We start from the raw sequence: 72,089 nt of genomic DNA on the forward strand, positions 1-72,089 counted from the left end.
TTGGTCAGTAATGATCTCATCTGGAATGCTAACCCTGGAAAAGAACTGAACAAGTTCAGTGATTATTTTGGCAGTGGTGAAGGCTTCAGGATACCGGGTCACTTAGTCACAGATAATTAGAATGTATTGGTTGCCTGTACTGCTTATTTCCATTATACCCATGTCAATCCTCTTGAACGGAGTGGAGATCACTGGTAATGGATACAGTGGAGCTCGGGCCGACCTGCAAACAGCACTTGTTTTCTGACAGACAGGGCATGTGGAACAGTATGTACGTACATCTGTGTACATGGATGGCTATGGGGCGATGCCTAGGGTTGAACAGACGCTTGCGAGCTAGTGGGTAAAGTGTATACAGCTGCAACCCCCTCGCTACCATCCAGGTCCCTCAGCAGATCAGTCTGGTATGCCTGCAGTATAGACACAGTGTGCAGACATGTGCCAGCCTGACCTGCTACTGTATACGCTTCCACTAGTGTAGAAGATGTCTTTAAAAGCTTAGTGGGCAGTTTCAGGGCCTTCAAGGACGATGCTGAACTAGGGGACAGATAGCTCGCAAGCATCTGTTAAACCCTAGGCATCGCCCCATAGCCATATTCTTTCAACCCCCTAATATCTGAATACACATGCATTTGGGGGCTGAAAAGACGGGATGAATACGGCTTATTCCAAAATCTTGATAACTCATTGGGAAGATTGGGAAAGAATGGAAGGCCCCGTGGTGGAGGTGTAGTGCTTGATGACAAAAAGCCCTCGTCCAGTCTGCTTTTCGGACGAGCGCTCCCCGGCAAGTCAATGGTCAACTTTGAGTTATCACCTCCACCAATTCATAGGCAGGAGGGAGAGGTGGTGAATCCTCTTCCCCACTTCGATGCTCAGCACATCCACCTCCTCTCAGCTAGACAGCTGAAACACCTGACTACCTTCTCGGGTGGAAGAAGCCACATCGAGGGCTTCCGGTCCCTGAGAGAGAGCACTGGATCCCCTGGGTAAAGGCAGGGGCAGCGCCTGTCTCTAATCCCTCCGACAGATCCATCGACAAAACCCATGATTGCAGCTTCCATGCTGCCTCGGCAGCAGTGGGATCAGAACCGTGAGGAATGCTAACCTGAACACTTTCCTCAAAAAGTGACAGGCGAGAGCGGAGCATGCGAAGTGACAGCCTCTCACAATGCCCACAGTCAGCTGACAGAGCATGATCCGCACCCAAACACTTCCCCACCCGTAATGAAAGGAGGGCAGGAAGAAGCACACGATATTGCCATTGGATTAGTTGGATTAGGTGCGTGCTTCAGAGGCAATCATGTAGGGGCGTTCACAAAGCATCATTGACGCAGTGCAAGTTCCCTCAAAAGGGAACTTGAGGGCCACACAAACCAAATAAATAAAGTTTTGGAGATGCACAATCCCACAGCCGAGGAGGACTTGTCAGATGTGTGGGCTGTTATAAAGGGCAACAAAGTACTGACTGGATGTGGAAACAAAACCACAGAAATGGATTCTGTTGATGGGGTTGATTAATGCCTCCATCTGGATTACCCCAAAAGCCTTCAAATACACTTTTGATGCATTCCAGAAACTTGTTTGGGAACTTGACACAGCAAAACCACTCAAAAAGGTTTAAAGCCTCAAGTCCAAATTAATGGAATGAGCTGTTGTACTGCCACAGACTGTTTCATCTCATTTATTTTTCAATTAAAAGTTTTGAAGAAGTTGTTAGTGATTTAGACATGATTCCTATTTTCGGGGCAAATTCTATTTTTCCCTAATTTTCGGTTTCACTTTCAAGGTGTGGACTTGCACAGTTTACAGACTCAAGGATGCAGTCCATGCCTGCTGTGAAACTGGGCGAGTGCATAATGTGGATGTGTGAACACAGAGAGATTTTTTATGTCCGCTCTGATTTTCGCACCAAATTAATCACCAGCTTTGAGTTCCCGCAGTGGGTTATTACATCAAAGATCATGATTAATAATAGTCTGAGACCATAATCAGAATGACCGCATAAATGCAACTTGGTCAACACAGTGGTCTTTGTCTGTTTTAGAAGTTTTAAGAATTTGTTAGTGATTTGTTGTGCCACTTGAAATTAATGGAATGAGCTGTTGTACTGTTTCATCTAACGAAGACCTGTTTATTTTTTAATTAGACATTTTTTAGAAGTTGTTAGTGATTTGTGACACTTGAAATTAAATGTACAAGGGTTCTTTTGTACCTTTATGCATTTTGGGGATATCTTACCCAAAAATGTAAATTATGTAATAATTTATTCACCCCTTATGTTGTTCAAACCATGTATGGTTTCTTTAACCTGTTTCTTTGTACTGTCGATATTTTAAAGAATGTTGGTAACCAAACAGTTGATGGGAGCCATTGAATACTAAAGTATTTTACGCCTATACTATGGAAGTCCATGGCTATACCGTCAGCTGTTTGATTGCCAATGTTCTTCTCAATATCTTATTTTGTGTTCAACCGTACAAAGACACTCATGCAGGTTTGGAACAACTTAAGGGTGAGTGATGACAAAATGTATTTTCCTTTCGATCTTTCCCTTTAATTAGTGTTTAAAAAAAAGGAACTGTTTTTATCCACAGTATTTGGTCAATAAAGAGTAATAGATGAAATATCCTGTTTCTGGCCTTTTTTAGGTAAATTTAACCATCTCTGAATAAGTAATGTTGAATTATTTCTATTGGCTTATTATTATTAATAATGATAATAAATACTATTATTATTAATTATAGTAGATGAACTGTTTTCTGCTAATAATAGAGTTATTATTACTATTATCAAAGTAATTAGCTGTGTAATGTATTGAGAAATATTTGGTAGATTTGACCTAATTTCGTTTAGTATATAATAGCTGTTAAATTCAGGTACTCTTTATTAAAAAATATAGGATGAAATCTACCCAAACAAATTGAGTGCAAATTGTTACCTCAGTTGAATCGAATAGATTCTGTAGGTTTATTTTTACAGTGTGGCAAGATATTGTCAAGGCTTTAATCAGCAGAGGAATTAATAAAAAATACCCAGACATGATTTAAGCAGTGCTAAATAATCTTCACAGAGAAAAAAGGGGAGATGTGTCTGCTTTCTGAGGCCCCGTCCACACGAAGCCAGAGCTTTCCCTATCCAATCTTTTTTCCCCCCTCGTTTTAAGAAATATCTGCGTACACACGAGAGCTATAAAAACGACTCAAAACGATGTAGTATACATACCAGGCCAGTATGTGGCGCTGTAATTCTGCCTTAGAAATACACTAAAAACAGAGAAGAAGAGTTATGGCTAGAAGGGGTACAGCAATGGTAGGCGGTGAGGCAAAATCTCACAATAAAATAACAGTAAATACATGTGCTACTTACCAGATGTGTTTTATTAACGCCAACACCCTAAACCTACCCTTACAATAATGCAAATACAGTCATTAAATGACACAATATTGATGTGTGCATGCCCAGTGCCCATAGTTGTATCCCTTTCTATCCTTTCCTGCGCGGGACGTGGTGTGATGACATCACCATTTCACAAAATATACGGATTGGCTGCACACGCAAGGGTGTCGTTTCCAGATTTATCCACTCTGGGACCCGGTTTAAAAAAAGATCAGATTCATGCTCCCAAAACGCCGGATCCGTGTAGCAGATTTAAGCAGATTTAACACTGCATGTGCCTTTGATCTCTGAAACATGCATTGATTAAACCATTGTAAGCATCTTTTAACTAAAACTTAAGCTAAAGAGGCAACTTTAGAAAGTACTTTCTTTGGCACAATCAACAAAACTATTTGGATAATTAACTAAAAAAAACAGTAGGCCTACATATAATAGTATACGTCAAAGTTAGTTTAAAATAACAAGTGACAATTTCAAGCTTGTTCCATGACTCTATTGAATGATTACCTCATGTTCTATACAACGTAAACATTTTATTCTTGGTATACAACAAACTTTACAAGCATTAACACAAAAAAAAATACTTACTTTGAATGTAAGTTTGCAGACTTGTTAGCAGTTAAGGAATAATTTCGAGCTGCAATATTGCATAAAAAACAAACAACACTTTGATTTCATGGTGACTTTAACTTGTCATAAAAAGTGAGACTATGTGTATATGTGAACATAATATGTTAAGTATCTGTTCTTGGAAGAAGTAGCAATTACACTGATGCTAAATACCGCCACCTGCTGTCAGTCGCTCGCCACTGAAAATCACATCAAGGGAAATTCACATTCACTGTTCATGTTCATATTCTCTGTCTAACAGATGTATTTCGTGAATGATCTATGTAATGACCTCTGTATTAAATTTTATGTTTTTGCCCATTCTGGATGAAGAATGTATTATTGTATTTAGTATTAAAAGCTGCTTTAATCAGATTTGATATCAAGCTTACCTGTACAAAGGCAGAGAATGAAAACTGTCAGACAATAATACACTTCTACATACTGACAGACAACAAAAACTACATCATCTGCCTGCACACACACACACACACACACACACACACACACACACACGTATGTGCGTTTAAATGTCAATGTGCCGATAGCGGTGAATGTCTCCTGCTCAGAGGTGTCAAAAGTATTCGCATTCATTACTCAGGTAGAAGTATAGATACTGGGGTTTAAAAAGACTTCTGTAGAAGTTGAAGTATCAACTCAAGCTTTTTACTCAAGTAAAAGTGTAAAAGTAACTGGTTTCAAAACTACTTAAAGTATAAAAGTAAAAGTAATGTAAGGGGAAAAAATGCCATTAAAGGGGTAGTTCACCCAAAAATTAAAATTCTGTCATAATTTACTCAAATTGTTCCAAACCTGTATGAGTTTCTTTGTTCTGAAGATTGAAGAATTTTTGTAACAAGCAGATTATATGCAACCATTGACTGCCATAGCATTTTCCCCCTACTATGGCAGTCAATGGTTGCTCTATCTGCTTGGTTACAAACATTCTTTAAAATATCTTCAGAACAAAAACTCATACAGGTTTGGAACAACTTGAGGGTGAGTAAATGATGACAGAATTTTCGTTTTTGGGTGAAGTATCCCTTTAAGGACAAAAGATTAGGCCGCGCCACAGTGCATACCCCACCTCCTCAAAAAAACATTTTTCTGAAGGCCATAATGACTATAATGTTATATTAAAAAGTTAATGTTGAACATTTTTAGATGCACTTGGCAACGCGTTTCAGCCGCATATATTCCCATTGAAAATGAACGCATTTTAGGACAATGCAAATACATTAAAGAACCATATTGTGTACTACTGAGCATTAACGTGTTTCATGGAGTGGAAGATTTGATGACTAGTTGCCTATAAATATTGTAAAGGTGCAAAAAGTCAAAATTCAGAGGCATGTTATCAATAACCATTTTTTGAATGTGTGATCAGTGTGGCCAGATTGGGTCAACAATTTCCAGCCCAAAAACCTCACCAAATGTACATTTATATTTTTTTTTTAAAAATGGTTATTGATAACATGCCTGGTTATTGATAACAAGTTTGCACCTCTTACAATACTTATAGGCAACTAGTCACTCCAAGAAAAAAACCCCCAAAACTTTAACTGCCAAAATAATGTGATATTATTTGATTGCCATACCAATCAATGTTGATAAGTAAGTTACCATTTTATCTCCTTAAAGCATAACATTGATGATTAAAAAAAAAAAAAAATTCCCAGTAAAACGGTTCAAAATGACTATATGTCCAGGTAGAAACTGTCAAAACCGCAATCCCTTAGAAAAACACAAGATTTTCAATGTCAACAGTAAGAAGCGCAAAAAGTGCCCAATATAGAGATTGGAAAAAGCAATGTAATTAACAGGCATTTCACACGTTAATGCACACACCAATGTCAAAATGCGTAATTAATTTATACTGTACAATAATCCGTCAACAAATACATAACAACAATGCGCATACCCTTGTGTTGCACTTTGCTTTGACAAAACTACAGTATGTCTTTCGTGAAGTACATGGCACATGCACATTTAGCACAGTCAAAACGGATTAGTCGTTGATTTTAACATCTTTCAGCATCTGTCGGGGTTGCTAGTTGCAGATGTCCTAAGTGTGTGTATGATGATGGACAGGAGTCACGGTTATATTTATAAAGAGTCTTCGAGTCACAGGTGTAATTCACGTTTGAGAGTTGAGTCACTCTCCCACTCTTTACTGTAGATACAACTTACTGTGTATTTATGCCACTGGCATAGCGATCACTGATTCACTGGAATGTACAGCTACGACGAGTCATCGCGCTAAAAACCCGGCTAAAGTCATGAATGAGGCTGAGCACGTCTGCCTGCTGATCGCTGATTGGCTGAAAGTACGTGCTCGTCGGCGAGAACCCGCCCTATCTGGTAACATGGTGTGTGATTTGTGCAGGTGCAGGCGTGATTGATAGCCTACAACCCAATAGGGTGTCGGAATGGTTTGTGTTTATCCTTCTCATCCAACCACAATCAAATTCACTCTGTCCGGATGGCGCGATTTATCTGGATAGTTTTTTTTATTTTATGACAAGCCGGAATGAAAACATGCCGAGATAGGAGTAACGAGGCTATTTTTAAAATGTAAGGAGTAGAAAGTACAGATAATTGCTTGAAAATGTAAGGAGTAGAAGTAAAAAGTAGGCTGAAAAATAATTACTCCAGTAAAGTATAGATACTCAAAATTTCTACTTAAGTAAGGTAACGAAGTATTTGTACTTCGTTACTTGACACCTCTGCTCCTGCTCAGGACTATAGTTTGCAGTGAACCCTGCATACATTAACAGCCCCTGAGGTCATACACACACTTAAAATACTAGCTTTGCCCTTTATGCGCGCACACATAAATACACACACATATATTCATACATTCACATACAGTGAAGGGGGTCAAGTAATGGTCAAGTACAGTCTAAGACAAGACTGACCTGTAATTCTATAATGAGTGTCTCACTCACAAACTTATTAATATAGAAAACAAGCTGCTACATCATACGCTTTGTTATATAATTCAGATTGAATATTGTAGTGTACTTCAAATCTTAAAAGTATATTTGGTTACACTTTATTTTAATGTGTCCTTACATTGTAATTATACATTTAAGTACTGAGTAATATTAATTAACTACATGTACTTACTATAGGGTTAGAGCTTAGGTTATTTGCATGTACTTATACATAATTTACTACAAAGTACATGTAACATGTGTAACGGACACTGTAAAATTAATACTTTATCATTGACCAATGTTTTAGAGGGCTCTTAAAAGTGTGCAAAGAAACTTAAGCAAAATCCCTGAGTGCCACTCTTCATCAAGATATAGTTGAGTAGTACGATATCCAAATTCAAGAGTCTTTTGAACTTTGGGAAGCTGGAAATTCCTACATTAGGTGTCCAGTTATCAGCCAGTTGTCTTATATCCTGTGTGCATTCGTCCATTACTGCAAACGTATGGAGCTTCTTTCTCATATTTTTATTTTGCCATTGTCATTTTTATGTGAAAGTCTGCAGTGGTTGAATGTGCAGTTGGTGTGAAGCGCTACCAGGGGTCATATAGGCCATGTTAAAGTGGAGCTGGGGGGAGGAACTGCTCCCAAACTGTCGAACTGACCCAAACTCCCAGCAGCATCTCTACTTTGTGCGTGTTGAAGGGGGATGCTGGACTGGAGGCAGGCATCACCCCTGGCAAGAGTCTTTCCTAAAACACACACACACACGCACAGTCAAGTAAACTGTACTGAGCTGATAACCAAGAAATTTACACATTGCTTGACAGTTTACGGAGCCCCTTGAGGGATGTGGTGGTGGAAAAAATATGAGATGGGGAGGAAAAATATATATTTCAAAACTTTCGCGATTGCTGGCAAAACTTTTGCTCTTCCTCAAGAAACATTCCGTTTGTGAGGTTTGCGAGCCAACACAAAGTTTCTGGAGAGCGCAAACATTTGTGAGAGCATACATTTTCCTCCCATCTCACATTTTTTTCCTTCACCATGTCCCTTTAGGACCTCATAACATGGTTTATTAGAGAGCACACATATATTTGTTGATCAGTACTTATTAGGAGCCAAGCACCAAAGGTTTGTGATCGTTGCCGTTCGACTTCGTCTTCTTTGGAAGTCTATGGCAGCCCATAGAACCATATGAAATTTGGCACACTAATAGAAGACAGTCCCAACATTAACTACAGCAAATTTGGTGTCTCTATAGCAAACTCTCTAGCGCCACCACTTGTCCAAAGTTTCACTCATTTTTACGCTAATTTGAACTCCTGCTAGATGGTTGCTCCAATTTTCATGAAAATCAAATCAGATCATCTTCAGACTATGCTGGCAAAAATATATCAAAAGCTTTTTGATAAACCCAACCATTCTCGAATAATGCACAAACAAATTCGAAGAAGAGCATGCCAAATTGGACGTGAGGCGTCCCCTCATGTGAACATGTCATGTTGAACGCATCTGACCAAACTTACATGTCATCACAAACATGACCTGAGGCTGCATTTCGGCACAACACCTCCTACTGGTCTGGATATTGCAAAAATGGCTATTTTTTCTTATGACTTCTGAACCGTTTGCCCAACAGTAGTTGTTAGATTTGGGGAGGCATGCAGTGTTGAACGATATCCAATTTTGATACCCATATCTGCTATTTTTGAATTTGAGTAAAATGCTGTTTTTTATAAATGCGTTAGCGCATCATTACGAAACTCGGTATGGGTCATCAGCACAATGCCCTGAAGGAGCCTGAGAAGGTTCGAGCCAGCGTCACCTAGTGGTATAATCAAATATTCACATGCCTATAACTTTTTTTGGTTGACTTATTTCATGGGAAAAAAGTCGGGAATCGTCTCCTTAGGTTCCTGAATTCTTGCCGAGTCCAACAATACTAAACATGCTAGGTTTCACCTTGCGATTTGTGCAATATCTGCAATAAACCGTTGGTCCGATCGAGAAGAAACCCACTGTAGGAAAATCGAAATCCTTGCAGGTTGACTAAAAACATATGGCAAAATGTCAAAATTTTGATAGTTAGTGGCCAATTTATTTTTATTTTTATATGCTCATACATACAAATGTCTGTAACTCCTAAACTAAATGAGATATTTTCACCAAATTTGACAAGCTTATGTATGGGGGCACTCTGATGACAAAAAGTGGTGGGACTACGCCACTTGGTGGCTCTATAATTAAACTTAACATAAAAATGTGCTCTATACAACTCAACGTATGTATGGGTTTTAAACCTTTTTACTTACAGTTGTCTCCAAATGTCCAAATAGTAATTTTTGCTGTTGGTCTGCTGCTGGCTTCCTTATTTGTGTCTGTTGCAGCAATATTTCAGTATTGTTATTTCAAAAGCATAAAATCTTGCATTGAAGGATCTGGCATTGAATAATCCTGGACATATACGGGTTAGCAGGTTTCACCCTTGTCAGATGTTTCATACTCTTGTTTGTTGAGTGCCTGAGTCACGTCTCATGTGCGCTGTCTGCTGTTGATCTATGGCCACAGTAATGATGCGTGAAGGACACATGTCCATGCTAGTTATGTCATCATACTGTAAACATACTCATAGTTAATGTTTTGTTTGACGTTTTGGCTCTTCATCATTGTAAATAAACTGCACTTGGGTTCTCTTCACCATTGTATTCATCTTCTCCGTTACAAAGTACCTCATACATAATTCATTTTTTTTATGTAAGTACATAGTAGTTAAAGGCACCTAATGTAAAGCAGGACCAAATGTTAAAATTACAGTACATTAATTTGCTCCCATTTTCAATTGGTGGCTTTGGTCATACTGAAAATGTCCCCAAGGCCTACACTGACATGTTCTGCTGGGTTTTCTTTTGCTCGTTCTTTTTATTTATTTATTTTATTTCTGTCTGTCTGAACTACAGCTGTCCCGAGGCAAGGTGGAGCGTGTCTCCGCACCAAAACACATGAGCTGACTTTGCCTTACAGGAGAGAGAGAGAGAGAGAGAGAGAGAGAGATAGAGAGAGAGAGAGAGAGAGAGAGAGAGAGAGAGAGAGAGAGAGCTAGAAAGAGAGAGATCAAAGGAAGGTCAGCTGTGGGGATGTAAATAATGCTTGTCTAAATTTGCCTTTCAAACACAGTATTTGTGTGTGACACACAGAGAGTGTGCAATGCGTGAATTCACTCAAATGAATCTGAAGGCTGACAAGAATATAGTAAAGCAATAATTCATCTAAAATGAGAATTACGTCATCATTTACTCACCGTCACGACGTTCCAAACCTTTCTTCAGTGGATGATAAAAGGAAATATCCTGGCTAGCTGTGTTTTCCACAGAATGAATATGAATGGACACGGATGTAGATGAGCTTCAAAAACTTAGCCCATATGACTCATGCTCTGTATTCAAGTCTCCTGAAGCCATAGAATAGATTTGTGTGAAGTAGACTAAAACTTGAGTCTAGTATTTTGCACTACAAATCTGCTGTAGCTCTCAAAACAACCAGGTCATTCGCCAGATCTAAATGAACTTGGTTATACTGGTGACTTTCAGGAACAATATACGGTTTTGAAATTTTCATTTTGGGGTGAACAATTGCTTTAATAGACAGATACATTGGGAGATAAAGAGGGAATTATGTCATTGCAGTTGTGCTATTGTACAGTTAGTTCAGTTCATTATGGAGACTTTAATGTGGTAATGTGTAGTTCAAAAATCGGCATATGTTGGCTGTGCTGTATATGTAATGCATATGTCATCTCATATTGAATATTGCTGCAGCCAGAAGTTTATTTCCTGGTCTCCGATTTTACATTATCTAACTTATTATAAACAGTTGCTTATGTGGAAAGGAAATATTGACTTAAATCCAAATGTACAAATTGACAATTTAAATTTAAATGTACAGATCTCAGCCAGACCACAAGCACAGTTATGTAGGAAACAACTCCCGTATGAGCAGTCATATTTGAAATGTTTTTGTAAATGTAGGCTCCATGAACAATATTTTCCCATTGTCTGAATATTTGAGAGCTCAATTCAAATTCTCTCTTGGTGCAGTTCTGCCATGTGCCGGATAAAATAAGTTACCAGTCCAGAGAGACCAGAGATCAGCTGCGTGTTCATAACATTTTATCATTTTGCCCCATATCTTGAATTTTATGGGTATTTTTTGTAATTTTTGCTCCAAGCCCCTGGTGTGTCTGCCCCTGATGTAGGCCATGTATGTAGGTTATGTGTGGTAACCCTACATAGTAACTGTTATATAAAATGACTTAAACCGTGATACAAGATTTTGGATATATTGCCCATCTCTAGGCATTCATTTCCTGTGTGACTTCTTGCAAAGGCACGTCCCTACACCTCTTGCTCTCACTGTGGCCTCAAACCTTCTGCATTGCCACTCTGAGCTCGATTGCTACTGTATGTCTGAGGTAAAACACGGCCCCTTCTTAGCATACAGGCAAAGAAATAAATAAATGTATAAATAAATAAATGTATAAATTAGGGCTGTCAATAGATTACATTTTTTAATCGCGATTAATCGCACACTTATCATGAAATTAATCATACGCCACTTATCTCATTAAACACATTCATTTTATTATAATTTGCTATATCTAAAGTAAACAATCAGATTGAAGGCTGATTCTCCCAAAACTGTATTTTCTACAAGCTTTAAGGATCATTGGAGACCATTGGTGACACCAAATAACCAAATATAAGGAGTCCATATAATTCTATTATATAATACATTTATACACACCAAAGCACCAATGAAAAAAACATTACAGAAAAAAGTGTTACAGAATTCACAGTTTAGTATGTGTACAGAGCAACAACAATGAGATTGCTTTCATTTTAGACGTCAAGCTGCAATTAGTGCAATACCGAACAGGACCACTCGGAGACACCAAAAAAACCCCGAAATCACTAAATCAACCACTTTGACTGCATAAATCTACGATTACTAATCACAACAACGTAAATGACAAATCAAACATTATTCTCCCTGAGTGTGTGTGGAAATGACGCAAATGTACTGTGTGTCTGTACATGAATGCAGCGTGCGATCAGTGATCGAGAGAGCGCACACACACACAGTCTGTTGTTTGTGCATCAGACACTCACGCGCTTACTGTACGACTCCGGTATGTCACCAAAATTGCGCTCTTCAGAAACAAATCGCAGAATACGACAGAACTTGTGTTTTAGAGCAAAGCACACTGGAACAAAAAATTCACTAAAAACGCAATGTGAGTCTCTATTCTCTCTGATATGTGTGATGTAATCAGCCTGGCCTTCTTTACATTAGCGCTGTGTTGGACCGTTTGAATAATTTTGTTTACTGGATCACTGAACACTTTCCCAGAGTTCAACGGCTTAAAATGGCCTGATCACAAACAGAGAAGCAGAATCGAGTTAAAGAGTTAGAATGGAAATGTCCTCCTCCCAGGGTCACAGGTGCTGTAGATGCTCAGTGTGATTGTGATAAATTCACAACTCGATCTAACTGCGTGACGAACATTACGTTAATGATACAGCTTCACGTACTTCTGTAATTTATTTGCGTTAAATTATTTTAACGTGTTATGGACTTTAAATGAATCGCATGCGTTAACGTTAACAGCACTAGTATAAATTAAAAATACAACTGTACATAAATCTTTTTAAATTTCTTTGTATATTTATTTATGTATTTGTTACATTTCTTTGTATACTTATTTATGTATGTATTTATTTATTTATAATTTAGTCAGCTTTGGAATTCCATAATAAGTCAAGTCAAGTCACCTTTATTTATATAGCGCTTTTTACAATGCAGATTGTTTCAAAGCAGCTTCACAGTGATAACAGGAAAATAATGCAACAGAATTTGATTCGGCTGTACAGCCGCTCTGGAGAAAACAGTAATCTCATCAGCTCAGTTCAGTTCTCATATAGTGACAATGCGGACAGATCAGTAATATAGTTGAATATTTAGTGTTCCCAACTAAGCAAGCCAGAAGCCAAAGGCAACAGAGGCGACGGTGGTAAGGAACCCAAACTCCATAAGATGACTAATGGAGAAATTAACATTGGGAGAAACCAGACTCAGTCACTCAGTTCTCCTCTGGCCAACGAACAAACAGTGTATGATTATGATTCAGGCACCATTACAAGTCAGAAGTCATATTAGATTGGAATAATATAGTTCTGTAAATACATTATAATATAAGTTACCATATTTTATTTGAATATATGTGTATTTATATAAACATTAAGTAATTCATTTAATTAATATAAATGCTCATATTTAAAAAAAGAATACATATCGGTTGGGTTGTTTAATATTTTAAATGCTTACTTTTTCTTTTATTTAACCATAATCAAGAGTTGCACTGTAACACACTGTCAGTTCCAACATGAAATTGCTTTTTTAAATTAAGATAAAAGATATTAAGCAGAATTTTAATTTTACAAAAAAAAAATATCTAATATATGAACTCATGAATTTATGTTTGAAAATAAAATGAAGATAAAGAAACTGAAAGGGATAGTTTGCTCAAAACTGACAATTCTGTCATCATTTACTCACCCTCAAGTTGTTCCAAACCTGTATGGATTTCTTTGATCTGCTAAACACAAAATAAGATATTTTTAAAGAATGTCTGTAACCAAAAAGTTGATGGAACCTACTGACTTCTGACAAGTTTCAATGTCAGAAGAAAGATATACAGTGTCTAGGAAAAAAATTGAAATTTCAATAATAAACCCGACATCAGCTAGGTTTCAGTTGTCTCCTGGCTTGCAGGCTGAGTTGGGCTTGCAGGCTAAACTGTTTTCGCAGGCTTTGCTGGGTTTTCAGGCTGAGCTTGCAGACTGAATTGAAGGATGAGCTGGGTTTGTTAACTGAGCTTGTTCTGTAGGCTGAGCTGGTTCTGTAGGCTAAGTTGGTTCTGTAGGCTTCTGTAGGCTGAGTTGGTTATGTAGGCTGAGTTGGTTATGTATGCTGAGCTGGTTATGTAGGCTGAGTTGGTTGTGTATGCTGAGCTGGTTCTGTAGGCTGAGTTGGTTCTGTAGGCTCAGTTGGTTCTGTAGGCTAGATGAGCTGGTTCTGCTGGTGGAGTTGGTTCTGTAGGATGAGCTGTTTCTGTAGGCTGAGCTGGTTCTGTAGGATGAGCTGTTTCTGTAGGCTGAGCTGGTTCTGTAGGATGAGCTGTTTCTGTAGGCTGAGCTGGTTCTGTAGGATGAGCTGTTTCTGTAGGCTGAGCTGGTTCTGTAGGATGAGCTGTTTCTGTAGGCTGAGCTGGTTCTGTAGGATGAGCTGTTTCTGTAGGCTGAGCTGGTTCTGTAGGATGAGCTGTTTCTGTAGGCTGAGCTGGTTCTGTAGGCTGAGTTGGTTCTGTAGGCTGAGTTGGTTCTGTAGTCTCAGTTGGTTCTGTAGGCTGAGTTGGTTCTGTATGATGAGTTGGTTCTGTAGGCTCGGTTGGTTGGCTCAGTTGGTTCTGTAGGCTCAGTTGGCTCAGTTGGTTCTGTAGGCTCAGTTGGCTCAGTTGGTTCTGTAGGCTCAGTTGGTTCTGTAGGTTCAGTTGGCTCAGTTGGTTCTGTAGGCTCAGTTGGTTCCGTAGGCTGAGTTGGTTCTGTATGATGAGTTGGTTCTGTAGGCTCGGTTGGTTGGCTCAGTTGGTTCTGTAGGCTCAGTTGGTTCTGTAGGCTCAGTTGGTTCTGTAGGCTCAGTTGGCTCAGTTGGTTCTGTAGGCTCAGTTGGTTCTGTAGGCTCAGTTGGCTCAGTTGGTTCTGTAGGCTCAGTTGGTTCTGTAGGCTGAGTTGAGCTTGCAGACTGAATTGAGCTTGCAGGCTGACCATGTGACATACCATATACTATGTTCATGGAGCAAAAGAAGTTGAGCTTCTCCTCACAGTCTATGTGTGTCCAGAGCCCTGTTTGCTTGCCCAGGGCTCCACAGCGAAGGTTTCCGGCAGGACACTGGGGCTGTCCCGTCTGAGACCAGGCTGTGAAGTTAAGATTATCTCCATTGACCCAGAACCACTTTCCTGCTTGAAAGCGCAGACCAGTCCACACATTTTCAGTTTGAGCCTGTGTGTTTTCCTCTAAAGCTAAATTCATCTTGTCTGTTGAGCTCAGACTCGCCAGATCATCGTAATGTTTTCTGCAGTATTCCAGAGCTCCTTCCCAGCTCTCATTCTGCAGCACCAGAACAAACTCTGATATGTTCATACAGAAGAATTCACTTGTATCCGTGCAATCTTTGTCATCCAGTTTTTTTTTACCTTTGTGTAGAATAGCACAGTCTCCATTACCATCTGGTTGTTTAGAATCCCAGCTAATTTGTGTTGCGTTTTCACCTCCGGTCCACTTCCAGACTCCTGATTCTTTGTAGAGACCAACCCAGGCATCAGAAGTTTGATCAACTGCATCTGCTAAAAATTGCTGTTCCTCGCTCTCATTGGTGAAGGTGGACAGGTCATGATAGTAAGTTCTGCAGTACTGTCGTGCAGAATCCCAGGAATTCTTCTGATCCACAAAGAAATGTTGTTTAATGAGACCAGAGGAGAGTCCGTAGAGCTCCAGGATTAGGAGAACAGTGAGTGTCGTCTTCATCTTCATCTTCATCCAGTGAAGAGGTTTGGTGATTTCTCAATGATCAGTTGAAGTAGAGAATAGATTTATGCATGATGACACTGACTCTCTCTTACTTAAACTGACAAACAGCCAATGACAAAAGAGTGAGGGTGAGACCAATCACAAAACAAGACAGAACAAACAAATCAGCTGCATTTGACCAATCAAATAAACCTCATAATATTTAAGAAACTGTGGGGCAGGTGAAACTGGCATGAAGCGTACACATTTTTTTCCATCATTGGTCTGCTAAATCTCTTCAACAATTTCTACACACTAGTCTCTAACTAAACCCTTCAGAACATATATCCTGGTATTTGTGGAGATTCTCTCAGTCACTCTGTTGAAATACTCAGTTGTGGAAATGCAAATCCCATCCAGTAAAGCATATCCTGATTAGCATCCAAACAAACTTTGGGCTGGGCCATAGCTAATGAGGTGAAAGCATTTGCTAGCAATATAGCAACGATTGCAAGGTGCAGGCTCTAACAAATTAATTAAATTTATATAAAGTATATAATGTGTTGTTACACTTGCTTGACACACTTGTAGCACAATAAGATAAATGCGGAAAAATCATTGTGTGCATAAAGAGTTTAGCAGCAGCCAAAGTTAACTGATGCCTAATTTTCCTAAAAATCATTAAGCTTGCTCTAACACATATAGAAACCTTTTTTATATGTTTCTTAAAATTTAAGTTTGAATCTATAATCATACCCAGGTATTTAAAATGCTTAACAATATTTATGGTAACACTTTATTTTGATAGTCCACTTTAGACATTCTACTAACTATAAGTAACTTTGCAACTACATGTCAACTAACTGTCATTAGAGTATTTGTAGACTGTCTGATTAATATTTACTTAAACTTTATTTTGTTTGTCCCCCAACAGACATTCTACTGACTATAAGTAACTTGGCAACTACAATTCAACTTATTTTACTAACCCGAACCCTAACACCTAACCATAACCTACCAGTCTACTGACAGTCAACTAATACTCTAATGACAGTTAGTTGACATTTAGTTGCAAAGTTACTTATAGTTAGTAGAATGTTTAAAGTGATCAAAATAAAGTGTAACCATATTTATTGCTTCACCTTTAATTAAAATATCTGGTTGATGCTCATCATTTCTATTGACAGAGAAATACATTCCCACAGTTATACTCACATTAAGAGTAAGACAAGAGTGATTTAACTAATCGAATAGGTATAAATGACTGTATCACCTGCATACATCTGGAACTGCACCTCTGGACACACCATGGGTAGATAATTAATATATAAACTAAATAAAATTGGTCCAAGAATAGATAGTGCATTCAAGAAAGGATGAGCATATACCATTAATTCTTGTACATTGTTTCCTTAGATTTAGATATGATTCCATCCATGTTATTGTATTAATAGAAAAATTACTAAATACTAAAATTATTAGTAAAAGAGTACTAATAGGGCTATAATTGGTTGCATTAGTAGAGTCACCATTCAGAATCACAAAGACATCTTTAGCTCTAGAACTCTTAAGCTGACCCAACATTATATTAGACTCAGAAATCAGAAATATTAAAAACAGGAGAATTCTAACAGTGCTAAATCTTGAACTGAATCTATAATTTTTTTTTTTAAATACAGTAGTAATTTGATGTTTATCTTGAATTAAATTTCCCTGAACTTGTAATTCAATATCTTTATCTCCTTCGTTACTATTTTTATTTTGTACTTTAGTAAAGGTGCCCTAGAATGACGCTCAGCGTCTGATACTGGAAAAGCGGCAATTCAAACTATATTCCCGCAAGCAGTAAGTAGTGATTTTATCCATTAATTGACTGTCTAAACAATTTCTGATTAAACTGAAAGTTTCTTATTGAGACAACATTAACGATAATATCCTGTATTGTCTAGAGCCAACGCAAGATACTACTATAGTAAAAATAGGAAACTCCAAGTAGCATACATAACAGTATGACAATATCAAATGTCTGACAGACCGACAATAGCTTGTGAGACTGGGGAAACTCACATCCAGGACTCTCACTACCAGCACTGGCGTCCCCCAGGGGTGTGTTCTCTCCTCGCTGGTCTTCTCCCTGTACACCAATGACTACACTTCTAAAGACCCCTCTGTGAAGCTCCTGAATAAATTATAAAGCTCTAATTAATATTATTTCCTGCCAGTGTTGTCATATAAATCTACAAAATACAACCGTAGATACATATGACAATCGCTTTTGTCGGATAGAATCATAATTTAGCCTATATTTCATCATCAACACATAACTCAGGAGCTACACCGTTAGTTTAGATGCTTATAGCTCACTCGATCCTTCTAGCTAACGTCACCTTCTCCACCACTTAAGTTGGAATGATAGTCATTAGACAAGGCATCTAGTCCATTTGTTAATGTACAAACAACATATTGACGCACTACCCAGTTCGCTGTTTAGAGTTCATGATTCAAAGTGAATAAGCTATCATTGTAAAATCATACTGTTTAGGATAAAGGACCACAAGTGCTTAGTAGGTTACAGAACGCAGGACAAGAGTCAGGATAAGTTTGAACACTTTTCTGAAATTTCTTTAGCAGCACAGACATATAATTAGACCACAACGATAGACTACAGGTGCAGATTTGGATGCAGAGGATGCGGTGGGTTTACATCATACTTGACTGTATATGTGTGTGGCTGCAAATAAACAAAATAAATGTTACATCAAGCACAATTATTGATGCAATCTTTCAGCTTAACATCATATCTAGCACAATACAACTACTTAACCAGGCGAATAATAACTATAAGTACCCATTCCTTAACACATTAATCTGTACAGAACAAATAATGATATATCTGTCTAAATATGACCAGAGCAACACTTATATTACTTACAAATAATGTGTATAAGAATTATACAATGACGTTCATCCTGTCAACAACACGACATGATTCATTTTTTGTCTCGAGTGGATTTATGATCCATATACTCTATAATTCTTAGAAATTCACATATATAATCGATCTTAAACAAGTAAGGAATAAAATTAAACTCACTTTCTTCAAATGGATGCACACAGTCATTAATAATCAGCACAAACACTGCACCACTTCTGGAACGGTCTTCCTAGGAGATCGCAGCTGTTTTTGTCATGTGCATATCTCTTGCGCAATCACTTCCGCCGCTCCGCCAATGGCCACTAGATGGCGCCTTTGCACTACCTTTGCAACAGCTGCCCCCACATTTGCAATGTAAATGTGCTCCAATTGAATTTTAATCATCATTAGGCAATTTAGGGAGCTTAATTAACTTTACCACAGGTCTGGTGAAGCTCTTGTCCTTGACTATTACCTCCGCCGCTCTCACGTGTCCATCAGGACTTGGAAACACCCTTACCACTTTGCCTACTAACCATAGCGCCCTTGGCAATTGGGGGTCAACCATCACCACAACAGAACCCTCAGTAAGGTCCGCAGTAGTCCCTTTCCATTTTTGCCTCAGCTGAAGACCAGGTAGGTAGTAACTTATGAACTCGGCCCAGAAATGATCCACCAGTATCTGACTTTGTCTCCACCGTCTGCGATTGAGCCGTTCAGAATCTTGGTAGACAACTTGTGGCAATGAACTACTGGGCCGCCCCATCAAAAGATGATTTGGTGTTATGTGGTCAACATCTGAGATGCTGGCTGACACATATCCCAATGGTTTTGAATTTAGGATGGCCTCCACTTTAATTAAAACTGTTGAGATTACTTCTTCAGGAACGCTTTGTTTTCACAGAGCGAATCTCTCACTCCCACACTCCTCCAAAGTGTGGAGCTGCTGGAGGATTGAAATGGAAGTTGATCTGATGTTTCGCCAACAACACTCGCAGGTTAGGACTCATGGCCGTGAAAGCCTCTCTCAACTCTCTCTCTCCCCTTCTGAAATTCGTCCCCTGATCAGAGTAAAGCTCAGCAGGGATACCACGATGCCACGAGGATCCAGACCTTTAATCGACACGAGTCTGACTGGAGCGACTTCAGGACAGTAGTCGAATCAGACCACAGGATGGTATTCCTAACACGTAAAGTGAGCTCACTGACTACCAGCTTTGCAAGTTGAGCTCCAGTGACTGCTGCACAAAGCTCCAGCCTGGGCATGGATTGTTGTCTTTTTGGTGCGACTCGAGATCTGGCCAGCAGGAAAGTCAAGTGGACACCACCTTCAGCATCCTCAGAGCGTATGCTCTTTCAGATGCATCATAGAACACGTGGATATCTCTTATCACATCTGGCTGGTCCATAGTTGTGGGAACATAGCAGCGAGGTAATGTGATGTGAGATAATTCAGGCAGTTCTGCAACCCATGTATTCCATGCTTGGAGCAGTTCCTCAGGGAGTAATGGGTCATCCCATTCTCGCAGTTTATCCCAGAGTCGCTGCACAATCACCTTAGCCCGAGTGGTATATGGCAAGATTAGCCCCAAAGGGTCATACTGTCTGGCCAATGTACGGTACACAGTGCGCATTGATGTTGGACCGTAATCCTCCAGTCAATGCTTATAGCCGATGGTCTCTGTAAAGCAGTGCCATCATAGCCCTAAGGTAGACTCTTGAACATCAGAAGAGTTTTGGGTGAGTCACAGTTCAGCATTATCTGAGAAAGCATCTTGAGGAAGATGGCTGAGGACGTCAGCGGCATTTTAACTGTTCAAGAGGGAAATAGCCTGTAGGAAGAAACTGTTTCTGTGCCTAGATGTTCTAGTGGCCAGTGATCGGAGTCGCCGTCCTGATGGTAACAGTTCAAACAGGCGGTGTCCAGGGTGAGCGGAGTCTGTGATGATTTTCCCTGCTCTCTTCCTCACTCTGGAAGAGTACAGGTCCTGGAGGGTTGGCGTTGTAGTCTCCTGATGTCAGATTTGGTAGCAGAACCAAACCAGACAGTGATGGAAGTGCATAAAACAGACTCAATGACAGCCGAGTAGAACTGAATCAGCAGCTCCTATGGGAGGTTGAACTTCCTCAGCTGACAAATGAAGTGCAGTCTTTGCTGGGCCTTTTTCACAATGGAGTCAATGTGATTGTCCCACTTCAGGTCCTGAGAGATGGTAGTGCCCAGGAACCTGAATGACTTCACTGCTTCCACAGTGCTGTTCATGACGGTGAGTGGGGGGAGAGCTGGGCTGTTCCTCCTGAAATCCACTATCATCTCCACCATTTTGAGCTCAAGGTTGTTATAACTGTACAAGACAGCCAGCTGTTCAACCTCCAGTCTGTAAGCAGACTCGTCACCGTTTTGGATGAGGCCGATGACAGTGGTGTCGTCTGCAAATTTCAGGAGCTTCACAGAGGGTCTTTAGAAGGGTAGCCATTGGTGTACAGGGAGAAGAGCAGCGGGGAGAGAACACACCCCTGGGGGGCGCCAGTGCTGGTAGTGAGAGTCCTGGATGTGAGTTTCCCCAGTCTCACAAGCTATTGTCGGTCTGTCAGGAAGCTGGAGATCTACTGACAGATTGAGGATGGCATGGAGAGCTGGGTCAGTTTAGCTGAGAGAAGATCCGACATGATGGTATTGAAGGCCGAACTGAAGTCCACAAATAAGATCCTTGCATAAGTCCCAGGTCTGTCGAGATGTTGCAGGATATAATTTAGTCCCATGTTGACTGCATCATCCACAGACCTGTTTGCTCTGTAGGCAAATTGAAGAGGATCCAGCAAGGGTCCAGTGATGTCCTCAGGTGGGCCAGAACCAGTCTTTCAAACGACTTCATGACCACAGACGTGAGAGCAACAGTTCTGTAGTCATTAAGTCCAGCAATTTCTGATTTTTTGGGGACGGGAATGATAGTGGAGCGTTTGAAGCAACAGGGAACTTCACATTGCTCCAATGATCTGTTGAAGATCTGGGAAGACTGGGGCCAGTTGGTCAGCGCAGGCTTTCAAACAGGCAGATGAGATGTCGTCTGGGCCTGAAGCTTTCCTAGTCTTCTGTTTTTTGAAGACTCGGCTCACATCCTCCACACAGACCTTAAGCTCGGGTTGGATGACAGGAGGGGGGAGGAGAGGGTACAGGAGGTGATGGGGGACGTGTGAATTGCAGATCAGAGCGGGTGTGTGGTGTGAGACTGGGCTTTTCAAACCTGCAGTAGAATGCATTCAGATCCTCAGCCAGTTGTTGATTCTCTACAGAACGGGGGGATGGTGACTTGTAGTTTGTAATGTTCCTCAAGCCTGTCCAAACTGAAGCCGGGTCGTTTGCTGAAAACTTGTTTCTCAGCTTTTCAGAGTAGCTTCTTTTAGCAACTCTGATCTCCTTTGTCCGTCTGTTTCTGGCCTGGTTATACAAGACTTTATCCCCACTTCTGTAAGCATCCTCTTTGGCATGACGGAGCTGTTTGAGTTTCCCAGTAAACCATGGTTTATCATTAATGAATGATAAGAATGTCCTGGTAGGAATGCATGTATCCTCACAGAAGCTGATGTATGATGTTACAGAATCTGTGAGCTCATCCATATCAGTGGTAGCAGCTTCAAAAACAGTCCGATCAGTGCAATCGAAGCAGGCTTGTAAGTCCAGCTCTGCTTCTTTAGTCCATCTTTTTACAGTCCTTATTACCGGTTTAGCTGATTTCAGTTTCTGCCTGTAGGTCGGTATAAGATGAACCACACAGTGATCAGAGAGCCCCAAAGCTGCCCGTGGGACGGAGTCATATGCATTTTTTATTGTTGTGTAACAGTGGTCCAGTATTTTACTGTCTCTGGTGGGACATGTAACGTGCTGTCTGTATTTTGGCAGTTCACGGGAGATATTTGCTCTGTTAAAATCCTCAAGAATGATTAAAAGAGAGTCTGGATACCTTTGTTCAGTCTCAGCTATTTGTTCAGCCAGCTGTTGTAGCGCCGCGCTCACACACTCGTCTGAAGAGATGTCAACATTCAGAGAGAAACTCCCGCGGCGAGTAGAAAGGTTTACAGTTTATGAAGTGCGCCTCTAGATTAGGAGAGCACATCTTCTTCAGCATTGTTACATCTGAACACCAACTTTCGTTAATGTAGAAAAACAATCCACCACCTCTCGTTTTGCCTGTTAGTTCCGCAATGCGATCTGCTCTGAACAGCTGGAAGCCCGGCAGATATAGTGCATTGTCCGGTATGGCTTCACTCAGCCAGGTTTCAGTGAAGCACAGTGCAGCAGAGTTTGAAAAATCCTTGTTAACGCGGTGAGGAGAAGAAGTTTGTCCGTTTTGTAAGGAAGGGATCGGAGATTCGCAAGATGAATACTAGGGAGTGCAGTGCGGAGGCCACGCACGCGAAGTTAAACCAGTGCGCCTGCTCGCTTCCCCCACACACAGTTGCAGCTCTGACGAGAAAATCAAACAAAACATCCGAATAGTCAAAAACTGTAGAAATGTTGTCTGGTGTGTACTTCCTAATGTCCAGTAGTTTGTCTTTGGTGAAACTGATCGGAAAAGAATGACTAAACGCAGAACAAACTAACAAAAACAACACAATAGCTGAAGAGCTCCATACCGAGGCTGCCATCCGCGGCGCCCTCTTGTATACAAGATGGCACAACAAGGAGAATGTGGTACAACAAGGAGAACATGTGGCACAACAAGGAGAACATGTGGTACCAAAAGACAAAACCTGCCACTCATATACCGCAGGAGGCGCATCACGGCAGAGGTTTCCCCACACGAACCAAAGAAGGGGCTTATCCTCAGGCAGAAGGCATACCAGGTGAAACATCACTTTTATGTCCCCACTTATTGCGATGGCATGTTCCCGAAAGCGAAGAAGGACCCCCAAGAGCGATGGACCAAGAGTAGGCCCAGGAAGTAGAGATTCGTTGAGGTTGCGGCCCTGGTATTGGTAAGAACAATTGAAAACTAGGTGGTTCTTCCCATCATGTTGTGCCAGATGATGGGGAATGAACCATGATTCCTCACTCTGTTCAACTTTTTCCTAGGTCAGCCTGCATACTGAACCTGCCAATTCAAGTTTGCTAAATTCCTTGATGCATGCTGAGGCTTTGTCATCATATTTCACAAGAAATTTTTCAGTACCTCTGAGGCTTGGCATGACAGCATCTTTGGTCACATGGAAAGGGGAAGTTTTTATCTTCCGTAGCAGAGGGGTCGCATAGTGCTGGATGTTGTTATGCTCAACACAGATGGTTTTGCTTTCCAGTGTCACGTCAGTTCTTGTGAAAAAGGGTGAGGACTCATACGCAGGGTAAAGTGATATTTATTAACAAAAATGAAACAAAAAACCCACAAAGGGGCAACACATAATCAAAATAACATCTAAAAACACAAAACATACCAATATGAAAATCACGGGAGAAAACGGGAGACGTAGACATGACAACGATCCGACGAAGACTGAAAACACAAAGGAACTTATAAAGGGAACAAATCAGGCAGATAATGAGGGAACAACAGGTGGGGCAAATGAAACCAATAACGAGATAACAAGGGGGGTGGGATCTAGACAGAGACAGGAGCACATGACCCAAAATAACAAAACACCACATGTGCACACGAGACAAGACAAGCATGTGACATTACCCCCTCCTTAAGGAGCGGCTACCAGACGCTCCACTAGGGACGGGAGAGACAGACCAGGGAGGGACAGACCAGGGCGGAACGGGAGAGACAAACCAGGGAGGAACGGGAGGGACAGACCAGGGAGGAACGGGAGGGACAGACCAGGGAGGAACGGGAGGGACAGACCAGGGAGGAATGGGAGGGACAGACCAGGGATGAACGGGAGGTACAGACCAGGGAGGGACGAGAGGAACAGACCAGGGAAGGGTTCAGGTGGCCAGGGCGGCCCGGGCAGAGCAGGGCGCCTAGGTGGCTCGGGCAGAGCAAGGACCACCGGAACTGGGTCCACCGGAACTGGGTCCATTGGAACACGGACCACCACCAGACCTGGGTCCACCGGAACTGAACAGGTGTCTCCAACGAAAATTGTACACCTTCCCAAGGCTGGAAAGGGCTACGGGGAAATTGCCAAGCAGCTTGGTGAAAAAAGGTCCACTGTTGGAGCAATCATTAGAAAATGGAAGAAGCTAAACATGACTGTCAATCTCCCTCGGACTGGGGCTCCATGCAAGATCTCACCTCGTGGGGTCTCAATGATCCTAAGAAAGGTGAGAAATCAGCCCAGAACCACACGGAAGTGTAACCCTGTATAAAGAAATAAATTAAGTTTATAAAAAAGAAATTATTAAATGGTCTGTTAAAATAATAAACTAACTAGAAATGAGTAAAACATGTAAGAAAAATTGTGAAATCAAAGTGAAATGCATGTCAGTGTGATGATTGACATCTTAATGATTGTCCAATTACGTGAGATTTACATTGAAGGCCCGCCCCACCACGCTAGTTGCTGGATGGGAGAAGCCATTTTTATTTTCTGTGCGATTGGTGAAACGAGCAGCAGCATTACTTTGTGTAAAAGTTTACAAATGTGCAGAGAGGATTAGAAGAGACGTTTATGTTCAATTTTCTTTGGATTTGGTGAGTACACATTTTGAAATGTGTAAACTGTCATAAATGTGATTAAATGAGTAATGATGTGTTCAATTGAGAGAGAATGAAAACGTATTTCTTTGTCAGAATGAAATGCTGATAAGAGCTGATGTTTAACAAGGTAAAAGAGATGTAATGGTTAAAAGACAGTGTGTATATGAGTTCCTAATGTTCATATTTTGTTGTTGATGGTGATGAACGAGTCGTTTTATGTTAGTTGAGCAGTGTAATGTTACCTAAGCTGTCGAATTACAATGGAAATATAACTGTTATATGTTAAATAAGGTAACAAGTGATACTATGTACTGTTGTTAAGCTAGAAGCAGTGCATTTAATGTGTGTTGTGAACTAAAAACTGCCTGTTGCACATGCAGGTCGGGTTTTTTGCCTACGCTGGAACTGTTCGATTCAGCGTGATCGTGACGATTCATTCAAGATGGCGAGCCTTTCCCAGTGAGATGAACATAGTGAACTGTGAGATTTGAGTTCAAACAAACACCTGAGGAATTGGGTAGGAAAGATCTGATTGCCTGTTTGATTTTTTCCTTGTGAACTAATGAATCGTTTTCAGCGAATTTACGGATTTTTGATTCTTTGAACCGAGTCTTTGAACTGAATCTTTGAACTGAATCTTTGATTCGAATCTTTGAAACGAATCTTTCAGCGGAACTTTTTGAACTGGACTTTTTGAATTGAACCCTCTGAACTGATCCTTTCAACGAATCTTTTCAGTGATTCATTGAACTCTTTTTTTTTCTTCTGAACCATTATTTTTGCATTGTGTTCAATACCAAGGATTTAATTTTTGAATATTTGAGTGAACTGTCCACCTTTACAATTGTGAATGTTTGTAATTGATATTGAAGGTGTGTTATTCTAGGAGATATTCATAGTTAGAGGGTGCACCCAAATCAAAAGGAGTCAAGTGAACTTGTTAAATTACAGTCAATTTAATTGAAAGTTCATGTAACTGTGATTTATTATTGAACAAGTATTGTGACATGGATTGAGTTTTATTTTATTTTCCTAATTTTATTTTATTTTCCTTTTAAAAAGAAATTTCAATTTCACTAAAGATTTACTTTTAATTCAACAGTGTTGTTTTTATTACACCTCCATAGTCGAACCTATTGGCCTATGATTAATACTAGCTGCAAGTGCAATATTAATTGACACGTGTGCTACATAAAAAGTGGCGAGCCAGCCAGGAGGTGTAATTGATAGCTTTATTGATGCTTTACATCTAAAAAGAAAAAATAGTAATTGACAAAAAAGACATTCAAATCAGTTTGTGTCGCAAAATTGACATTAAGAACATGGAAATAGTACAGAAGGAGAGTGTCAAAGTTTTAAATGCCCTCCTAGTCAGTGGACCAGTTAGCATCCTTGAGGATGAGGAGTTCCTTGATCTTCTAAAATGTCATGGTTCCATCGCAAGAGTCCTTCCCATTAACGATCCTGAGTCCAAGTATCATGACCACACCATTGTAGAGTACAACTTCGGATCAGCCATTGAATCAATAAGTCCCTTGCTACCCCTGAGTTACAAAGATAAAGACGACCCAAGCTTAACTTACCAGATAAGAGCCCTGAGCAGTGTCTATTCTTGTGAGGAGAGTTCTGGTGCTACAACCTCTTACTTATCCACCCTGAAAACCATTGCTAAGCATAGTGGGAAATCCTTTACCGCTTTGCTTCGAGAAGAACTCTCGCAGATCTCAAGCTCCTTAATTCCAGATGAGGTGGATGAGGATGAGCCTGCGTTTGATGAGCTCAATTCCATCAGAGAGCAGAATACTTCCAAGGTGAATGTTCATAGTCCTAGTTCAATTTCCAATGAGCCAACACATGATCAAGATGATGTACCAAAGTCTGAAAAGCGCTTGTCAAGTACAATGAGTCATGTTCAACTCAATCCTGCTGAGGTGCAGAAAGTCATTGTGGAGCATATAGTTAAGAGTGAAGTCGCTGCAGCAATTCCATCAACTGCTGTTGTTAGGCTCCGCCCTTTCTCAGGGAGAATTCCCCCGCCCAGCAATGAATCAGATTACGACACTTGGCGATGTAATGTTGAATTACTCTGTGATGACCCTTCTGTGTCTGACTTACAAAGAGTAAGGAGAATTATGGAGAGTCTCTTATCTCCTGCCACTGATATTGTCAAGTCACTAGGCCCTTGTGCTTCTCCCAGAGCTTACCTTAATATGCTTGATTCAGCTTATGGTGCAATTGAAGATGGTGATGAGTTGTTCTCAAAATTCATGAACACATTTCAGAATGATGGCGAGAAAGCATCTAGCTTTCTCCAAAGGCTTCAAGTTGCTCTGAGCAAGGCAGTCAGAGGAGGTGGAATTAAATCGTCTGAAGCCAACCATCATCTTCTACGGCAGTTTTGCAGAGGCTGCTGGGATGACATCCTTATTTCTGAACTTCGTCTCGAGACTCGTAGAGATGACCCTCTTGAGTTCCAAGACTTATTACATTCCCTTAGAACCAGAGAAGACAAGAGTGCACAGAAATTGTTACGTATGAGAAGCCATATCGGTTCTTCCAAGCAGAAACCACAGCCTGCTCATCTGCAGCCTAGATCTGCTCATGCTTACAGCCAAGATACTGCCATTGCAAGCAAATCCCCTCATGAGTCAAAGTTGTTGTCTGAGACCGCTGACTTGAAGAAGCAAATTGCTGAGTTAAAGGAACAGTTAACTTTATTGACTCTCCCAAAGCCCAGAAAAACAGTCAAACCCAAGCACAAGACATCACCATCCCTTACCACTCCTGAGTTTGTCGCCAGACAGCCGTTCAAGTCAAACGGTGATCCTGTCACGAAATCCAGACCACGCCCTGGGTACTGTTTCAGATGTGGTGAAGATGGCCACATTTCTGTAACCTGTGAAAATTCTCCAAACCCCAGGCTAGTTGAAAAGAAAAGAAATGAACTGCGTTTGAAACAGCAAGAGTGGGATAGAGAAACTTCTTTAAACGTCTAACAGTTCCAGTTGTGGGACAAACTGGAGCTGATGAACCTAAAGGTTGTCCCATCAGAAAAAACTCAGGCCCACACCACAAATCCCATATTCAACATCTGGTCGGATCCAAGTGTACAGCGCAAGTCAAAATCTCAGGAACCGAATGTCATTGCTTACTTGACACGGGGTCGCAGGTGACTACAGTTCCTTTGTCCTTCTACCAAGCTTGCTTGACGAATCATTCAATCAAGCCCCTGAATCTTCTTCTTGAGGTCAGTGGTGCAAACGGTCAGCCAGTTCCATATAAAGGATATGTCGAAATTCCAATTACTTTTCCAGAAGACATGGTAGGAGCTGAGGTTGAAATTTCCACACTTGCACTAGTTGTTCCTGATTTCAACACTGGAAAACAGTCTCAAGTCTTGATCGGGACTAACACTCTTGATTCCTTGTACGCTGAATGTTCTGAAATGAATATCCTTGAACAACATTCTCCGCGATACGGCTACAGTGCGGTCCTGAAAACTCTGGAATTACGGCATAAACAGAATGTCAATGGATGCCTTGGACTGGTGAGACTACAAAGCAAGGAGCCCGTAGTCATCCCAGCACAGCAGAAAGTTGCTCTCTGTGGAAAGACCTATGTGAACTGCTTACCTGCTCAAGAATCTGTTCTTCTGGAGCCCCCAACAAATTCCTCACTCCCTGGGGGTGTTCTTTTCCAAAGTGGTGTAGTTCAAGTGCCAACGTTTGCACCGCAAAAGTTGACTGTTCAGCTGTGGAATGAGTCACATCGGGATGTAGTACTGCAGCCAAATGCTGTGGTTGCTGAAGTGCATGCCATCGAAAGTGTCATCCCTCAAGAATGTGAGGTGGGATCTGTACCTGCTGGTCAGAGCTGTTCCAATGAAGCGATTACTTTTGACTTTGGGGACTCCCCATTGCCCCAAGGTTGGAAGGATAGGATCAGTAAGAAGCTCAGTGATATGTCTGATGTGTTCGCTCAACATGACCTTGATTTCGGTCGAACATCCAAAGTTAAGCATCACATCAAGCTTTCTGAAGAAGCCCCTTTCAAACAAAGAGCCCGTCCTATCCATCCTCACGATCTGGCTGCTGTTCGACGGCACTTGCAAGAGCTAAAAGAGTCTGGAGTGATCCGGGAATCTGAGTCTCCTTTTGCGTCCCCAATCGTAGTCATACGCAAGAAGAATGGTGACGTGAGACTGTGTGTGGATTACAGAAAACTGAATTCACAAACTGTGAAGGACTCCTATGCTTTGCCGAACCTTGAAGAGTCTTTTTCTGCCTTGACGGGTTCACGATGGTTCTCAGTCCTGGACTTGAAGTCTGGTTATTACCAGATAGAGATGGAGGAGTCTGATAAGTACAAAACCGCTTTCTCTTGTCCCTTAGGATTTTGGGAATTTAATCGGATGCCTCAAGGAATTACCAACGCTCCAAGTACATTCCAACGGTTAATGGAAAAGTGTATGGACGATCTACATCTTACGGAGGTCCTGGTGTTCCTTGACGATTTAATAGTGTTTTCCCAGACCCTTGAGGAGCATGAAGAACGGCTTCTAAAAGTACTGACAAGATTAAGAGAGTATGGGTTGAAATTATCCCCAGAAAAATGCAAGTTTTTCCAAACTTCAGTCCGTTACCTAGGCCACATAATATCGGAGACAGGAGTCCAGACAGACCCCGAAAAGATCAGTGCACTTAAAACCTGGCCAAAACCAAAGAACCTAAAAGAGCTGAGATCATTCCTGGGATTTTCGGGATACTATCGACGGTTCATCCGTGATTATTCCAAGATAGCGAAACCCTTAAATGACTTAACTGGTGGTTATGCCCCACTGAATCGTAAGACCATGAACAAAGAGTTGAAGGGAAATTATTTTAACCCAAAAGAGTCATTTGGGAGTCGATGGACAACGGCTTGTGATGAAGCATTCAACTCAATAATCTCCAAACTTACCAGTGCTCCTGTCCTTGGTTTTGCAGACCCAACCTTACCCTACATCCTCCACACAGACGCAAGCACAACAGGTCTTGGCGCTGCATTATATCAGGAGCAAGATGGAGAGAAAAAGGTCATAGCTTTCGCCAGTAGAGGTCTTTCTAGAAGTGAGTCACGATACCCCGCCCACAAGTTGGAGTTTCTTGCTTTAAAGTGGGCAGTAGCTGAGAAATTCTCTGACTACTTGTATGGCAATCACTTCACTGTCATAACTGACAGTAATCCTCTTATTTACATCTTAACCTCTGCGAAGCTTGATGCCATAAGTTATCGTTGGCTGTCAGCATTAGCCACGTTCTCTTTTGATCTGACCTATAGATCAGGAAAGCAAAACCAAGATGCCGATGGATTATCAAGACGTCCCCATGGCGAGCTGATCAATGATATGGTGTCACAAAAGGAACAGGAACGGATACAGCAATTCGCTGCCAAGCATCTGGGTGGAGATAAAGGTGTAGTCATGGACTGTGCTGTTGTTCAAGCTGTATGTGATAAACACATCGTACAACAAGAGTATGGAAACCCTGTTGCTCTAGTGGAGTCCCTGGCAATGGAGCAGGATGCTATTCCTGGTTGTTTTGATCAAGAATTGACTGAGTGTGAATCTGCATTACCTAGTTTAAATGGTATAGATTTACAGCATGAACAAAGGGCAGATGTTATCCTGAACCAAGTCATCAGTCATTTGGAAGAAGGTCAATTGCCGTGTCGTGCGGTGAGATATGAATGTCCAGACATTCCTTTGTTGCTGAGGGAGTGGAACCGCTTGGAATTAAGAGATGGAATTCTATACAGACGACGGCAGTTGGATGACAAAACAACTTACCAATTGGTGTTACCTGTAAAGTTCCGTGCTATAGTGCTGGAGAGCCTGCATGATCAAATGGGCCACATGGGAGTGGATCGCACCCTCGACCTTGTACGTTCTCGCTTCTATTGGCCAAAAATGAGTGTTGATGTTGAGAGGAAGGTCAAGACCTGTGAACGGTGCGTTAAGCGGAAAGCTGTGCCGGAGAAGTCAGCACCCCTGGTCAACATCCTGGTTACACGACCCCTAGAGTTGGTCTGTATAGACTTTCTTTCCATTGAACCAGACCGAAGTAATGTCCAGAATGTACTCGTTATGACGGATCATTACACCAAATATGCAGTTGCAATACCCACCAACAACCAGAAAGCCAGGACTGTGGCTAAGTGCCTTTGGGACGGATTCATTGTCCACTATGGTTTCCCTGAGAGGATATTAAGTGATCAAGGAGCCGACTTTGAATCTAAACTAATCAAAGAGCTTTGCGAGATGGCAAAAATTCATAAAGTGCGGACAACTCCCTATCATCCTCGCGGTAATCCTGTAGAGCGCTTCAATAGGACGCTTCTAAACATGTTGGGTACCTTAAAGGAGCAGGATAAGTCACATTGGCATGACTTTGTAAAACCATTAGTACATGCCTACAATTGCACAAAAAATGAGGTAACTGGATTCACGCCTTATGAGCTCATGTTTGGGAGGCAACCCAGACTGCCGGTGGATTTAGCCTTTGGGCTGCCTGTAGAAAAACCTGTCCATGAGTCGCATTCCAAATATGTCCAAAGTCTCAAAGCCCGACTTGAGGAGAGTTACCGAATTGCCACTCAAAACGCTTCAAAGTCTGCATTAAGGAATAAGGACAGATTCGACAGACGAGTGAAGGAATCAACTCTTGAAGTCGGAGACAAGGTCTTAGTGAGAAACGTCCGAATCAGGGGAAAACATAAACTTGCAGACAAGTGGGAGCCTACTATTCATATAGTAGCGGAGCGAGTCGGAGACCTGCCAGTTTATAAAGTTCATCCACAGGATAAGGATGTTCCTGTGCGAGTGTTGAACAGGGATCTACTATTGCCTTGTGGGTTCCTTACTACTTCTGAGGAAAGTGTTCCTGATCCAGAAAACATCTCCAAGCCTAAGACACGAAGCCAAAGGAAGAAGGAACTGTTGAATGCGGAACAATCGGATTCAGAGGATGAAATTTGCATATTCAGTAGAATTCCTGCTGGAGAAACAAGGATTACCTATGCATATGATGTTGAAAAATCAAAAGTGAATGATGGAAAAGGAAAGGACTTACCTCATGAAACCGAATTACCTCAGAGTGTGAGCAGTCCAGCTAACGTTCTTCCACTGGATGAAAGTTCGAGAGGGTTAACGGAAATGAATGAACCTACAGATCCGGAAGTAAAAGAAACTATGCCAACAGGAATTGAAGTTGAAGGACGATACTTACCATCATACGATCCAACTGGTGATGAGGAGGAAATTGATATGTCCATTGATCATCAGGATCTGGAAGAGAGAACAGAACAAGAGGTTAATGTAAATGCAAGATCAAGTGTAAATGTCAACCAAAGACGATCAAACAGGGTCCCAAAACCTCCAAAGAAATTCCATTACCCACAGTTGGGTAATCCCCTTACCTCAGTAGTCCAAAACTTGTTCCAGTCATTGAGCGAAGCAGTGGTTAATTCAATGAGTCTTGCTGATTTGCCAAATGCTGACTTAATACTGCGCAATAGTTAACTGAAGGGTCAAGTTAAGGGACAAAACGCAAAGAGACTTGCTTACCTTCAAGAGGGGAGGATGTAACCCTGTATAAAGAAATAAATTAAGTTTATAAAAAATAAATTATTGAATGGTCTGTTAAAATAATAAACTAACTAGAAATGAGTAAAACATGTAAGAAAAATTGTGAAATCAAAGTGAAATGCATGTCAGTGTGATGATTGACATCTTAATGATTGTCCAATTACGTGAGATTTACATTGAAGGCCCGCCCCACCACGCTAGTTGCTGGATGGGAGAAGCCATTTTTATTTTCTGTGCGATTGGTGAAACGAGCAGCAGCATAACTTTGTGTAAAAGTTTACAAATGTGCAGAGAGGATTAGAAGAGACGTTTATGTTCAATTTTCTTTGGATTTGGTGAGTACACATTTTGAAATGTGTAAACTGTCATAAATGTGATTAAATGAGTAATGATGTGTTCAATTGAGAGAGAATGAAAACGTATTTCTTTGTCAGAATGAAATGCTGATAAGAGCTGATGTTTAACAAGGTAAAAGAGATGTAATGGTTAAAAGACAGTGTGTATATGAGTTCCTAATGTTCATATTTTGTTGTTGATGGTGATGAACGAGTCGTTTTATGTTAGTTGAGCAGTGTAATGTTACCTAAGCTGTCGAATTACAATGGAAATATAACTGTTATATGTTAAATAAGGTAACAAGTGATACTATGTACTGTTGTTAAGCTAGAAGCAGTGCATTTAATGTGTGTTGTGAACTAAAAACTGCCTGTTGCACATGCAGGTCGGGTTTTTTGCCTACGCTGGAACTGTTCGATTCAGCGTGATCGTGACGATTCATTCGAGATGGCGAGCCTTTCCCAGTGAGATGAACATAGTGAACTGTGAGATTTGAGTTCAAACAAACACCTGAGGAATTGGGTAGGAAAGATCTGATTGCCTGTTTGATTTTTTCCTCGTGAACTAATGAATCGTTTTCAGCGAATTTACGGATTTTTGATTCTTTGAACCGAGTCTTTGAACTGAATCTTTGAACTGAATCTTTGATTCGAATCTTTGAAACGAATCTTTCAGCGGAACTTTTTGAACTGGACTTTTTGAATTGAACCCTCTGAACTGATCCTTTCAACAAATCTTTTCAGTGATTCATTGAACTCTTTTTTTTTCATCTGAACCATTATTTTTGCATTGTGTTCAATACCAAGGATTTAATTTTTGAATATTTGAGTGAACTGTCCACCTTTACAATTGTGAATGTTTGTAATTGATATTGAAGGTGTGTTATTCTAGGAGATATTCATAGTTAGAGGGTGCACCCAAATCAAAAGGAGTCAAGTGAACGTCTCGGTTACGGATGTAACCCTCGTTCCCTGAGGAGGGAACGGAGACGTAACGTTAGTGACTAACGAATGGGGGTTTCGCTTAGAAGCCTATCAACTTCGAGTTTTGAGAAAACGCCCAATGGCGTGCCAATGCCATGGGGCATGCGGAATTTGCATACGTAGCTCCGCCTCACTGCGTGAGTATATAAGGAAGTACGAGGCAATATCGCATTATGTTACCTGCTTGAGGAGCCAAGACTGAACTCCTGCGTTCCAGGCAACACAGCTCGATGTGGCAAGGGGACGTTACGTCTCCGTTCCCTCCTCAGGGAACGAGGGTTACATCCGTAACCGAGACGTTCCCTTTCGTTCAGTCACTACGACGTAACGTTAGTGACTAACGAATGGGGGTCCCAATATAATCCCGCCACTCAGCTGTCTTCCAGTGCCCTGCGTAAGTGTGAGTACCCTGTCGTAAGACTAGTACGGACGAAGGACTCCCACTTAACACAGGAATACCAAGGTACACTGGGAAGCATATCCCAGTGAGGGAATGCCAAAGATGCCTACCCGTGGGGAGGACTTAAGAGACACATATGACCCGAGAGGGTTGCATATGGAAGATCTCTAGGGTACCAGCCGAAGGTGGATTTTTAACCCTAGGGGTGGCGGGGACACGCCAAGGGAAGAAACCCGCTCACTGCGGAGACTTACGGTGAAATACACATGTGGGGGTCGCCGGAGGGAACCATGCACATGGGGCACCTGGCCGGACATGAGGGTCTGGGCTCGAAAGGGCAGACTGAACTGATGTCGGCGTCGACAGTGCTGGAGGAGCTCAGGGCTCTCGGGGAGCTCACCTGAGGAAAATATCGCACGTATCCAGTCCGTGGAGTGGAGTGGCGAGCAAGCGAAGACACCTGAGCCTGGCCCATCACCGGCCCCTCGGGGGGGCGAGTACATAGTCGGACACTGGCTCCACTCGGAGACTGTAGAATCTGGCGAATGTGTTGGGTGTCGCCCAGCCTGCAGCTCTGCAGATGTCTGCTAGCGAGGCGCCATGCGCTAGAGCCCAAGAGGAAGCCACACTCCGGGTGGAGTGTGCCCTCACACCAAGGGGACATGGTCGGCCTTGCTGCTGGTAAGCCAAAGCAATGGTGTCCACTATCCAGTGAGACAGCCTTTGCTTTGAGAGAGCACTTCCCTTCCGCTCTCCACCATAACAGACAAAGAGCTGGTCTGAGGTCCTGAAACACTGCGTCATGTCTACGTAGGCGCGGAGAGCGCGTACTGGACAGAGCAATGCCAAGGCTGGGTCTGCCTCCTCCAAAGGCAGCGCTTGCAGGTTCACCACCTGGTCCTTGAACGGAGTGGTGGGAACCTTGGGCACATATCCAGGCCGGGGTCTCAGGATCACTTGAGAGTTAGCCGGCCCGAACTCCAGGCACGCTTCGTCAACCGAAAATGCCTGCAGGTCCCCGACCCTCTTGACTGAGGCCAATGCGGTCAGCAGAGCCGTCTTCATAGACAGAAACTTAATATCAACCGACCGCAAAGGCTCAAGGGGAGGTCTCAGCAGAGCAGTTAGCACTACTGCGAGGTCCCAAGAGGGTACGAGAGGAGAGCGAGGAGGATTCAGTCTCCTAGCTCCCCTCAGGAACCTGATGACCAGGTCGTGCTGACTTACCTTTTTGTTCTCCAAGAGATCGTGGTGGGCAGATATTGCGGCCACATATACCTTGAGGGTGGAGGGAGACAGCCTTCGCTCCAGCCCCTCTTGGAGAAACTGAAGCACGGACCCGATCGGACATTTCCAGGGGTCTTCTTGGCGGGAAGAGCACCAGGTGACGAAGAGGTTCCACTTCAACGCATAGGCATGCCGAGTGGACTCTGCCCTAGCGGAAGTGATGGTGGCGACCACCGTAGGTGGTAGGCCACTCAAACCTGCCGGGTCCCGTCTAGGAGCCACACGTGGAGGTTCCAAAGGTCGGGACGCGGGTGCCAATGGGTGCCCCGTCTCTGAGTAAGGAGGTCCGGTCTCAGAGGAATAGGCCAGGGAGGGGCTGTCGCAAGGAGAATGAGTTCGGGGAACCAGGTCCGGCCTGGCCAGTACGGGGCGACCAAAAGGACCTGCTCCTTGTCCTCCCTGATTTTGCACAGAAGCTGTGCGAGTAGGCTCACTGGGGGAAACGCATATTTGCGTAGGCCCCGCGGCCAGCTGTGCGCCAGTGCATCCGTGCCGAGCGTGCCCTCGGTCAGGGAATAATACAGGCTGCAGTGGGAAGAGTCGTGGGAGGCAAACAGGTCTACCTGTGCGTCGCCGAACTGTTCCCAAATCAGCTGAACCGTCCGGGGATGGAGTCTCCATTCTCCCGGGAGAGGCTGAAACCGCGAGAGCTCGTCGGCTGCGTGGTTCAGGACTCCCGGAATATGGACAGCACGAAGGGACCTCAGGCGCTTCTGACTCCACAAGACGAGATGGCGGGCGAGTTGAGACATGCGGCGGGAGCGTAGACCGCCCTGGTGGTTGATGTACACTACTACGGCCGTGTTGTCTGTCCGGACAAGCACATGTTGACCCTTCAGCAACGCTCGGAAGCGGTGCAGGGCGAACCGTACTGCCAGCAACTCGAGGCAATTGACATGCAGGAGACGCTGGGGTCCTGTCCAGGAGCCCGCGGCTGCTTGTCCATTGCACATGGCACCCCAGCCCGTGGCAGAGGCATCCGTCGATACGACAACATGCCTGGAAACTCGTTCTAAGGGCACACCGGCCCGTAGAAAGCTGAGGTTCGACCACGGGGTGAGTGTCTGTAAGCAGGCCCGAGTCACTTGGACCCGGAGCGTGCCAGACTGCCATGCCCATCTCGGGACTCGATCGCGAAGCCAGTGCTGAAGCGGTCTCATATGAAGCAATCCGAGCGGCGTTACCGCGGCTGCAGATGCCATATGCCCCAGGAGCCTCTGAAAAAGTTTCAGTGGAACCGCATTCTTGCTCTCGATTTGTCGGAGGCAAGTCAGCAGAGACTGCGCGCGCTCGCTCGAAAGCTGCGCGTACATGGCGACCGAGTCGATCTCCATACCGAGAAAAGAGATCCTCTGCACGGGGCAAAGTTTGCTCTTCTCCCAGTTGACCCGAAGGCCCAGACGGGTTAAGTGGTGGAGAACCAGATCTCTGTGTCCGCAAACCTGCTCTCGAGAGTGGCCTAGTATGAGCCAGTCGTCGAGGTAGTTCAGGATGCGGACCCCGTGCTGCCAAAGGGGCGCAAGGGCTGCCTCGGCGATCTTCGTGAAGACGCGAGGGGACAGAGATAACCCGAATGGGAGAACTGCGTACTGGTATGCCCGCCCCTCGAAAGCAAACCGTAGGAACGGTCTGTGTCGAGGAAGGATGGAGACATGGAAGTAGGCGTCCTTCAGGTCAATCGCTGCAAACCAATCGTACGGACGAACGCATTCGAAAAGGCGTTTCGCAGTCAACATCTCGAACGGAAGCCGGTGAAGGGATCGGTTCAAGATGCGAAGGTCCAGGATTGGCCGTAACCCACCGGTTTTCTTGGGTACAATGAAGTAGGGGCTGTAGAACCCCGACCTCATTTCGGCTGGAGGGACAGGCTCGATCGCACCCTTCGCCAGTAGAGTGGCAATCTCCGCACGCATGACGGGGGCATGGGCCCCGGTCATGGTATAGCGGACTCCCCTGTAACGGGGAGGAGCCTGCGCGAACTGAATCGCGTAGCCGAGCCTGATGGTCCGGGCAGCCCAGCGGGACAGCCCCGGAAGCTGAAGCCAGGCTTCCAGAGACTGCACCAACGGGGTCATCCGGACGACAGACGTACCCTGGGTGGGGCAGCGAGGCAGCGTTACCGGCGCGGACAGGGGAGGCTGTTGGGCGTCCCCGGGTCGGAGCACGGTTAACGGCTGCGCCCTGACAGAGGAGACCAGGGAAGGACTCGCGTTCCACTGGGGTCTGCTCTGCCAGGGGGCTGGCGACAGAGAGGGATGCGAGTGGCGAGACCCGAGGGTGGCGCGCACTGTCATCACCGGTCTCTGGGTGCTCAGAGACAGGAACATGAGTTCTTCCCAAGCGCTGCTAGCCCGGGGGCCAGCAGCGGAAGGATTTTCCCCCGGCCCTCCACCGGGGGAAGGAGAGGCCCTGCTACCATCCCCTGGGAAGAACTGGAACCCATCTCTGAGTTGTCCACCTCCATCCTGGCGTTTAACCAGTCTGGGGAGCGGACTGGGCGACATCCTCAACCACCTCCACGGCGCGGCCCAGGTGAAGGCTGCTGCTGGGGCCGGGCGGGAAGAGGGAGGGCGCCCTCGGCGGCGAGCGGACTGAGGCGACTGGGCCGGCGGCTGGTGCAGCAGCTGGCCGCCGGGGCAGTACGTGTTGCAGCCTCAGTCTGCTCTGGGGCGGCCGAGAACTGTTGGGCGCAGTTCTCAGCCGCGCCGCCGAAGAGGCCAGCCTGGGATATGGGTGAGTTGAGGAGGCGGGCCCGCTCAACGTCCTCCACATCACCAGGTAAGGCCTGGTGTTCTCCCGGACCACAGCTGTGGACATCGCCCGACCCAGGGAGCGTGTGGCCACCTTCACCGCCCGGGGGCGGGGTCAGTTGCGGCACGCAGCTCAATGAAGAGCCCTGGGTCGGCTCCACCCTTGTGCATGTGCAAAGGGGCGGCGGCCTGCCCGTAGCACTGCGGGACCACGCCACCGAAGTAGACGAGCCCACAGGCTTTGGGGGGGGTGCTTAGGACAGCCACACCACGCCACGTCAAAGCCCTCTGTGGACACCGTAGTGCGCAACAGAGAGTTCAACAGTGGGGGGGGAGGGGGCCCCAGTGTACCCTAGGCCGCGGCCCCATCAAGGGCAGAGAAGGCGGAGGAGGCCACCAAACGGTCGCGAGAAGCACGGGGACTTCCGGGACCGCGTGATCTCCTCATGCACCCCGGGAGCGAAAGGCATTGGGGGCGGGGCCCAACAGCTGTCGGGTGCCGCCCCCAAAAACCAATCGCGCAACCACGAGCACCCACGACTGGGCGGAGTTCCACACCAGCGCGAGACTCGCGGCTGCCCGAGATAACATGGCTGTCAACTTTAGGTCAGATCAGGCAGTGCTGACACACCCGGAGGCGGAGCACAACCTAATCGTCATCCCCAAAGGACTCCAGCCCACCTTGGGATGCGGCGATCGACATCTCACTGCTATCCGGAGCGTGAACTGAACGAACGGGGCGTCAGAGACGGGCCGTAGATTCAATCCAACACTCGCGGAAGCGATGTATAAGAGGGGGGTGTGGCCCGAGGAATGAACGTCGGGGTTCTTAATACCACAGCACCGCCCTCAGGTCACCCTGGCCACCAGCCAAAGTACCATCTCACTCGGGGACGGTAGATTGGGGTGTGGCAGAGGGGACTCTCTCTCCTCACGGAGATCATTGAGTCTCGACCGTGACATCGCGATGGTCACGCCCCCGTAATGGAAACGTGACACATCCGCAAACACTGCCCGTGCGCGCTGAAGCCCAAACACGCTCGAGCAGTGAATGCGTCCTCAGACAGCAGCGGAAAATCGATCGCACCCGGAAGTGCACGGGCGAGCCGTCTTGAAAAAGACGTGCCACGCGCAAGCTCTTTTTGTGAGAGGAAAACCTTGCAGTCGATGCCGAAGCGCCCAGGGAAACACACACCAGCTGTCAGGCGGACCACTGCACAGATCAGCAGGCAGGAAGTATGCGATCACTGGAACGCGCCGTCACACCAACACCGACTGGAAAGCTGCTCGTCTCGAAGAAGCTGACAGAGTCTCAGAAGGCTGTAGGAGTGAAGAGGTAGGTACTCTTGGCTCCGAAAGCAGAAACATAATGCGATATTGCCTCGTACTTCCTTATATACTCACGCAGTGAGGCGGAGCTACGTATGCAAATTCCGCATGCCCCATGGCATTGGCACGCCATTGGGCGTTTTCTCAAAACTCGAAGTTGATAGGCTTCTAAGCGAAACCCCCATTCGTTAGTCACTAACGTTACGTCGTAGTGACTGAACGAAAGGGAACTTGTTAAATTACAGTCAATTTAATTGAAAGTTCATGTAACTGTGATTTATTATTGAACAAGTATTGTGACATGGATTGAGTTTTATTTTATTTTCCTAATTTTATTTTATTTTCCTTTTAAAAAGAAATTTCAATTTCACTAAAGATTTACTTTTAATTCAACAGTGTTGTTTTTATTACACCTCCATAGTCGAACCTATTGGCCTATGATTAATACTAGCTGCAAGTGCAATATTAATTGACACGTGTGCTACAGAAGGAGCTGGTCAATGACCTGAAAAGAGCTGGGACCACTGTTTCCAAGGTTACTGTTGGTAATACACTAAGACGTCATGGTTTGAAATCATGCATGGCACGGAAGGATCCCCTGCTTAAACCAGCACATGTCCAGGCCCGTCTTAAGTTTGCCAATTACCATTTGGATGATCCAGAGGAGTCATGGGAGAAAATCATGTGGTCAGATGAGACCAAAATAGAACTTTTTGGTCATAATTCCACTAAACGTGTTTGGAGGAAGAAGAATGATGAGTACCATTCCAAGAACACCATCCCTACTGTGAAGCATGGGGGTGGTAGCATCATGCTTTGGGGGTGTTTTTCTGCACATGGGACAGGGCGACTGCACTGTATTAAGAAGAGGATGACCAGGGCCATGTCATCGCGAGATTTTGGGGATCAACCTCCTTCCCTCAGTAAGAGCATTGAAGATGGGTCGAGGCTGGGTCTTCCAACATGACAATGACCCGAAGCACACAGCCAGGATAACCAAGGAGTGGCTCTGTAAGAAGCATATCAAGGTTCTGGCGTGGCCTAGCCAGTCTCCAGACCTAAACCCAATAGAGAATCTTTGGAGGGAGCTCAAACTCCGTGTTTCTCAGCGACAGGCCAGAAACCTGACTGATCTAGAGAAGATCTGTGTGGAGGAGTGGGCCAAAATCCCTTCTGCAGTGTGTGCAAACCTGGTGAAAAACTACAGGAAACGTTTGACCTCTGTAATTGCAAACAAAGGCTACTGTACCAAATATTAACATTGATTTTCTCAGGTGTTCAAATACTTATTTGCAGCTGTATCATACAAATAAAGAGTTAAAAAATCATACATTGTGATTTCTGGATTTTTTTTTTTTAGATTATGTCTCTCACAGTGGACATGCACATCCGATGACAATTTCAGACCCCTCCATGATTTCTAAGTGGGAGAACTTGCAAAATAGCAGGGTGTTCAAATACTTATTTTCCTCACTGTAACAAGGGGGATGGGATCTAGACAGAGACAGGAGCACATTACCCATAATAACAAAACACCACATGTGCACTCAAGACAGGACAAGCATGTGACATCCAGGAGTGAGAGTGCCTCTTGAACCTCTCGTGATCGAGTTGCCTGTTTCTCGGATTTTAATGGTAATGTGTCCACCTGCCACAACTTCTCCACATTTCAGAGTTTACTGAGGTCAGGTAACAGTTCCGAGATCTAGGATGCTGTGGTAGACCTCTGGCTGGGCCTTGTAGAGTCCATCCTAATCTGGTCCTTATAGCGACCGGTCCTCCTGGTGGTCCCAGACGCACTGGTTCTGTTGGAGTGGTCAAATGGGGCTAGTCAGCTCCAATGAGCCGAAGAGGGTAAACTTGATCAAAGGGCTCAAGTGGCAAGCCTCTGAGGTGTTTGTACCTCTTCTGTAAGGTGGCTAGTGGGTATAAATGATCAGCCAGTCCCAGATTCTGAGCAGTGAATGCTCCACTAATGTGGTAATTCTGTTTTGGCTGCAGGCAGGGGAAACACTGAAAGAGACAGATGCTCCTCTGAGCACTTGGCTTTCTTGGCTGATTGTTCTCAATGCTAGTTCCTCAGGAATTCCACAAAGGCCAAGCTTATCTGCTGCTTCACACAAAAAAATGGTCCTCTCTGAACAGTCATCGAGTACAGCATAAGTTTCCTTAACGCGTTCACAATACTGCAGATTAACTTTTACTACTTTCAACAATACCCTGCTGCAGTCTGTAGGCCGATTCAGGTAGGCAGTGCCAACTGCAGAGCTCAACATACATATGCCCTCTTTACTTGCCATAGAATTGACTTCATGCAGTATCTGGAGGTGTATGTTCTGACAAATGTTGCATGACTTCTTAAGAGTGCAGTCTTTAACAACGTGAGGTCGACCCCATTGTATGCACCTCTTATTCTCAGTGATTCACTTACAGATCTGCTCAGGAGTGAAAGTCTGGAAAGTAGCATACTGACTTAAGAAATGTTCAGAGCTTTCACAATACGGACAATAAGGTTGCACTTTGCCTCTTTTCTTGCCTGAGATGGAACTTTAGGTCCTTGTTCTGGGACCTTCATCAGTGAGGCAGCTTTGGCACCATGAAGGATTGTGGCTGGTCAGGTGAGGTGGGCTGGCTTTGCCTGGCTCTCAGGATTTCGTTTGTTGGACGGTTCGGTATGGCCCTGACACCACGCTTCGTACTGGAGCTACTTAGAAAATTCAGGTAACGTATACACTGAGTCAGACTGATAATATAGATGTCTGCGGAAGTCTGCACACAATTCTGGAGACAGTTTGCCAAGCAGTCTGGCGACATGGGAGCCATATTTTAATTCCACTTCTCCCTCTATGCCAAGGGTTTCCAGCATACCCACAAGAGCTCTGATCTGCAGTGCGAACCTTTGAAATGCTTCATGATCTCCTCGCTTGATGTCATAAGCGGAAACAAGCTAAAGGAGACAGCATTTCAGAATACATAGTTGAGTTACGTAGATTGTCAGAGCATTGTCAATTCGGAGTTGGACTGGCAGATACTTTAAGAGATAGGCTTGTGTGTGGAATGCACAATGATGGAAATTACTGCTGGTTCAAGGACAAAGAGTGCAGAAGGTGTCATAATAAAGGGCACATTGAGAGAGTGTGCAAAACAGAAAAATGGAAGACACAGAGCGGCAAAATTCCCAAAGTGACATGTAAATCTGCCACTGTACATCAAGTAGTACATCAAAGTTCAGGTACAGATGATCTTTCATGTCTGGAACTGTACAATATTAAGGAGTCAGATCATAGAGTTATTTAGCTCACACCAGAAGTGCCAGGAGTTAAACTCAAAATGGAGTTAGACACTGGATCTGCTTTATCGGTCATCTCAGCAGCTGACTACAAGCGACTGTTTTCAAAAATACCACTGCAAAAGACATCAGTGATATTAAAGACTTATACTGGTGAAAAAGTGTCTCCAGAAGGGAAATTACTAGTAACTGTGAAGTACAAAGAACATCAGCAGAAGCTGAACCTGTATGTGTTAGAAAACGGAGGGCTGGCATTGTTCGGATGTGAGTGGCTGAGAAAAATACCTCTGGACTGGCACGTAATTAAAAACCTGGATGTATCCCAGCAAATCCCAAACAAAGAGACACAAAAGACTTTGGCACAAATCCTAAAAAATGTGGAGCCTGTGTTTCAGAAAGGAATAGGAACACTTAAAGGAATAAAAGGGAATTTGGAGATAATTCTCCAAAATTCTTTAAAGCTCACCCAGTTCCGTATGCAATTCGTCCTGTTGTGAACTGTTGTTTCTTCTTTCCCTATTTCTCAATTCCTGCGACACCTAAAGAACAGTGAGGTAAGGATGGACTAGTGTGGGAATGCCTACGAGGGTATTTTTCACCGCAGGTTTGGCCCACGAATGCTTATTGCATTCAGTTCTTTCCTGTCCTCACTGGTCCATGTGCTATCCTATCCCTGTTGGTGGGGGAACAACTTTACAGTGTGACACATGACTCCAGGTTTTCCTTCCCTGACACAACACTGCAGCTGCTGTAATGTTACCTTCAATCACTTGAGCTGAACCATCAACAAACAACTCCAATTCTGCATTCTCAATGGGAGTTTCTGCTATTTCATTCGTAGTTGCGTATGTAAGCGTAACACAATCATGAGTCATTTCATCCTCGAACAAAACTTCAGTCATTGCAGACATACATGAGGATGGGTTTGTGACTGGTGCACGCTGTAAAACAATGTTCGGGGCTGTGACGCTAAATTTCACTGAATCAACAGGCACTTTGAAACAGATGTAGCCATTCAATCAGTATCTGATGATACTGATTGAATGGCTACATTTGTTTCAAAGAAAGCTTGCAAGTAAACGTTATCAGGCTGACTAACTTCATTCACATCAGTTTTCTCTACAGCTTTGTTGAGGTTCAATTTCTTAGTCAAAGAAGCTACTTTAGCAGAGAGCTCTTTGTCCTGTTTCTCTAGCTCTGAGATACACTGAGACTGTTGTCTAGCTAGCACTATACCAAATTCTCTGTGACAACAAATAATGCCTTTCACATTGTTCTTGCGAATACATGCTCCTAAAACCTTTTTACATTCATCAATCGACCAATTATTGTCTGGATGGATCTCATATTTTTTAGTTAGTTTTTGTCTAACTTTCTCTGTGACAATTAAATTAATCTGCACTCCTAACTGTGATTTGAAATCACTGTCTGTCCACAAAGGAGCTGCGAGACCACCTTTTTCAGTTGGGGGGTCAGTCTAGCATTCTTTCTAAACATTTTTGAATTTCTTTGTTACCACACACTCACAAACACTGACTTCTCTGATCATTTCTTTGTTACCACACATTCACAAACACTGACTTCTCTGATCAACAAACTTGTTAACACAGCTCAACTATTGTTAACTTTCTTTGGCAAAACAGAGGAAAACACAAATATTAACTAAATGTTAATCTTCCCTGCCTAAAAAACAGAGGCAAAACAATTATTAGCACGTAGTACTAATCTTCTCTATGAAGAGGCAAACAACTTCCCTGCTAGAAACAGAGGATGACTCATCTCTAAAAACAAACTTTTTTAGAGGGTAACACAAATATTAACTAAATGTTAATCTTCCCCATTTAAAACAGAACAATTATTAGCTTGTGAGGCAAACAACTTCCCTGCTTGAAACAGAGGATGACTCATCTCTAAAAACAAACTTTTTTAGAGGGTAACACAAATATTAACTAAATGTTAATCTTCCCTATTTAAAACAGAACAATTATTAGCTTGTGAGGCTAATCTCTTCTGCCTGAAAACAGAGTATAACTCATCTCTAAACAAACTTTTTAGAGGATAACTTAGTTAACCAAACCCTACAGATGTCCATTAACTCTTCCCTGGCAGCGCAGAGGAAAAACAAATTTGTTCTGGTCTTTAAGGTTCTTTTGGATAGAACAGCACTCACCACAACCCCCGGTCGAAAGATTCGGTCTGGAAAATCTTTGTTCAGCTGGAAGCCCCGCTCTGGATTCCAGTCTGGAACGTAGGCAGATCTTTATCTTTGAGCTTGAAGTTTCAATCTGGTTTTCAGGTGAGGAAGCTGGAACTCTATCCGGGTCACGGCACCATCTGTTGTGAACTTCTGTTGTTTCTTGAAGTAGAGACAAGGAGAACTTGGATAGGTTTTTCAGCAGGATTCTTTATTGAGAAAAAACGTGCTGTCGTTCCGCTGAGGTTCCAAGTCTGACTAAAGCCAGTTGAACATTGTATTTTATATACATTTCAAGGGGAGGGATTATACAGCAGGGGAGGAGACATTCAAAATAGAGACACACCCCAAACATTCCTGTCTCATCAGCCGTAATTCAATCAGCATAACAGTGCCATTCAAATGCATAGATGGTAATCCAATCACTCAGGCAGTATTGCTCTAAACTTGTCATGGTAAATAGTCAGGAAGTGCATAAAGACAAAATACTTAATGTCTTAACCACTTACACAGCCTGACGTAATCTCTTTAGAATTTCCTCAAGTTTACTTCAAAATGTAAAACACAAATATAGATAATGTTTTCAGTTATATTCTATTACATTAGGACCTAGATATAACAATGTATAAATTTGTAATCCAACAGTCCCAAGGTGGAGGCAGAGCTTGATCATCTAGAAAAGACAGGAATCCTGATTAAAGTTGAACGGAGTGAATGGGCAACACCCATAGTCCCTGTGATCAAAAAGGGGAAGACAGGAGATGTGCGTATTTGTGGTGACTTTAAAGTGACCATTAATCAAGCGCTTCATGCAGTACAGTATCCCCTGCCGTGCATTGAAGATATTTTTGCATCCTTGTCTGGTGGAGAACACTTCTCAAAAATCGATCTGGCCCAAGCTTACCTCCAAATGGAGATGGACGAGCAATCCAAGAAATTCTTTACCATAAAGACTTCTACTTCCTGTTCTCATACAGGGCAGACGTGCGTTCTATTTGCGCTCGCTCTGCTCTAGCGCTTGCTCTTTTTTTTTTTTTTTTTACCCCCTGCTTGCTGGACTCCTGAAAATACTGGAAAGGAATGAATTAACTGGTCACTCAGCACAATTGACAAGATTTTCTCACTAAGGAAGGGTGCACCGGGAGAACCAACATGCCCAGACGGGACCTTTGCTGTGGGCTAGACGTGTGACGCCTGGAACAGCTGGAAAGTCCTGTGCCTGAAAACCCTGTCCGTGAAGTATGTGGAAGACTTATTCATATTTGCCATTTTAATAGCGGGGTCCCTATTCCCCTGCCCTGACCTATCGGAAGATTTGTAAGACAGCTGCCAGAAAATTCCCCCAGCCGCTGTCTGTGGTAATTAAAGAGTGCCTCGGGATGTGTGTGACCGACTGAAGGTATTGGATCAGAGAGTGACACAGATCGAGGAACTGAACCGTAACATCTCAGCCCGGACTGTGGAGACGCAGGGAAGAGTGGGCACTATCGGGGGTCAGACTAGTGAACTGTTACGCATTATGACTGGTCTGGCCATGAAGCTGGATGAAATGTCTAAGTCACTCCATGAACCGGACGTGCGCCACTGACGCTTAAGATCAGAACTGATTGATTGATTGATTGATTATGATTATGACAAATTACCGGAGATCAACTAAATGGATTAAGATATTGACCCCCTCCTTCCCCCACCTCACTGTCCATCTTGTCCCTATCTCTCTCGGTTGGAAGGTCAGCTTGACAGCTGGGTCTTGCTATCGTTCCCTGTGCACTGCCATATCTCCCTTCAAGGACAAGCCACAGAACTGAACTTGAAAACATCTTAAGTTATGGCTAACATTCTCCCACAACACAAGCTCAGACTCTTACTCACATTATACAGACCCCACCCCCATCCCAGCCCCCATCCATCCGTCTGCCTCTCCCCTTCCTCCTTTCCTATCTCCCTTACTCAGTCCAAACAAAAAATTCCATCACGTGACCACGTGTACTGTGTTATGTTATGTTGTGTTTTTGCATGCATGTATGCTTTGCAAAACTGCATTTTCTGGAGAGCATGTGGCGGCGCTTTAAATAGCTGATTCGACTGTGTAAGTATGGACTAAGAGCTAACAAAGAAAAATGTGAGTTCTTCAAGTCTCAGATTTCTTACTGTGGTCATGTGAAAAAGATGGTCTACACAAGTCGCAGGACAAAATTTAAGCTGTGCTAAATGCACCACACCCACAAAATGTGTCCCAACTCCGATCATATTTGAACTACTACCACAAATTTCTTCCGAACCTCTCGACTGTGCTACATCCATTGAACGCACTGTTGCAAACAAGAACACAGTGGAAATGGTCAGACAGTTGCGAACAAGCTTTTCAAAAGACCAAGATGCTCATAACTTCTGATGTAGTGTTGAGGCATTTTAACCCATCCATGCCCATTAGGTTGGCCTGTGATGCATTGCTGTTTGGAATCAGAGCAGTGCTGTCCCACAAGTTTCCAGAAGGCACTGAAAAGCCGATAGCCTTTGCATCAAGATCACTAATGGCAGCAGAGCGTAACTACGCACAAATAGACAGAGAAGCACTTAGTCTTGTGTGGGGGGTAAAAAAATCCACCATTATCTGTATGGTCAACGGTTTACCTTGATCACAGACCATCAGCCCTGGGTCTCGATCTTCAACGTTCGGAAGGGTGTCTCAGCGATGACCTCGGCACGGCTACAGCGTTGGTCACTCTTCTTGGGTGCTCACCAATATGATATTGAGTACAAAGGCATCAACCTACACGGTAACGCTGACGGATTGTCGCGTCTTCCACTGAAATCGACGGAAGAGTCACATGCTATGGATCCAGCTGACATGTTTCACACCACAATCAGGAGTCAGTTACCCATAACAAATTCCACTATTCAAAGGGAAACCTGTAATAACCCAACGTTGTCTAAAGTCTATGACATCACCGTACACGGGTGGCCAGCACATGGAAACTATATCCAGCATTCTCAGCAAGAAAACAACAGCTTTCTGTAAGTCAAGGAACTCTAATATGGGGATTAAAAGTTGTCATTCCCCCCAAATTGCATTGTAAGATGATGGACACACTGCATTAAGAACATTTTGGTACTGTAAAAATGAAGAACCTTAGTTATGCCGTAGTTATATGTGGTGGCCGGGAATTGAAAAGCAGATTGAGGATCTAGCAAAGGCTTGTCCTGGATGTCAAAGAACCCAAAACTGTCCACCATTAGCTCCTTTGCATTCGTGGGAATGGCAATCATCACCATGGCAAAGAGTCCACATTGACTTTGCTGGACCATTCATGGACATGTTCTTGATCGCCGTGGACGCACATTCTAAATGGCCTGAAGTAGTTCCAATGAAGAAAACTACATCTGAAAAGACTGGTTCTGTGTTGAGAACAGTATTCTCCAGAAACAGGTTGCCAGAACAGATATGCACGGATAATGGTTTCAGAAATTCATGAAGTTAAACAGAGTCAAACACATCACCACAAATTTTTCACCATACCATCCTGCTACTAACGGCCACTGCATGAAAAAAGGTGTATCCGGACCAGTATAGTCCTGTATACACTGCTGAAATTCGGAAGAATCCAGGAGTATACTGGCCGGATAGGTCAAATTCTATGGATCCGTAAATATCCGTATACATCCGAAATGGTACCAAATCGGATGTATGTTGTGGCCGTATACTCCCATGCTACAGCCATTTGTTGCCATGGCAAATAATCCCATCAAGTTTTTCCAAGGGTGGGCTAGGTTTTGTAGCATAGTGACTTGATTGCTTATAGGCCACCTATGCTGATTTTGCTCATATATATGCAAAATTTATATATATATATATATATCCCCTTTCCCCCCCCAAAAGAAAAATACACACAAAACAATTTGATAAAGTCTGAAATATTTATTAAAAAAGGTATTAAAAAAAACATTCTTAAGAGCATTATAAACAAACATTAAAACAATGGGGAAACAAATGTAACAAAATGTATTTAAAAGGGATGAAAATGTAAAGGAACAAATGTAAAAATATAAACAGTCCAAAGAACATTATAAACATACGTTAAAATTAATTGGTAAAGAAACAAAAGAAAAAAAGTGAACAAAATGCATTTAAAAGGACAGAGATGTAAAGGAATAAAATACACAGTGTACATAAAAAGGAACATCTAAACAAAAGGAATAAATATACAAAGTACACAATATAAAATGAGAACAATACATTTACAAGACAAAAAAAAGTGTATATAAAATACCCACAAATATTAACAATATAAACAATATAACCAAGTAAAAAGAACAAAGAGCCTTATAAACATACATTAAAATGAATGGGGGAAAAGATAAGTGACACAATATGCATCTAAAGGAAGGCGACGTAAAAGGAACAACAATACAAAGTGTGGAGATCAAAAGCAACATGGACATCTAAAAAGGAACAAATATACAAAGTATACAATATAAAACTAGACAAAGAAATCTATACATTAAAAAGTGTATATAAAATATATGTAAATATTCTATATATGGGAACCAATAAAAGTATAAGTATATAAACATAGGAATAAAGAAAATATAAAATGGAACAATTGAATATTAAAATTATAAATTGTGACCAACTCTAGCACAATGTTGTTTGAGTTTTGAACATTTTTTCAAACTGGCATGATGGGCTGGTGATGTGATGCGTAGCGTGGGTCAGCCGCGTCTGGTTTGTAGTAGCTAGCCTAACCATCCACACTGGCCTTCCATCAACAACAGCATCATCTTCATCTTCATCAGGTCTATAGTTGCGGTCTTCCACAGGTTCTGTGTTGGTTTGTGCAACCCTGGACCTGGGGCCCGTTCTTCGTACCTCGCTTAATACATCTAAGATGATTTGACAGATCCCAGATCTTTTAATCGTGATAACTGATCTCTGGCTAATTTGGTTCTTCAAACGAATTTGCGGATTGGATTAAAATATCTGGATTAAATGATCTAAGATTACTGAGCGTTCTTTTTCCCCCTGAAGAGGGCAGATGCATCGATACTCGAAACCACGATCAGCAATGCAGCGATTGGCTGGCGTCAAGACAGCAACGTAATGACATCATATAATTAAAAAGCCACCTGGCAAAAAACTTGACAAATTACACAAAAAACCCCACGAATTTCTGAACCTTTATAAGGAAACAGCCAAACGACCAAACCAACATAAAAGTTATAATAGATAAATGATAAATGTTTAAGAGATTATGTTGAAAATGTTTAAAAGATTACCAATTATTTATATTCACGATTTTATACAGTATTTGTACACCCTTTACATTTTTATTGCAATGCTGTAATTTAATTTTTAATTCAATTTGAAGCAGATTTGTAACGTGACAGTATTCAAGTTTCTTATGGGTCAAGATCAAATTATCCTCTCTTGCGCTGCATCAAGCCACTCCCATAATATCCGTGATCATTTAATGCACGGCTCAGATTAACTGTACAACGTGTGTAAACCAATAAAAATAAAATTATATAAAGTAATTATTCCATCACAAATAAATCGCTCAATCAAGTGGCTGTCTATAGTATTATACATTCTCATATACATATACAATATAAACATTTTATATTATTATTTAAAATTATTATTATTGCCCCTGGTTCAGTAATGAACTCTTGTAATAAAGTAGCAGTGGCTGGGACAGATTTTAAGTATCACCTCAAGATGCAATCTAATCCTGTTTACATGAAATAAGCCTGCTCATGAGCAGGTTTAAGCTTACGGACCTGTTACTATGACAGCAAGTCCAGGATGAGCTTCGAAGAACCAAACAATCCAAGATCATGTCAAATCGTCAACAATCAAATCCAGCTAACTGAGTTAGCGAGGTACGAAGAACGGGCCCCTGGTCTCCAGCAACTGCAAAACATGACAGTAAATTAACCACTAAAACTCAGAGAGGAGTATAGTAACATTCTGGGGGGAAAACTGCTTAACCACTTTCTTAACTTACCCGTCTCTTTCTCTAACGGTTCTGTGTGATGTTGTTCATAGTGTTTCTTTTCTGGGCCTTTTCAGACTGAGCCAAAGAATACTTCCTCAGCAAAGTCTCACAAAATAAAATACATCTTGCAACCTGCCAAATAAATCATGAATAATATATAGTTAATGCCAAAAAGTAAGTAAAACAATTCAATTAAAATTTATTTGTATAGCGCTTTTCACAATACATATTGTTTCAAAGCAACTTCACAGAAAATGCATGCGTCTACATTACAGAAAAAAACAGAGAACATTAAAATAATTACAACATTTTTAAGATTACCTTTTACACATTCAGGGTCAACATCTGTAAAAGTTCTTCAGGATCATGGATCCAAAACTTCTGGATCATGAGGGGGGAATAAACATGCACACACACAAATTAATATTAATTTGTTTGATAAAACATTAATATTAATTTAATTATCAACTTACTGACATGGACTTGCAAAACGTACACAGTAAAATCAGCAGTGTAAAAATTGCAGTGTTAAAAGTTATTAATTCCCAAAGAGTTAAATTAACAATCTACAGTGTTAAAGCGTAATCTTCTTCAGTGTAATTATGGGAGTACTACATAGTGTACATTTATTTTTACACTGAAAGTGCACAAAACCGCGCCGAATAGTTTTGACTCCGCCCTTCGATGACTGCTGCCTCTCCAGACGACGACGCCATTTTATCTTCATTCGACTGAGACGGTGGGTTGGAACTTGGATTGCTTTTCTTTCTAAAATGTTAAGTACATTTGTTAACATTTTTAGTTAAATAGGGTGATGAACACATTTATAAATGATTAACTGCGCGTTTTTGTCAGGATTAAGGAAACTCTTCAAGTTCATGAGATGCTGAGATGTACAGAAGAATGTGAACTTTTCTCATGCCTATTTGATTTCCTAGATGAAGGTGATTTTACGTTTAAAATATTTTTTGGGATGTGTTTACAATTTGTTATATATGATTTTAGCTTATTTAATTTTGGTTTGTTCACAGCCTTCATGAAAGTGTGCATTCCCGCCTCCAGTCACACGGAGGCCTGGTTTTACGACGAGTCAGTCAGGCAGTTAAGTTGATAAGAAACTCTGAAGCAGCAACATTTGGGTTTTTTCTGCGCAGATGAGAGAATTCTTCAAATGGTAATTGTATATTTGTTTTGTAAGCATTAAGTGTGGCATTATGTTGTGTCCTTTTGTTGAAACGGTAAAAGTGTCTGTTATATATTAACGCGTTAAGAATTCCGTTTGTGTGACGCATGCGCATTATTAACAGTGTGTTTAAGCGTCTTGTAGCGCGCAGTGCTTTTTGCAGACTGAGGTGGGGAAGCGTTTAAACTTTTTATTCGCCCTATGTTTAAGTGTGAATTACATCAAATGTACGTTGCTTGTTCTTAGCACTGAATATCATGTCTGTCATGTCGTCATATCTGCGTCAATACAAAAACACGCTAATGTTAAGGTACCAAATTTTTATGACAGTTCAGTTCATTGTGAAAGTGAGTTAAAGCTAATCTGTAAATCCCTTTGTCTTCCAATTCAGTTAACAAGTAACGTTATTTGCCTACGTACTGGCAGAGCATACAGTTACTTTAGCTTGAAATCAGTGTTTATCAATTCATACTGCATGTTATTTTGGGATAAAAAATGTCCTAAATATTTATCTCTTTGTGTTTTAATAATATGAATCTGTATTTTCTGTTCTAATTATAAATGCCATTAATAAGTTAATGGTAAAATAAATTCTAAACGTGTCTTAAAATATAATGTAGTACACCAAGTTAATTTTAAGATACCTTACTAACATTACACATTTAAATTATATAAATGTATTTAATAATCAGATTAAATAAATATGTAAATGGTTTCAGGTCTCCATGTGAACAAAGTTTTGTGGCTATTAAACTTTAACAGTCATTTAATTGATCCTAAAAACGAAGGGTGTGAATATAAATAATTTCACAATTTGACACCCATGTTTTATAGACAGCTCTCAGCATAATCAAAATTAAGCGTAATCACAATTATTTTTTACTAATTTAAATTGTATTGCATAACTGAATTTTGGAAATATTATTTTTAAATCCTTTTCCAATAGAATTGGCCCAGACCCCTGCAGTGTCAAGTGAAGGAAGCTCCTCTCATGAGATGGCAAACTGAGTCTGATGACACTGTTCTTCTGAGTGATGGAAGCCCTTCAAGAAAGCAACAGACTACCGATGATGAATCCAGAATTTTGAGTGTCATGATATATTTTTCTATGTGCATTACAAATTTTAAAACATGACAAATGAACATGTAAAATTAAAACATAACTGGACAACCACACAGTATCTTTGTTTCTGAATTTTCGTGTCTTGGGTGATTGTGTGTCTTGATTCATGATGACACATCAATCACTGTCATCATGTTAATTCAGCATATTAAACTGCAAAAAGTTTAAAAATTGTTGTCATTTCTCACCCTCATGTCATTCCGAACCAGAGAAGACTTTTTATTCATCTTTAAAACTCAAATGAATATGACAGTCCATGCAATTACCACTTAGACGCTTAAAAAGCTATAAAGAGATCATAAAACCAATCCAAATGAATTAAGTGGTTTACTCAATCTACTCGATTGATTTTGAAATAGATTTAATGTAGACTTTTATTCACATGTAAACATTAATCAACAAACATAATAAGAAAAAGTAAATTTGGACTAAACTGATTGATGGATTGATTTATGGATTAGGATGGATTAGTTTTAAATTCTCTTTATGATGTTTTTGAAGCGTCAAAGTGGTAGTTGTGTAGCTGCCAATGGAGGGACAGAGCTCTAAGATTTCATCAAAAAGATCTTCATTTGTGTTTCAAAGACAAAAGAAAGTCCTGCGGGTTTGGAACGACATAAGGGTGAGTAAATAACATAATTTTCTTTTTTCGGTGAACTATCCCTTTAATAAAAGAATGTGGCCTAGACCTTCTTGGGTGCATTTACACCTGTACATAGAGTTCACTTGTGCGTCACCCAAGAAGACCCAAAAATTAAAATTCTGTCATTAATAACTTAGCCTCATGTCGTTCGACACCCGTAAGACCTTTGTTCATCTTCAGAACACAAATTAAGATATTTTAGTTGAAATCCGATGGCTCAGTGAGGCCTCCATTGGCTGCAATGATATTTTGCACTCACAAGACCCATAAAAGGTTCTAAAGACGTCGTTACAAAGTCCATCTCACTGCAGTGGTTCTACAATAATTTTATGAAGCGACGAGAATAGTTTTTGTGCACAAACAAAAAATCTAAATAGCGACTTTATTCAACTTTATTCTGTGCCTCAGATGTGAACTCACGAAGCACCATGACGCATTGGTGAGAGTAGAGCTGGCGTTCTGACACATGACCCGGAAGCGAGGAGCTTTGTTTACAAGCAGAGGAAGACGCGCCGTATCTCAGCTGTTGAATTCTACATTGATCGTGCTTTAGGTCTTGGCGTAGTTCTCCAAATGGTGCTAAAGCAGGCACGTGCAGAGGGGGGGGCTTTGGGTGCTCGAGCCCCTGCCCTTTTTCAAAATGAATCAAAAGTGCCCCTCTCAGACAAATATCAAGGATAATATCGTGGTCAATAAACTAAATAAATGTGATTATTATAACATGACAATGTATACAATAGTAACGAAAGGCTCAAAAGTCGGATAATTTCTGTTGAGGCGTTGCCATAACGCGTTGATATGGGTTGCGTGTTGCGTTTTGATTGACTGCTGATTTTCCACTGTTCGGAAACGGCTCTCGAGCCAAATATGGTCCTTTCAGAGAGTGTGTGGCCTCGCGGGAAAAAAGTAAGCCAAAGATTTTTTTTCATCCATAAACAGAGCTAATGTGTTGATTTAATTACAAATATATATATTAGCTATATATTTTAAAGTATTACACAATTCACCAATCCTCGTTTGTCATGTATAGGCTATACAACAACCAATCGTGATCTGCCAAAGCAAGTTCAAAGTCCATTGGGCGATGTGAAACGGTAATTTTCTGTTCTTATTCATAAATCGGTTGAAAAATACATGGACAGACGAACTGACGTTTGTGGAACGATTTCCTGCGGTTTGTCTCATTTTATAAATTGCATCACTGACAAAATGGATTTTAACAGACAACAAACAAATCCCTGCACAAAACCACAGCAGCAAACGTCGCATTAATGGTAAGTAGTGTTAAATTCACTTGTACTTATGTATATTGATACACCGTTTACTATTTCATGAAACTATCAAAGTTAACAAAACCCAAGTGCCACCGGCTCCTACAGGGCTATTAAGCGAAGTGTAGGCTGGCAAAATGGTTACATGGAAGGACTGATTACCATTTTTGAATATTAGGCTATGTAGCATTATGAAAGAAGTCTCTTATGTTCATCAAGCCTGCATTTATTTGATAAAAAACAGCAATATTGCGAAATATATAAAAATAATGGTTTTCTATTTTAAAATAATTTAAAATATAATTTATTCCTGTGATCACTGGATTTTCAGCATCATTGCTCCACTCTTCAGTGTCACATGATCATTCAGAAATCATTCTAATATGAGGATTTAATGTCAACGATGGAAACTGTGATACTCTTTTCAAGATTCTTTAATTAATAAAAAGTTAAAAAGAACACAATGTAATAATATTTCACAATATTAGGCTACTGTTTTTTCTGTATTTTTGATTAAATAAATGCAGGCTTGATGAGCATAAGGATATATATACATATACATACATATATATATATATATATATATATATATATATATATATATATATATATATATATATATGTATATGTATATGTGTGTGTGTATTAGATTAGATTAGATTCAACTTTATTGTCATTACACAAGTACAGGTACAAGGCAACGAAATGAAGTAAGAGGCTGGTTCGCCCGAACAGGGTATGTATATATATATATGCCCCTTTTTTACATTTGAGCCCCTGCCCCTGACGAACTCTCTGCACGGCCCTGTGCTAAAGTGTGCATTTCCTGGATGCCTGAACTGTGCTCGACGTCATATTCTCGCCAATGCGTCATGGTGCTTCACGAGTTCTCATCAGAGGCCCAGAATAAAGTTGAATAAAGTCGCTATTTTGATTTTTTGTTTGTGCACAAAAACTATTCTTGTCGCTTCATAAAATTATTGTAGAACCACTGTAGTGAGATGGACTTTGTAACAACGTCTTTAGTAGATTTTATGGGTCTTGAGAGAGGAAATGTCATTGAGCCAATGGAGGCCTTTCAGAGCCATCAGATTTACACTAAAATATCTTAATTTGTGTTCCGAAGATGAACAAAGGTCTTACTGGTGTCGAACGACATGAAGGTAAGTCATTTTTATTTTTGGGTGACAGAATTTTTATTTTTGGGTGAACTAACCCTTTAATGCCAGGTGTGCAGACTGATCTCATGAAATAGCGTATGTATGACACGCCAATTCGCCATTTTGGTGTGCTATCAAGACGCATAATCGCTTTTTAGCGTGTTTATCAACGCTGTTTCATTCTATCCCCCTACACTGCCCCTACCCCTAAACCTACCCATCACACACACACACACATACACACACACTGCCCCTGTCCCTAAACCTACCCATCACAAGAAACATTCTGCATTTTTACATTTAAAAAAAAACATCATTTAGTATGTTTATAAATCCATTTACATTCACACCGAATCACACGAACAATACACGCAGAGATGATGTTCGTTTCGGCGTACACATACACGCGGAATCACACGGCGTAGACATACACGCGGATAGCTCAAAGCGTACAGATAACACACCATTTGGCTTTATCAAGTGGCGTGTATGTTTACGCAAAGTCATGATGTCATGTTGAGGTGTGAGTGAACGGTGCTACCCTGTGACTACACAATCATCTGAACAGAATGGTTCCTGAGAGTATTGCATGCCATTATGCTATGTAACTGTTTGGTGAATTTAGTTTTTTTGTTCGTTTTGAGTTTTAGTGAGAAGACCTCAGCTAAGTTCCCGGAAAGGCTTCTTCCAAGACCTTCAAGGACCTGATTGACTGCGGAATCTGCTGTGAAAGAGGATGAAACCAATGATTCAGGTTCGACTATAATTCAGAATAAGATTATCTATACACGTTCATGCATTTTTTGCTGAAGTTGTCACATTTGTTATTTAGAATCCACAACGATCCTGCATGAATTCATCTCCTACTTCATTTGATTCCACCATCACCACGAGGCTGCAAGAGACCTGGAAAGATGTCCTCATATCAAGCTGAAAAATATTGTCATCCTCAAAAAGGTACATTTGGACATTTCTGTCACACTACCTCAAAATTTGTCTGCCTCAAAATATTGCCAGTTGTGTTGATTGTATAGTGGAAAACTGACACAAAGATGGCCAATTGGAGAGCTGACTTTGAGGTTTTTTTTTTGTCTATGATCTGTAGGCAAGGAATGACATACCAGAACACCTTGATTGAATTGAAGAGACCACACAGCCATACCTGCTCACTGATGGGACCGGGAGGAACAGCATTCATGGATGCTACACAACTGTCGACAAGTAGCTTTCTGCAATCTTGTTCAAATCTACCTGTTATATTTGTTTGTGTCCAGGCAAATTTGATGATTTTATGCATTTTATTAACTTTTTAAAAATTGTATTTCTGTGCAACACCTCAAGAATGTGATTGACTAATTGACCTTTACACATCTGATATGTTTTAAAGTAGTCGCTTTTTCCATTTGTTAAATAAACTTTGGATTTATACAGATATATAGTCTGTATATAGTATAGTAGACTATAGTAATATAGTCTGAAGACTCTTGATTTTATGTCTGATCTTGTACATTAACACCATATAATAGTGTAAAAAATAGTGTAAATTTTTTTTTGCACCGAACAGAATATTTTATTAATAACACTTATAGTGGAATTAAATCAACACCAGGGGTGTTAAACACCCCATAGTGTAAAACTTGAACAACAATTGTAAGTGTAACACTTTACACTCACGGTGTAATTTTTCTACACTGCAGGGTGCTATATTAACACTGTAAATTCAACACTACAAACGGTGTACTTTTTACACTAATTAGATTGGGACCATATATGATCCGGAGTAGTGTTAAAATTAACACTTTAAGTGTTAATTTTACACTGCGTTTTTTACTGTGTACTCACCAGGCCCATACAAAAACTTCACAGTAGATCCAAAATCCTGGTTTGCCTATAATTCTTCGGAGTCCAAGGATGGTGGATTCCTGTCCTCTCTGCTGAATGAAAGAACATGATCTCAGATTACTCATTCCAAACACTGCATGAAAAGTGGGATTTTCGTCAGTATGTGGAACTGTAGATTGCCGTGAAACTTCAGGTTTACGACTGTGCACGGCAATTTGCAGGCAACACCGAAAACTGCCGTAAATTGACGGAAATTGACGTGGGCCTTGCTTGGCAGTTGTCCCCCCATGACCCCCCCTCCCCTTAATTCTAGGGGAGGCTTTAACATGTAAATGAACATGCTGTGAGCTACACAAATGCAAATCAGAGTAGCAGCAGGGGGAGTTTTATCTAGGTTCTGAATTTTTTTAACTAAAACATTTTGGACCCTATCTTACACCCAGCGCAATTGACTTTGTACACCGACGCATGTGTCATTCCTATTTTGCACCCGCGCAAAGCGCGCTTTTCCCTCCACAGAAGCACGTCGCTAAACTAGTGAATGAACTTGCGCTACCTGGGCGGTTCAGCGCAAAAAAGGAGGCGTGTTCCGGCGCAAACAATCCCTGGTGCTATTTTGCTGTTCCATTAAACAATTGCGCCACTGACCAGAAAAAACCTAGTCTAAAGTCAGTGGCGCGTTGCGCGTTGTTCATTATGCTATTTTAAGGGCGCATGCTTGACCATAATGTATAGCGTGCACAACGCGCATTCACTTTGTTCATGTAATCTACACAAATGCAACAGTTATTTTTGCAAATCATAAATTGTTACACTAAAAAATATTAACACATGAGATGACGGAAATCATTGTGGTGTGCCACGAAGATGTGAAAAAATAGGCATAAATCTAGCTTACAAATTATTCAGGCTAATTGTAGTCTAATAATTAAGGAGACCTGTTTGCCCAATAGTGGCAACTTCTGGCAAGACATATATGTATATAAGGACATCTAACAAATTGGTTTGTCCGTCAAGAACCAGGAAAAAAAATCGGTGAGGGTGGACGCAGCGATGTCCTCTGCTGGCGTCAGGTCCTGAGTAGAGGCAGATCCACCTCCCGTTACACGGCGTGCCTGATTGATGCTGGCAAGCTTGGACTTTCCGCGTCTTCTGATGTCATTGTAGCGCTTGCGGCACTGGTGCGACGTCCTGGGGATGCCAGCTGATGAAACAATTGTGGCTATTTCCTCCCACGCCTGTTTAACCGACGCTATTTTGGGTGGGTTTCTCCCATCCCCATACAACACAACTTCTCTGTCTTTCACTGCTCTTACAAGCACATCAGTCTCCTCGGCTGTGAACCGCGCCTGGTAAATACGCCATAATAATAGCAATCCATAATGGAACTTGCGCACCTGCTTTTACAGGGAATGTTGGATGACGCTCTGATTGGTTTATTCACGTTACGCCCAAACCACACCTATGAATAATGAAGCTACTTCAGACCAACCCATTTTAGATTTGCGTCGGTCGCAAGAGCCATTTATCCCGCCGGGAAAATAGCAACAGCGCCGAGACCCGCCCACAAAGTTACTTGCGCTTCGCGCTTTGACACTTGCGTTTCAGATCGTTAAAATAGGGCCCTTTAAGTTAAATGTACTTGTTTTAGTTCACATTACTAAATTTTTAGGGCAACCAGTTTGCTCCAATTTTTTAGGTAGATTCAACTTGTCCGGGCTAACAGAGTAGATTAATTACTCTGTATGTCATTAGCAATAACCATGTAAAAAAAAAAAATACACACAAAATAAAAAGTTACGGTGTTATGCCTATATGTAATTGAAGCACTTTTGCCACACCCATTAACTTAAATAAAGTGAAAAGAAATATAATAGGTTTTTCTGGAGCTCCTTGGTGGTCTGAAACCTCAATGAGGTTGAGGAATATAGGGATAAATTAAGCCCCTCTGTGGATTGATTTCCTGACTCTTGTGATTCTCTATCTCTCTCTCTCTCACACACACACACACACACACACACACACACACACACACACACACACACACACACACACACACACACACACACACACACACACACACACACACACACACACACACACAGCCAAAATACATCAACATTTTTTTATTTTATTCACCTCTTAACATTCTTTGTTTCAATTTCTTGTTAATTTAATACATTTCTTGACTTCACGTGCAAGGTCATGGCCATGACGCGTACAAAACTTGAAGACGAGCTTTAAACAGATGTGTTTTGGGCCATGTCCACACGAAGCCAGAACTTTCCCTATCCAATCTTTTTTTTTTCCTCGTTTCAAGAAATATCAGCGTACACACGAGAGCATGAAAACGGCTCAAAACGATGTAGTATACATGCCAGGCCAGTATGTGGCACTGTAATTCTGCCACCGATATACACTAAAAACGGAGAAGAAGAGTTGTGGCTAGAAGGGGTACGGCAACAGTCGGAGGTGAGGTAAAATCTCACAATAAAATAACAATATATAAATTTGCTACTTACCAGATGTGTTTTATTAACACATACACCTATCCCAACCCTAAACATACCCTTATAATAATGCAAATACAGTAATTAAACAACGCAGTATTGATGTGCGCATGCCCAGTGCCCGTAGTTGTATCCCTTCAAGTCTTCCCTGTGCAGGACGTGGTGTGATGACATCATCGTTTCACAAAATATACGGATTGGCCGTATACACGAAACCGCAAGGGTGTCGTTTTCAGATTTATCCACTTTAGGACCCGGTTCCAAAAAATAGCGGTTTCAGTCTCCCAAAACGCCGGATCCGTGTGGACGAAACGCCAATACGATAACAATTTTATACGTATACAGTGATACGCGTCTCTGTGTGGACGGACCCTTGGACTCTTTTTTTTTATACATTTCCTGTGTTTTTGCTGCTTTGCTTTTTCGTGATCAACAATGACAGGACGCCGTTCCGCCTTCAGCTCCCCTTCAACTCCTCTGCATGGACGCGGCTAACTTTTTCGACTAATTTTCAGCCGTCTTCGTCTTCACAACTCTGAGGCAAACTGCAGGCGCTATGAACCAGAGCATGGGTAATGTAACGTTACGATTTAAAGAATATGCTTTTATTCAGCTGTATAAGGAAATGGATGCGTTAATAGATCCGAGCTTAAAACTGCACATTTTGTTTACACAGACTATCCTCGCCTCATAACGAAGCCGTGACCTCTTATCTGCTTGGAGTGATTTCCGCGAGTCCAGATTTAACCGCTGATCAAGACGACATTGTGTGTAAGTATAACTTCTAATGTTTTTCTCATTCCTTGTTTAATTATACCGTGACTGTTTTTATTAATACCAGTCTCATGTAATTGTTTTCCAGCTGTCTGTAACACGTATTATGAATCGACACGCCGGAGCTTCAGATACAAACAACCTGAACTTACATCGCAGGCGGATCAAGAAGAAAAAGGGTAAGATCTATTATATTAGATCCGTTTTTTGTCAATGTGAGTATTTTTCAGGTTGCTTATTGTCTTTATGGATTGTATTACAGTTGCTGGAAGCGAGAGTGTGCTGGATGAGGTGGACGTTTGGAAGTCCGCGACCATTGACCTCATGTCTGATGAGGAAGACGGCTTTGTTGACGGGGTGTCTGGATGGATTGTGCGGCCACCACGCTCTCGCAGCCTGGAGCTCGCCGAACTTTACATTACATTACGAGACATTACTGCTGCACTGTACATAGTTGTGTGTTTACCAATAGAGCTCTTTCTTTGAATAAACAGCTGTGTGTTTATAAATGAAGCTCTTTCTTTGAATAAACGGCACGGTCCGTATAATTTTCCCATATATTCCTTGATGGTATGAATAGTGTAGTTCATAGTACAATAACATTAATATAAAACATAAATTATTACAACATAAATTATATATTTATTATTATTATTATTGAGGTTTACATTTATAATGAGCCAGGGGGACCAATAATGATTGGTTTGCAGTGATCTGCCAACCAATCACGAGGGATTTTTCTTTTTTAAATGTAGTGGCTTCAGCCAATAGTGAGTGAGTAAATTCAAGTCTGGCCGTTGACTCTCTGGTTTCGCTGCTATTCATATGCTAATTAGAGGCGTCGCACCTCCGCGCGGTCTCTCAGCGGGGGGGCTCTCCACCTACGTCATGGTTCGTTTACGACAATTTGTGGCACAGACGAACGCGACGTTCGCTGCCTCTAAATTGTCGAAAACTGCCGAAAATTAGGGAGATTTCCGGGAGTCTACAGGCGTTTACGGGGTCGAAAATCCCACTTTTCATGCAGTGAAAGCTCTTTTACTTTTTATGACAAGCCTGATCTTAAAACTTGCTGACAGTAGGGATGGGCATTATGACCATATTATTCTACATACATGAGAAATTTTATTTCACAATAACGATATCACAATATATTTATTTTATTTTGATAGATATTTTATTAAAATGCTACAGAATAATGCTGCTTTAAAAGTCTTCACTGTATGATATTCTATGAATTAATATCAATGGATTCTTAAAGAAGCAGAAGGTCTTCTCTAGTTTTTTGTTGTTTGATTAAAATTATGACAGACAGCAGTTTATTAATTTGCTGCCCCTTTAAGAACGGATGTACATAATGACACACATCCCATGTTAATTTGAACTGTTTAACTAACTTAAGACATAACGTCTCGGTTACGTATGTAACCCTCGTTCCCTGAAGGAGGGAACGGAGACGTACGTCGGAACTGACCGACGAATTGGGATCTGTCTTCAGAGACCAATCTACTTCGAGTGTATAGAAACAAGCCAATAAACATTGGCATGCGGTTCACGCACCGCCCCGCAGCGTGGGTATAAAACACGGACGTGAACAACGCATACCGCTTTTACAACTGAGGAGCCGAGATGTGACTCGGGCCTGCAGCTGAAGCACAGCGCCTGGCGACGGGACGTACGTCTCCGTTCCCTCCTTCAGGGAACGAGGGTTACATACGTAACCGAGACGTTCCCTTTCAGTCGGTCACGTTCGACGTACGTCGGAACTGACCGACGAATTGGGATCCCTAGAAAAACGCCAGAGTGCTGGCCCTTCCAGCGCCCTGCTTAAGCTCACTGGGTGCTCCCATTAGAGCAGCAGACAGGGCTTAAGGCAGGGAGGTCCGACACAGCTGTTTCTGCAAGACCCACTCAGTGTGACTATTGGATAACGCTGGGAAAGCGTGCCCGTCTCGGGAGATGGTACGCTGCGGAGCCACGTCCTCCGGAGGAGGAGAGGTGGAAATACTCATATGGACTAGCCTGACTGGGTAGCAACTACATATGGCAGTCTCTGGGGTGGATCCAACCTGGTCCCAGAGGGGAAAGAACACACCCAGAGACGACAGAGCGGGCTCTGTCAAGGGAAAGACACGGGGCTAGCCGATAGGGTAGCTGGAACCGTGGAGAATACACATATGGGGTCGCCGTGAGGGAACCGCTACATATGGACCCAGCCTAACACACACGTTCCACAAGCATACGGGTGCAGGCCTGGCGTCAGACGGCCGCAACGTCTGACACCGCAGGGGTGGCGGAGGAGCTCGACAGGGTTCACCAATCTGGGGAACACAACTGGAGAAGATAAACGCACGTATCCGGCCAAAGGCGGGAGTGGCGTAGCAAGCCGGCACAGGAACGGGTACTTTGCGTTTACCGGCCGTTGGAGGCGAGTACACGGGAAGAAACCGGTACCACACGGAGGCTATAAAATCTAGCGAACGTGTTAGGTGTCGCCCAGCCCGCAGCTCTACAGATGTCTGTCAGCGAGGCGCCTTGAGCCAGCGCCCAGGAGGAAGCAACACTCCTAGTGGAGTGTGCTCGCAACCCAAACGGGCAAGGCATGTCTTGCGATTGGTACGCTAAGACGATAGCATCCACTATCCAGTGGGCTAACCTCTGCTTGGAGACAGCCTTTCCCTTCTGCTGGCCTCGGTAACAGACGAGGAGCTGCTCTGAGGTCCTAAAGCTTTGTGTCCGGTCAACGTAAGCGCGAAGAGCGCGGACGGGACATAAAGCCAGGGCTGGGTCTGCTTCCTCCGAGGGCAGCGCTTGCAGGTTCACCACCTGGTCCCGAAAGGGAGTGGTAGGAACCTTGGGCACGTATCCGAATTCTAGGCACGATTCGTTGACCGAAAGAGCATGCAGGTCCCCCACCCTCTTGATTGAGGCCAATGCAGTCAGGAGTACCGTCTTCATAGACAGGATTTTTAACTCAACGGACTGCAAAGGCTCAAAAGGAGGGCCCTGAAGTGCTCTGAGCACCAGGGCTAAGTCCCAAGAGGGTAGCGAGATAGAATGAGGAGGATTTAGTCTCCTCGCACCCCTGAGGAACCTGACGATTAAGTCATGCTTCCCTAAGGATTTACCTTCCACTACATCGTGATACGCCGCTATTGCTGCGACGTACACTTTCAGGGTGGAGGGAGACAGCCTTCGCTCCAACCCATCTTGTAGGAAAGAAAGCACAACATTAATCGAACACTTCCGGGGGTCTTCGCGGCGAGAAGAACACCAGTCAACGAACAGGTTCCACTTCAGGGCATAGAGGCGCCTTGTAGAGGGGGCTCTAGCTGAAGTGATGGTGTCTACCACTGCCTGTGGCAGGCCACCTAGAACCTCCGCGTCCCGTCCAGGGACCAGACATGGAGTTTCCAGAGGTCTGGACGCGGGTGCCATAGAGTGCCCCCTCCCTGAGAAAGAAGGTCCTTCCTCAGGGGAATCGGCCAGGGTGGGGCTGTCGCGAGGAGAGTAAGTTCGGCGAACCAGGTCCGGTTGGGCCAGTAGGGCGCAACTAGCAAGACCTGCTCCTCGTCCTCCCTGACCTTGCACAGAGTCTGTGCTAGAAGGCTCACTGGGGGAAACGCATATTTGCGTAGGTCCCGGGGCCAGCTGTGCGCCAGTGCATCTGTGCCGAGGGTACCCCCGTTCAGGGAATAGTACCACTGGCAATGGGACGAGTCCGGAGTGGCAAACAGGTCTACCTGTGCGGCTCCGAAAAGGTCCCATATCAGCTGGACGCTCCGGGGGTGGAGTCGCCACTCTCCCGGAAGTGGACACTGACGAGAGAGCTTGTCGGCTGTCTGGTTCAGCGCACCAGGGATGTGAATGGCACGAAGCGACCTCAGATGCTTCTGACTCCACAGGAGGAGGTGGCGGGCGAGTTGGAGCATGCGACGGGAGCGCAGACCACCCTGACGGTTGATGTACGCAACGGCCGCAGTGCTGTCCGTGCGGACCAGTACGTGTTTGTGCTGAAGCAGCTTCTTGAAGCGACTTAGCGCAAGACGTACTGCCATTAACTCCAGGCAATTGATATGCCAATGCAGCTGGGGCCCCGTCCACAGACCCGACACTGCATGCCCGTTGTACGTGGCCCCCCAACCCGTGGCTGAGGCATCTGTGAATACCACAACATGCCTGGACACCTGTCTTAAGGGCGCTCGGGCCCGTAAGAACAAGGGGTCGGACCAAGGGTTGAAGGTTTGGCGACAGTACGGGGTAACTGAGACCCGATACTGGCCGCTCTGCCACGCCCACCTCAGGACTCGGTCGTGTAGCCAGCGTTGAAGCGGTCTCATATGAAGCAATCAGAGCGGCGTTACCGCGGCTGCAGATGCCATATGCCCCAGGAGCCTCTGAAAATTTCAGTGGGACCGCCGTCCTGCTCTTGAATGTATTCAAGCAGTTCAACACTGACTGGACTCGTTCCTCTGAGAGGCGCGCAGTCCGGTTGACCGAATCCAGCTCCATACCGAGATAAGAGATCCTCTGCGTGGAACAGAGTTGCTCTCCTCTCGGTTGACCCGAAGGCTCAACAGGCTGAGGTGGCTGAGCACCAGGTCCCTGTGTTCGCACAACTGCTCTCGAGACTGGGCGAGAATAAGCCAGTCTTAGAGATAGTTGATAACAAATGCCGCGTTCTCGGAGTGGAACAATGGCCGCCTCAGCGACTTCCGTGAAGACGCGGGGCGACAGGGACAGCCCGAAGGGCAGGACTTGTACGGATATGCCTTCCCCTCGAACACAAAGCATAGGAACGGTCTGTGTCGAGGAAGGATAGAGACATGAAAGTACGCGTCCTTCAGGTCGATCGCTGCAAACCAATCTTGGGGACGGATGCATTTGAAAATGCGTTTCTGCGTTAACATTCTGAACGGAAGCTTGTGCAGGGCCCGATACAGAACACGCAGGTCCAAGATTGGCCATAACCCACCACCTTTCTTGGGTACAATGAAGTGGGGGCAGTAGAACCCCGACTTCATATCGGCTGGAGGAACCGGCTCGACCGCGTCCTTCGCCAGTAGGACATCGATCTCTGACCGCAAGACATGGGCATCGCAGCTCCACACGGAGGTGAAAAAGGATGCCCCTGTACTTGGGAAGCCGGTACGCAACTGAATCGCATAGCCGAGACTGATAGTACGGATGAGCCAGCGAGACAGTCCGGGAGCGCTAGCCAGGCTCCCAGACTGAACCAGCCGGACCAACGGCACCACAGACGTACCCAGGGTGGGGCAGCGAGGTGGAACATTCAGACCCAACCCGGACGGCCCGGAGGCGACCCGAAGTGTTGTCTGAGCGTTCCAGGGTGGGGCAGTGTGTGGGAGAGAAGGCCCGGGGGCGTCCTCTAGCCTCACACCGCCCACTGGCGAAGAAGAGAGGGGAAGTCAGGAGTGGCAAGGCCTGGGGGCGTCGCACACAGCCGGCTTGAGCCTCTCTGGCCCAGGGAGGAAGAAAACTGCTCTGAGAATGTGGGTACCGCTGGACTCCGGAGAGCCAGCGGCAGAACCGAAACCAAAAAATATTCTCCCCCCCGGTCCTCCTCCGGGGGAGGGAGGGGTGCGGACACCGTCTCCCTGAGCAGTTCCCCTCCTGCTGGACTGCCCGTTTCAGGGCCGCCTGCCCTTGTGCTTGCTAGCGGACTCGCGGGACCCTGGACGGGTTGGGCGTCTCCCTTGCGTCCGGCCACCTGCTGCCTGTGTGGAGGCTGCTGCTTGGCTAGCAGGGGCGGACGCAGGGAGATGCCCTCGGCGACAAGCAGATGGAGGCATTGCGGCCGACGACTGGGTGGAGGCAGCAGCTGGTCGTCAGGGCAGGATTTTTTTTTTTTTTTTTACCACCTCCATCTGCTTCTGGGCCATCAAGAACTGCTGGGCGAGTTCTCGACAGCGTCGCCGAAGAGGCCAGCCTGACAGACAGGGGCGTTGAGGAACCGAACTTTGTCGGGCTAACGCATATCTGCCAGGTTTAACCCCAGCTTTCTGGACCACTAATGTGGACATCGCCTGACCCAGGGAGCGTGCAGTGACTTCCGTCACCCTGTGAGCGAGGTCCATCACTGCACGCAGTTCCTGCATAACCCCTGAGTCGGGACTACCCTCGTGCATGCAGGAGAGAGGGTAGTGAGAGAGCGAAAAAATTTATACAGATTATGGCCCTTTTGGCGTTCCATATTTTGACACCAAATAGTTCCACACTGTTAAATTTTTCCAATGCACATCCAGGCAGCCACCCTGGAAGGCATGGCTGTCAACACTGAATCTGATTCAGCATGAGCACACACACTATTATAGTGGGAAACTCAGCGTCATCATCTCCAGTGCATAACAGCCCTCTCTCCGATGCAGCAATTGACATCTGTCCTCTGCCAGAGACACAAATGAAATGCTAGGTCCCCCCTTTTTTCAAAAAAGGACCAGCAATCCCATCTGGGCTACCAGCAGGCATGAGAGACAGTGGGCGTGGCCGCCAGACTCGACGGCACACGGCGCGCTGAACACACAAGCCCCTAAGAAGGCAGCACGGTGAACAACGCGCCGACGTGGTCATGTTCTCATAAGGGAACATGAACCACCCACGAACAAAGTCTCAGCATGCTGATGCGATAGAGGAGTGGGGGCCCACGGGGAATGGTTACCCGGCGGGGAAGCCCCACTGAAATCCTCAGGTCACCAAGACTTATTAGCCAAAACAGTCATTTTCTGGTGCACCAGAAAAGGAACTATATCGGGGAATAAGCAATGGGACTCAACCCCGTTAGAGGTTTCACAGTCTCGACCGCGCACCAGAGCGCGAGTGACGCGCTGAGTTGCCGTGGCAACCCCCGCTGTCAGCCGCGCCAGACGGCACACGGCGCGCTGAACACTCAAGCCCTTACGAGAAAGGCTTGAGACGAACAACGCGCCGACGTGACCACGCCCTCCTGTGAGAACACGGATCACCCACGAACTTAATCTCACATGTTTACATGCGAGAGAGATCGTGGCCGTCAAATGAGGACAGGAAACAACCGCATCCAGAAACACACGGTTTGAATGACATCTTGAAAAAGACACAGTCAAACCGTGTTGCTCTTTTTAGAAGGAAATGCTCTTTTAGAAGTGCTGAAGCACTCAGGGAGATGACCGCGGCTCACAGCAGTCCGAATGCAAGCCTGCGTGTGAGCACTCATGAACGGAACGCCCAGCCAACCAACACAGGAACAAGTGTATGTTGCAGCGGCCACTCGCTGACTCGCGCCGTCACACCAGCACCCAGGTAAGAGAGCGATCCTCCTCGAGACTCGTTTAAACACTCTTCGTAGAAACAGCTGGATACAGCAAACCGTTCGGCTCCGAAGTTAAAAGCGGTATGCGTTGTTCACGTCCGTGTTTTATACCCGCGCTGCGGGGCGGTGCGTGAACCGCATGCCAATGTTTATTGGCTTGTTTCTATACACTCAAAGTAGATTGGTCTCTGAAGACAGATCCCAATTCGTCGGTCAGTTCCGACGTACGTCGAACGTGACCGACTGAAAGGGAACTGACTGTTTAAATCAAGTGAATACATCACATGACAGGGTTACTGAGATATTTGTGCGCATTTTACAGAAAGATAATTCATTTCGGGATCGCATGCTGTCTGAGAGAGGCTTATTTTAACACATGCATGTCCCACTCATTATTCTACATTGATGCATGTTTCTTTGTCAAAATGTCAAAAACTTTTTTTGTACAGTCAGTGCTGCGTTATATACGCTATATTCATATTCACATTCCGCGATATAAAAAGATAATGTTAATGTTTACTGCAAAATCTCTAACAATAGTCAGTATCAGATCGTCATAACACCCAGCCCTATCTTAACAGTATTACAACACAACAAAACACAGAATATGTAAGTTATTCGCGATTAGCATATGACTTTAATGCACTAACGTTATATCTTGATGAGCAGTAGAAAAAATATAAAGGGATTTACGTTACCTTCTGCCGTCTGTTGTCCGCCATTGGTAACTTAGTCTGTTCGTATTCATGTGTTTTCGTTCTCAGTCGACATCTGTTACAACCCTATCGTTTGTGTTTTGTGACATCTGTATTGTTTTGTGAGTCTCTGTGTGTGTCTGTCCAGGAAGTTCATCTAATTGGTTCCTGCAGGCTGATTGATGCTTTGTCCTGATTGGTCCCCAGTACTTTAAAAAGCATGTCATCACTTCCTCTACCTAGAGAGAGAGACAGAAACAGACAGAAACAGACAGACAGAAACAGACAGAAACAGACAGAAACAGACAGAAACAGACAGAAACAGACAGAAACAGACAGAAACAGACAGAAACAGACAGAAACAGAAAGAAACAGACACCTTGTGTTCTGAGAGAGTTTTTGACCTGTATAGTGCAGAGTGTTTGTGTGTTAAGAGAGTTTGAATGTGTTAAGAATAATAGAGACTGTGAGTATTTCTGGTTTGTTTAGATTGAACCCTGTTTGTATCAGAGGAACTGTGTTGGTATATTTGATCCTTTGCCTGTTTTCTGACACTGATTTGGACTGCCCTTTTCAGCTTATTTGCCTGGTTGTACATATATTGTAAATACTGATTATTTGGGAAAGTAGGGAGTCTGACGCCATTTTTGTTTATTGTAAACTACTTTTGATCTCTGTTTTTGGTTAGGGAGTTAGGTTTGTATATTGTATTTTCCTTTTCTTTTCTTTTGGCTTAGGGTTTAAGAAAGAGGTTTTAAAAACAAAGAAGTTTTGTTTGTTATTTTGGCCCAGTCAACTCCTGAATCTAAGGTCCCAAATTAAATCAATAAATATTTTTCTTCATATTACACTGCTTTTCAGAGTTTTCATGTTGCACCCTTTCCCCCTAGACGGGCGTAACAACATCCCACTATTAAAATGATGTAAACAGATGTGTTTTCAGATGTAAAATGATCCACGCAATGCCATTAATGGACCGACGAAGCAGTCCTGTTGCAGATTAACTAGCAGCCGCGCCCGCGAGGAGCCACTCCAACGACAACGGGTGTATAATTCAAACTGAAGGCGCGCACTGTCATTGGCCAAATTTCTGGATGACGTTCAGATTGACCAATCACGCTGAAAAGAACACGGAAAGACAGCAAATAACCTTACAAATAATAACGTTTGTTTTAAACTACAGTTAGCAAATGTGTATATTAATTTTTATTTGCTGTTATATTTAATTAATTGGTCAAATGGTGTTTTGTGGTGTGGGCAGAGGCTTAAAAGTTTTAACCTGGAGAGCAGTGCAGATTTGTACTCTTTAAAAACATGTTTATGTTGTTTGATATTTAGTTTGCGTTATAGTTTATTATATTTGTATCCAGAATTACAGTTTGAATGTAAAATTACACCTAAACTGTAAAACAGAAAATTAAAGTAAAATATCTTAATTAGTATCTTAACAGTGTTTTCTATAAAACTTTTAAAGTAAATTTCTGTGAAGTTTTTGAACTTTATTTGACTTAAGATATTTTACTTTAATTTTACGGTTTTTGTTTGGCAGCCGCAGCTGCCAGTCATTTGACAATTTTTTTTAGGTTTTTATTTTTTACAGTGTAAATATAAAACTAATAAGATTTACTTTAAAATTACAAAGAATAATGTTAAATTGTTAGTATGGACATAAACCTTTAATACAATGAGCTAAATATTTTATTGCAGATTATTTCTATCATTTTACATACATTTGTATGTAATTTATGGAAACAGAAAAATAATACAGTGATGTTCCTGTATAAAAAATGAGAATTACTGTAATTTGTCATTAATGATATAATCCTTAAAATAACAGTCAAGTTGTTTATTTACAGATATTGTTTGTATAGATACTGTATAAATAATACGTGATTTTCATGTATAAAAAACAGAATTACTCTAATTTGTCATTAATGATAAAATAATGGTCAAGTTCTTAATTTAAAGACATTTTTTGTAATTTTACATGAATTTTTATGTAATTTATGAAAACAGAAAAATACTGTGTAAATAATAGGGTAATTTCCCTGTATAAAAAAATGAGAATTAGTAGTGGTGTCAACAATAATCGATTCAGCGATGCATCGCAATGCGGGGCATGCACGATTCAGCATCGATGCGGCAAAGTGACATAATCGATTATGTCACCGTTTATTTTCTGGACTTGAGTTGGACAATAAAGTTGTGAAGTTTCAATTACTTCCAGGGTCATAACAACAACAATCAAGATGGCTGAGGCGGAGGG

This window comes from Gobio gobio (assembly GCF_949357685.1).
Source record: "Gobio gobio genome assembly, chromosome: 7".
In the NCBI taxonomy this organism is placed as follows: domain Eukaryota; kingdom Metazoa; phylum Chordata; class Actinopteri; order Cypriniformes; family Gobionidae; genus Gobio; species Gobio gobio.